This window comes from Delphinus delphis, chromosome 10 (genome assembly GCF_949987515.2).
Source record: "Delphinus delphis chromosome 10, mDelDel1.2, whole genome shotgun sequence".
In the NCBI taxonomy this organism is placed as follows: domain Eukaryota; kingdom Metazoa; phylum Chordata; class Mammalia; order Artiodactyla; family Delphinidae; genus Delphinus; species Delphinus delphis.
The window spans coordinates 21,121,600-21,192,278 of record NC_082692.2 but is presented as its reverse complement, the minus strand read 5'-3'; the positions used below and the strand labels follow the sequence as shown (position 1 = coordinate 21,192,278).

Below are 70,679 nucleotides of genomic sequence, written 5' to 3'. Positions count from 1 at the left end.
CCAATCTTCCAGCCTGTAGTAAGAAATGAGAAAATTAGACACTTTGGACACTTCTTCGGGCAAGGACAAGGCAGGGCAGCGCTGGCTCTACTGGCTTTCGGTATGTACAGATATTTTCAACCTATAATTTGTTTTCTGTTTCTTCAGAATAGCTGGTCATCTAAAGGGATATGCCCAATTCGTCTTTTTATTCCTGTTTCTTCCTGCAACTTAGCCACAAGGCGGCACAGTCCTGAGAAGCTCAGGACAGAGCGGGGTTCAATAAGTCCGCAGCTTTCTCATCAGGGACTGAAACCGAGTGCCCCAAGTAACCAGAAAATATCGAGAAAGACACTGTGGAAAGCAAACACGTGAAGTTATTAGTGAACTTCTGGATGAACCCATGATCTATGTATAAGTGACTCAGGTCCTAAACAACAAAAACTTTGAGAACTGAAGTGATAGCGCACTGCCCAAGTCCACACTGGTCACTGGACTGCACACACTCCAGAGATCTCCAAATAGCATCAGAAAGGCTTTGGAAATGGATTGGACTATGAACACACAGAAGGCTGGTTGGTACTTGGAACTTTGACACAAGGCAGTCAATTGACTGCAAAAACAAAAGTAGCAATATTCTCCATAAAATCTGAACAAGACACAAAGTCTGATGCAAAAATGGCCAGGTTATAATCCAACATTATTCAGCAAATGAAGAACCAGGAAAATTGGTTAACTGACTTGGAAAAGAGAATCAACAGATATCAATACTGAGATGATACAGATGTTGAAATCTTCTAATAAATACTTTGAAGTAGTGGTTATTCAGTGCTCTGAGAATTAGGGGTGAGAACTGAAATGAATTGAATGTTAGAAAGTCTTAGCAAAAAAATGGGACATATAAGTCCAAATTGAAACTTCAGAACTGAAAATGTATTAACCAAAATTATAAACAACAATGCCTCAATGGACTGTCCTAATAGCAGACAATGACTGAGAAAAAGTCAGTGAATGTGAAGATAGATGATAGTAACTGTCCAGTCTAAATGACAGAGTGAAAAGTATATTTTAAAAGATGGCTGGTGCTTCAGGGACAAATTGGAAAATACCAAAGATCTTATATTCACATCATTGGAGACACAAAACAAGAGGAGAAAGAGGACCTTGAAAAAGGGGGAAATTTATTTTGAATTTCCAAATTTGAAAACTTTCCAAATTTGGCAAAAGACCTAAACCAGATTCAAAATGTTCAGTAAACTTGAAGCAGGATATACTCCTATAAAGCCACACCCAGACATATTACTATTAAACTGCTGAAAACCAAAGGAAAAAAATAAAAACTTCTTGAAAGCAACCTGAGGAAAACTAAAGGGAAACTTTGATCTGTTCTCATCAGAACCACAGAGGCCATAAAGAAATGACATGACTTTTTTAAATGTTGGAAGAATAGACCAGAATGCTGATATAGCAAAAATATCGTTCAAAGAGGTGAAAAATACATTTTGATTTGAAGGTAAACTGAGATAATCCATTGCCAGCAGAAGTGCTAGAAAAAAGTAAAGTGTGAGACAAGAAAAATGATACCAGCAGGACACTTGGAACAGCATGATTGAACAATAGCAAAGCTAGGAAAGATGTGGGTAAAAATGACAGACCTATTCTCTTGAGTTCTTTAAAGTATGTTTGATGATTGAAAGTGAAAATTACAACATTGTCTTATAGAGTTTAATTATATCTACATGTACTATATACATATCATAAAGGGCTTATGGCAAAGGTACATAATGGTGGTATAGGTTTCTATACTCAATTTGAATGGTAATTTATTGATTCCAAGTATGCTGTGAGATGTTAAGGATGTATAGGGTAATCACTAGACCACCTACTAACAATGTTTAAATAAGTCAAATGAAGGTAGGAAGGAAGAGGAACAAAGAAATATGAAAAAGAAAGGGGCGGTGGCTTCCCTGGTGGCGCAGTGGTTGAGAGTCCGCCTGTCGATGCAGCAAACACGGGTTCTGTGCCCCGGTCCGCGAAGATCGCACATGCCGCGGAGCGGCTGGGCCCGTGAGCTATGGCCGCTGAGCCTGCACGTCTGGAGCCTGTGTTCCGCAACAGTGAGAGGCCCGCGTACCGCAAAAAAAAAAAAAAAAAAAAAAAAAAAAAGGGAACAAGCAATTAATAAATTATTAAATAGTAAATCTGTATGCAAACTTATTAGTAACTATATTACGTGAGTTTCTTATAGACAGTATATTTTTTTATTAGTTACCCATTTTATACATATTAGTGTATATATGTCAGTCCCAATCTCCCAATTCATCCCACCACCACCCCCAGTATGTTTATTTTTTAATAATTCTGACAATCTAGACATGTCAGACTGTATTAAAAATAAATATCCTGATGGAATTGCTTCTCAGTATTTTCTGCTGTGAAGTTTTTGCATATCTGTCTATCTCCAGGAACCTCTAAAACAAAAGAGGAAAAACTATCCAGGTTTTGCGTGTAGCACATGAGAATGGCCTCTTTGTTTCCTTTAATGATTTTGAAGGGTTTCTAAAGTTATTGCTCAGGACCGGCGTTACGGTTGAAATACACAGGCAGGGACGGTAATCATGGGGTCCTAGGCAGATGGGTAAGCATCTCGTTAAGGACAGACTTCCCAACACTCTCTTTCTTCCTCCTCTTCCTGCGTGAATTCATTTTCTAAAATTCCACTGGGCGTCAGAACCTTCCTTTGCCCGACTCTCTGGCTCTTTGCCATCCCCTCCCCAACCGGCATCTACTAGGAGACCTTAGACGCGCAAGTCCTCTCGTAATCTAGCTTCTTTAGGTCCCCGTCATTGGCCATTTAATTAACTTTTCACCATTAAAATTAACTTCTCTCGGCTTCTATAACACGGGGTTAAGGACCCACCCGACATACAGCACCGCGCATTGCTGTGATGGAAAATGACCAGCCCAGCCTCCCACAGACCTTCTTCCTCTTTGAGCATCTATCTCTGCCTGCTCCGAGATCCCCCATCTCTCTTCCACTGTTTTTCTCCACCGGCTACAAAGTTGGAGTGTCAGTTAAGACATCGCCAGCCCTGTCATGTGTGGAACCATACGAGGAAAAAAATCAGAAAGATCCGATTTACTACACTTCCAATATTTCAATGTCCAATATTTCCCTGTCTTCTACGGACTCATAAAAAATTTTTTTAAGACACCGCCCCCCCCCCCCCCAAAAAGTCAATGTTTTCTATATCCGTATTGAGCTGTAGTCATCTGGGAAGTTGCTGTTACCGACCAAGAGGGCAAGGAGATGCACAGCCGAAGACCTCGGGCGTAGACCCTGCAGGCACCAGCCAGCGAAGTTAGTGAAGTACAATTTCTGCGCTATTGGCTATTTTGAGCACGTGGTTATTTCGGCACTAGAAGTTTTATGCCCCGCGTGGTTTTTCAGGGCTAGTCTGGAGTTCCAAGCGTCACCGCCCTCAAGGCAGAGCGTCTCCAGAACCCCTCGGGAAACAGCAGTTGCGCGGAGCGGCTAGCGCATGTCTGCTGGGGACCCGAACGGTTATTGTAGGAAGACTCTGGCTCTGATACAATCTCATACAATCTCACTTCTTGATACTTCACAGCAGAAGAAACTACGTCCCAGAGGTAAATGAGTGCAAAAACAAAGAAAACGAACACGCCGAAGAAAAGACAGCTGCCTTCTCTGAGGCTCGAACTCAGGACCTTCAGATTATGAGACTGACGCGCTGCCCACTGCGCTAAGAAGGCGCTCGGGTACCTATCGGGTACCCACCTTAGCCAGGCTGTAAATGAATTATCTAATTTCTTTCCGTCGAAACGGATTACTTTCTGGATTTTCAGTTTTCTTCGTCCAGAGTTACTGGTTATCCCAGATATTTCCAAATATCCAGGGTCCTTTCTAGCTCCGCGCTCAAAAGAGCTTCATACCTGGAAACTAGTGTATCCACTGAACAATTGTGCCTGACCTCTGGTTGATGCTGTCCTTATTTTCTAATCATCTGGATTGTCGTTCCCTCAATTATCAGTCGATTTTTTACCATCCATAGTCTCCTTTGTTGGAATAGTAGACTCTCACCAAATAGTAGCTGGACGAATGCATAGCTCCCAAACATATCTGCAGTCTACACTTACGTGTCTTAATTTAAATCTACATTTCCACCGATGTTGCCTGAGATGTTCCCCTCAGTATATCACAAACTGACTTTGTAAGTCTGCATGTTTTCTTCACTTCTATGTACCAAAAATCCTATTAAAGATTCTATTCATTCAATTTCATTTAGTCCAGTTTAGTTTTTTGCCATAAATCTATATATCATTATCCACATTTTACTGATGAAACTGAGGCTCCGTAGAATCAGATTCACAGCTGCTAAATGGCAAAGCCAGATGTTGAAAGCAGATTTTGCTGATTCCAAAAAGTGTGCTTTCTTCACTCTAGATTATGTTCTTCCCCACATCACCACATTCACTCGTTACACAAATATTTATAGAACTGTGAACTCTTCAGTCCATTCAACAGACATTAATTCACAGCCTGCCATGTGCCTGGCACCTGAGTTCAAAACTTCCAAGAAAGCCTTGACCTTTCGTCCCTCAAATCCTGACAAATACTTTAGACTATCAGTTCTCAAAGTGTGGTGTCCAGACCCATGGGGGTTCTGAGACACTTCAGGGTATCTGTGAGGCCAACAATTTTTTCATAATTATCAAGACTTTATTTGCTATGAAAAAAAAATCCGATGGTGCAAAAACAGCAGCGCATAAATCTTCTGGTGCCTGCTATGAATCAAGGCAGTGACATTAAGCTGTGCCAGCAGCCACTGTGTCTATCCACCACACACTCAGAAAAAAAAAAAAGTATTTTACTTAAGAATATCCTGATGGAGCAGTAAAAAATATTTACTAACTCTCACCCTTAAGTACATGTTTTTTTAATAATTTGTGTGAATAAATGAGAAGTGCAGAAAAAGCCTTTCAGCTGTGCACCACAGTAGAATGATTATCTCTGAGAAAAGCACTTGGGTGACTTTTGAGTTGTGAACTGTTCTAGTTATGGGTTTTGTTTTGTTTTGTTTTTCAGGGAACACCACTTTTATTTGAAAGAAGTAACAGACAAAACTATGACACATTCAGGCATTTTCTCAAGAATAAAAAAATTCAGCCTGTCACTTCAAAGAAAATAACTGACAGAATTTGTTTGCAATGATAAAATATTAGCCTGCAAGTGAAAATTAGCATCTAGGAAACTTCATGAATTTGCAGCTTCCCAATATTTAGAGATGTTTCTGATGAGATTGGTGATGGTATCAATGAATGTTCTTTTCTGTTTGTTTGATATTGTATACTGAAACGTTTCAACATTTGGAAGAACTACATATCTCAGTGGACCAATATAACCAAGTTGTTACCAAATCACATATGGGTGAAAGATCCATTCAAAGTTAGCAATAAGGCGTCAGATTCTACTTTACGACCAACCCTAAAGAAGGTACTGCCTGTCAAGTATTGGTGTAAAATCAAAGAAAGATGTCCACAATTACCTGAAAAGGCTATTGAAATACTCTTTCCTTTTCTAATAGCATATCTGTATGAAGCCAAACTTTCTTCATATGCTTGAAACAAAACATTATATCTCAAGATTTTGAATGTGGAAGCAGATATAAAAATCTGTCTTCTATTAAGCCAGTCATTAAAGAGTTTAAAATTAAAGAGTTATTTTCCATAAAATTATATTACTTATGATGACATCTGATAGGTTGATCATGTTATTTTAAAAATCAAATAAACATTTTAAATCTTAACATAATAAATATTGACAGATAAAATTCACAAAGGTCTTTGGGTTTCATTATAAAGTTTTTAAGAGTGTGATGAGTCCTGACACCAGAAAGCCTGAGAACTACTACACTAGATTATTTTTTACAGAACCTCTCTTGAATCTCCCTCTTCCTTTTCATTCCATCATTCATTCTACTCATAATTATTGAGGACGTGTTCTGTGCCAGGTTTGGGGAGTCAGAGGCAATTGGGCAACCCCGACCTCAGGAGCTGACAGGATAAACAAAGGCCCCGTTCCCATACTCTCAAACTTCCTCATTCTCTCAGCTAAAAACAGCCTCTTAAATATTTCATTTTGATAATGTAACCCTTCTGCTCTGTATTAATTTGTTAGAGATGCCATAACAAAATACCACAGACTGGGTGGCTTAAACAACAGAAATTTTTCTCACAGTTCGGGAGGCTACAAGTTCAAAATCAAGGCGTCGGCAGGTCTGGTTTCTTCTCAGGCCCCTTGACTTGCAGATGGTCACCTTCTTGCTGTGTCCTCACATGGTCTTTCCTCTGGGCACATGTCCGGTATCTCTCTCTTTGTGCCCTAATTGTCCCTTCTTATAAGGACACCAGTCAGTTTGGATTAGGGCCCACTCTAATGACCTCATTGTAACCTAACCACCTCCTTAAAGGCCCTGTCTCCAAATACAGTCATGTTCTGAGGTACCGCGTGCTAGGCTTTCAACATATGAATTTGGAGGGACAAAATTCAGCCCATAACACGCTCAGATTTTTTATATTTTCAACTCCAAATTTTCAGCCTTTGCTGTCACTACTTCCCTTCATGAGTATTTTAAAGCCCCCTCAATTAGAAAGGCCATACACTTTTTCTCATAGAGGAATTCCCACTTCCATGCCTGGTTCACACATCCGTGATTTCTCTTCTTCTTCATTCTCTAAGGCCCATTCTTGATACTTCCATTCTTATATGATCTTGACTTTTTTTTCTGGAATCCATGACTCCTTTTCAGTAACCATCTTATGGTTTTTGCTGTTACAGTATTCAGTATGGATGTGCCCCATCTTTCATTAATATCTTCCATCTAGCGGTCACTGTATCTGTAAGGAAGTGCTGCCAGTGGAGCTACACTCCAAAACCTGACATATGCATAGACTAATTATTGAGTTGGCCAAATATTTCCTTCAGTCTTTAAGTAAAAATAAAAGACACATTTTTCATTTTCACCAAGAACTTTATTGAACAACGTATTCACCGTTTTGTCCCACTACCTTCTGCCATTTTCCAGGCAACTTCATAATTCCATCTTCCCAAAATTTTTTATCTTTTTGAGCAAAGAACTGTTCCAGGTGCCTTTTACAGTCTTCCAGGGAATTGAAATTTTTTCCCTTAAGAAAATTTTGTGAAGGAATAAATGGAAATCCAAAGGTGTAATGTCTGGTGGATATGAGGATGAATCAGAACTTCCCAGCCAAGCTGTAACAGTTTTTGCCTGGTCATCAAAGAAACATGCAGTCTTGTGTTATCCTGATGGAAGATTATGCATTTTCTATTGACTAATACTGGATGCTTTTCATCGAATGTCTCTTTCAGTTGGTCTAACTGGGAGCAGTACTTTTTGGAATTAATCATTTGGTTTTCTGGAAGGAGCTCATAATAGAAGACTCCCTTCCAATCCCACCATATACACAACATCACCTCCTTTGGATGAAGACTGGCCTTTGGTGTGGTTGGTGGTGGTTCATTTCGCTTGCCCCACGATCTCTTCCGTTCCACATTATTGTACAGTATCCACTTTTCATCACCTGTGACAATTTGTTTTAAAAACAGAACGTTTTTATTACGTTTAAGTAGAGACTTGCATGTGGAAATATGGTCAAGAAGGTTTTTTTGCTTAACTTATGTGGAACCCAAACATCAAAGCGATGGACATAACCAAGCTGGTGCAAATGATTTTCAACACTTGATTTGGATATTTTGAGTATGTCGGCTATCTCCTGCGTGGTGTAATGTTGATTGTTCTCAATTAATGTCTCAATTTGACTGCTATCAACTTCAACTGGTCTACCCGACTGTGGAGCATCATCCAGTGAGAAATCTCCAGCACGAAACTTCGCAAACCACTTTTGACATGCTCGATCAGTCACAGCACCTTCTCCATACACTGCACAAATCTTTTTCGCGTGTTTCAGTTGCGTTTTTAACCTTTCTTGAAATAATAAAGCATAATATGCCAAAAATGTTGCTTTTCTTCTTCCATCTTCAATATTAAAATGGCTACACAAAAATTCACCAGTTTTGATAAGTTTTTCTTTAAATACAAATACACGCTGACAGCTGTCACAATACAATCTAACAAAATTGTTTCGAATGAAGCTAAAGACAACTAAGCGCTACTAGAGACATCTTAGGGAAAACCAAATGAACTTTTTGGCCAACCCAATATTTATATTGCCTAAAGAAATTCCTGACTCTCCTGATCCTGAAGGTAGCCATTTGTTGTCTTCTTATTCACTCAGGTTCTTGCCAAGCTTACAGGATCCAATGCAGGTCCCAGGAAAAGAGGGAGGAAAGTAATGCTAACCCTGCTTCTGTTTCTACCTACCTGGTTCCTTTAGCTGGAAGCTCTGTAGCATCCATGTCATGGGATGGTTTATGCCATAGTCTCAGGAGTTTTTCTAATGTTAAGAGTATCTTTTCTAATGAACTCTTTCGTTGGTGAACTCTTGTCATTTGTCTTGGTCAATGCCAGTAACGGGTCTGCATGTCAAAATGCCTGTAGGTACTTGGGATGTTCCTCTCTTCCTCCATATTTGGGTGAATCATTTTCTCTTAATTAGGGAAGTTCTTTCACTCTTGTTTCAAAGTCTAGTCCAATATGCTTCTTTTACAAAACCTCTTCCTCCATGCTACATTTCTCTTCAGATCCTTTTCAGACCCTCTTAGATCTTTGGGGTGATGGTTGTGGGGATCCTGGCTATAACTACTTTCTACATTGCTACACATCTCTATTTAAATTTGAATAGGGACATAAAATGAGAAAAAAATACACATCCGTGTCTCAAAATATATAGCACAAATGCAAATAGGGAACAGCTGACAATAGACCAGGAAGTATCTACTTTCTGCTCTAGTTTTAAACAGTTTTTATGTTGTTAAAGACAGTTTGTTGTTTTAACTGTTGTTAAAAACAGTTTATGTATGTTAAAGACAAATAAGTGGGAGTTATTGGCTAGAACAAGATATTATTCCAAAAGTGCAAGTAATTGGGACACGTGAAATTCGTGGCTTTTTATTTTATTTGCCATCTCTAAACAGAAATTATATTTACACCAATACTCAGAAATTGAAAATGTCAAGTAGCTTTACATTATAAACATTGTTGTATCTGCCATGTGTTTGGAATAACGCAAATGGAGCACTGCCTCTTAGATATCTGAGATGTCATTTTTTGGTATGATAGTAATAATAACAAAACTGATTAACGGATAGCCATATAACGTTATCAATTGGACCTCTCCAAATTCTGTGACATGAAAATGACCAATCTCTGGGATAGAATAATACAGAAGATATATTTAAGTCTTCCGTTATCATTTTATTTTTATTCACTGGATGCATTCTTTTCCTACCTCCATATGAAGTTTTATGACTTATCCTGACTAATACCATCTCAGTCCCAAAATTAAAGTGCTAAGCTCCATGTAACACTCTAAAATGCAAACTTGACATAAAGATAAAACTTCTCCCTTCACCCACTGGGGATGTTGAGTCATGGCTACTTGAATAAATGCTAGGGAAAATATTTCATCTCTCTTTGCTTCCCTGAACTCTTACCCTCCCCCTGCCATCTTGTTAACTAAGGCTTTGACCCTTCCAAGTTTGAGTGTAGTGGAGGGATGAATTAAGGCAGAGCGAGGTGAGATTAAGGGGACGGGGGTACAATAAAATTCTTACTTAAATGGTGATGTCATTAGTGTGACCCTTTCTGGTTGTTCAGGTTTTAAATATGAATAATTCTTCTTTGAACAACACACAAGATTGTGGGTTCTCTTTTGCATTTCCCCTGATGATGACGTATTCTCTTCCACTTCCTTCCTTGTGACTTTCTTTTCAGCAGCTCTGAAACTCAAATTTTCCTCCTGCTTCTTTTTTCCTAAGCTGCTTTCTTTTCTCCACTCAGCCCACTTGAACCGGCTTTAAGTTGATCCCCTGACATTGCTCCCTCTCTCCTGCTTCCCGCACATGTTTTGTGGGAAATGCTGATGCCTGGTTGTCCCTGATAAGCTCTGGAGCCACAGGCCAATCCCAAGAAAAGAGCAACTTTAGGCAGTCAAGCTGCCCATCTCTTGCCTTTATATGGCCCATGCCCCTCTCCACCGTGTCTCCCATATTTTGATGCCATTGCCTGGCCTTGCTGGCACCTCTCTTGTGCAGATTTAGTAAAAGGGCAGAGACAACGCAATCTGCATCCTGTGTAGGGAATGTGCAGAAATAACAGCATACCAACAGCTCACTCCAAAATCCTCTTCATAAATTCTTTTCCATTGCCATCTCTTTGTACTATATGGATGTTCTCCTCACCCTGCTCAGGATCTGACGCCACTGGCTGGGCTCCTGCTTCCACAGACACATCCCTCCTGCTGATTAGGCTTCAACACCTCATGCTGAGCTACCCTCTTCATCTCACTGGGGCTCCGACACTGTGCTTGCAGCCCCCTTCTTAATTAAGTGGATGCCTTCTGCACTACACTCGGGTTGAACAACCAGCAATAGGCAGTTCTCCTTGATACTTGTCTATGCGTTTTCTCACCATGATTTGCATTGCAAGTCTAATAGAATGTAAATTCTTTGTCATTTTTGTTTACTGATTGGTCCAAAAAGTCCAGAACAGTGTCTCTGAAAATATTTGCTGAAGAATATATCTGTGAAAATTTCCTTCTTTCTATAGTATATTCTTGAGCTCTCCTTTATTGAGGATCACTTGTGGGATAAACTCTCAAATTTTCTTTTGTCTTCTGGTATCTTTATGTCACTAATGGTCTTCAAAAATAGATACACTAAATAAAATTTTAGTTGAAGAGTAATTTTATTTCTTCAATTTGAAAATTCTAATAAGCTATTTTGTAGCTAACAGTGTCACTTTTGCAGGCAATCTCTTTTCTATGTTTTGAGGATTGTCATTAGTCTCTAACCCATTGTGATCCTTTCTTTTTTCCCCCTCCCCCTCCCCCCTCCTCCTCTCCCCCCTCCTCCTTCTCCTTCTTCTTGCTCTCCTCTTTTTCTTTTAGAGTTTCGCTATGATGTAACTGGCTATGGATTTCTTTTTATATTTCCAGCTTTTGATGAATTGGACTTCTTGAATCTTTTCTTTCCTATAAATCTTGAAGTAATAGGTAAAAAATTCTCATGTATTATGCGTTCAGTTTTTCATTGTGGATCTCACACCCAACCTTCCTCTCCTGTAGATAGAAGTTATCACAATTGTCAGTGAACATGCCAGTGTTCAGTCAGATGACCATCCCTGATAATCAGCAGAAAGGAACTGATGGAGGCATAGCCAAGAGTTAGAAATGTTTGAATACTAAGGAGCATTAACTTATTGCTTAAAATGAAATCCATATAGAAGAAAGTAACAAAACCTCCCCAGATTATGTTACCATCAGAAGTAGCCTCCTCAAATGAATAGCAAGTATAAATTCTAGAGCTTTAAATTAATTATAATGCTGGCAAGGGGTGACATCAGCAAGATGGCAAAATAGAAAGTCTTGTTTCCTGACAGAGACACAAACTTAACATCAATATATGGTCCAAAAAGCTTTTCTGAGAGCTCCAACCAGTTGAGAAGTTGCAGTACCCCAAGTACTGCAAAGCCAAGAATGGCTACGTTGAAACGAATAAATAAAACCATTGCATTCTACCCACTGTAGACTTTCCTCCAAGCTGACAGAGCCCAGCAAGATCAGGAGAAAATGCCCAACTTATTGTTTCCCTCTTGGGAAGGAAAGGAAAGAATGGAACACAGGCCCAACATTTTGGTTTTCGGGGATTGCAGGGGAGGCTGCCCAAGGGACTAGTTTCTGTCTCACGTGATTACGAGCACTGACACAGAACCATCATACTTCGGAGGCCTGGGGCCACAGGGATCACCGGAGAGTTTGGCAACTTGTTGCAGCTCCACAGAACCTGCAGCACCACAGATGAACACCAGAGGGAGCAAGAGACTATGAGCTCCAGGAAAAGAATCGGCTGTGGAATGCCTCTAGTGTATTTTTCGGTTCCGTTATTGTATTCTTCAGCTCTATGACTTCTGTTTGGTGCTTTCTTATATTTTCTATGTCTTTGTTGAGGTTTTCATTGTGTTCATCCATTCTTCTCCCAAGTTTGCTGATCATCTTTATGACTATTACTTTAAACTCAGGTAAATTACTTATCTCCTTTTTACTGGGTCTGCCCGCCACCCCCCGAGGTTTTAGCTTGTTTTCTCCTTTAGCACATATTCCTCTGTTTCCTCATTTTTCTACTCTGTGTTTTTTCTATACATTAAATAAAACAGCCCTTTCCTAGTCTTGAAGGAGCGCCTCACATAGGAGATGAACCTTATCTTCAACCTTGCCCTAGCTCTTATTTTCACACATAAAGACATTTATTTCTTGGAATTATTCTTGTGGTTGTGGACTGGCAGGTTCGAATTCTGTAGGGTTTACTTTTGCTTTTTTTTTTTTTTTTTTGCTCGTGTTTTAGGTGTCATACCTAGACTCATTCTTTGACCTCTTCAGCTGGTTCAGCCCTGGCATTTGAGGTTCCTAGTTGAGGACCAGGCTCCAGGGAGGACTGGTCATACTCCTGGGTGTAGTTCTCTTAGTGAACCTGGTAAAGTGCTCTCTCGAAAGGACAGAAAGTCTCTTCCAGTGAACTGCATCTGCACAGGTTGTTCAGGGAACCCACTGGACCCAGTTATGCTTCCAAATTTGTGGTAGACTAGGGTGCTACCGGATTTGACATGCTTTATCTATTGTTTCAGTAGATTTGGGGTGGATTCTTGAGAAAGGCAGTCTCGTGTGCACAGTCTTTCAGCCCCTGCTTGGTCAGATAAGAATGGGCCTTGTGCCTGGAACACATCCTTACCAAGAAATAAAGAGCCCACACAGTCTGTGCCAGGCTTATTGCCTTATGTGGGAATCTATTTCCCTGTTTCATAATGTGTATTCCTTTGTTCTGCTTAAGCACATGCATCAGTGACCCTCAGGCATGCTCCCAACTTCCAGTATTTCAGACCCCACGGGAAAGGGGTTGTGGTCCTCCTACTGTGGCATGAGAGGGGTGTGCATAGCTGCTGTGGGGACCTGCTAGACATGGGGGACTGACACTCATATTAAAGCTGACCTTGCTCTGTCTCTTCGCTATGTAAGTAAAGTGTTGCTCCACCCTGTGCTTGACTGTGTTGTGTTTTCCCTGGTGACTCTGATAGCAAGATGCAGTGAGCAGACTTGTCTAGACTTCTATTTCTGGTGGTTGGCAATAACGATGATCTTTGCTACCCGCCAAGTCGTTAGAGTCCTCCCCTGACATGAGCAATCAGTACAGGAGGAACCTGTGAATATATTACCATGATGGCAAAAAGGACTGTGCAGATGTGATCAAGTTTACAACCTTGAGATGGGGAGATCATCCGGGTGAGCCCAATCTAATCACATGAGTCCTTAAGAGTGGAGACTCTGACTCTGGCTGTATCAGAGTTTTGCAATGACAGAAGGCTTGGAGAGATGTGACATAAGAAGAAATTGGTCCTTCACTGCAGGCTTTGGAGATGGAAGAAGAAGGCTATGAGCCCAAAGCTGCAGGAAACCTAGAAGCTGGAAAGAGCGAGGAAGCAGATTCTCCAGAAAGGACCGCAGCACTGCAAACAACTTGATTTTAACCCAGTGTGCCCTGAATTAGACTTCTGAACTACAGAACTGTAAGATAAGAAATTTGTATTGTTTAATCCACTAAGTACACAGTAATTTGTTACAGGAGCCATAAAGAACTGACTCACACCTCTTTCAGGGAATACAAAGGATTCTACAGTCATGTCTTTCTTGAGAACTGCCACCTCTTTCATTCAGAGCAATTTTGGGGCATGATGTCCGTCACATGCGTAACCCCTCGGTTAGTGTCTGATACATATTAGCTGAATGAGTAAATTAAAACTGTTTGCCCCAATTGTGTTCAGGCTGGGTACCTAGATTATTAGCTAGGCTGATGTTGAGTTAATACATAATTGTTCTCTAAAAAGAAGAGCCATGTGTTAGCTTACAAAACAATCTGTTGAGCCCTAACTTATTTCTCTACTATGTTTTACCTGATTTTTCTTTTTCTTTTTTCTTCCTTTATCCCCCAAATTCCAAAGGTTCTTCGATATTTGTTTTGAAGGTTTCTGTTGTCTTAAACACATCAGCAAACATCAATATCAACAACACATCAACAAAAGCACAAAAGTTTTTATTAACCTAAAGATATTGTCCCTCAGCCTGCAGAAGGGGAAGGATTCTTCAGTTATGTTCACGTGTTTTGTGAATTAATATTGTAGAATTTCTTTGGAAGAGTTTGAGATGCTCTATAAAAACATTTGGGGCAAGAAAGCAGAGCAGGCAGCTCTAAGTTCCTGTCCCTTGACAAAAACATTTAGAAACAAGCAGAAAATGTGAAAGCTAATTTCATGAGAATTCTGGAAGGTAGTCCAAAGTTTACAGCAACCAATGAAAGCTGACTCAAGAAAAAGTCAACCAAAAAATGGTAGGAATCTCTGTGGCATGTTTACTTGCTCTTGCCCCACTCCCCCTCTGGCTCAGCAGCAGACTTAAAGACAGAAGTGTGTGTTCCCAGTGTGGGAACCTGGTGCCTGATTCCAAAGAAAGCAGAACAGTCCTTGTTCTCAAATTATCGTATAGGTCTGTTCTAACCTGTCTGGGGGCTACCTGGAGTACCGATGCGAGGTGCTCATCTCGGTTTTGTTTTGTTTTGTTTAACTCAAAACTCATGCCAGAAAAAAGGGGGGGGGCAGCCATTTCTTGAAAAAATTTTAAGTTAGAAAAACAACCTGAAGACACTTGAGGCAGAAGATTGTACTTGAGATTTACGATAGACGTCCTCAAGTATAGGAGGAGAACTTTTTTTTTTGAAAATTAGGGCAATCAAAGCATCTGTGTATATAGGCTTGAGTCAGTAATACCCACCTAATAAAGACCTAGCCTGCGACAAAGTAACCACTCTCTCTCTAGCCATCCTGGCTGGGAAGGGTAAGTGATCCTGCTTACCAGGGGAAAGCCAAAGATCGTGTTCAAAACAGACGTCCCAGACACTGCTGAATGTCAGTGTCTAAGAACAAGATTTGTACTCAGTAAGGGGAGATAGAAGTCTATTTCAGCAAGAGGGGAGCCACGAGGTTGAGGGCCAAGACAGAAACTCGACTTAGTTCCTTGAGTTTTCCTTGGGAGAGAAACATGTTCTGGTAAGGAAGGAACGGAGCCACTAACAGGATAAAACAAGACACACTCAGAAATTTCCCTCTGCTATTTCTCCCCTCCAGACTTGAGCTAGCCCCCTCACTTGAGCTCTTTTAAAAGGAGACTTCAGATATGGCCAAATCCCTGGTGGTTTTTCATCAGATTTCCCAAATGAAGTTCTGCCCTCTTCACATAATTCACTCCCTCTTTACCTACTGGGCCCTCCATACTACCAACTTCATTTTTTGCTTCTTCAAGCTGATTCTCTCCAGATTTCCTTACCTTTGTTACCCTTCTTATTTAGCGACTATCATTGTCTCATTATGCTCTGTAGCTGCAAAGGAGTTAATTTTTATTCTGCAGTCCATATGCTTTCCAAAAATGTTGGGTTCTATTCCTATGGAAGAAGATGCACATGCATATTATGGGGGAGGGGTGTTATAGCTACAAGAGTGATGCAGAAAATGAAAAATAGACCACTTGATTTAATCCAGTATTTAACAAAGCAACTTCCCTTCTTCCTTCCCCCATCCCAGATTCCCATGTAATATCCATATTCACTTTCATCCATAGGATTAGTACTTGCTACTCCATGTGACAGTGTGACTGAGGTCTGGCCAATGAGATGCAGGTGGAATGATTGTGTGGCAGCTTCTTGGAAACTTCCTTTACTAAAAGCTGGCACATGCCCTTTGCCTTTTCTTCTTTATCTCTTTCTCCATCTTTCTGTCTAAAATGTGAATGTGATGGTTGGAATTCTACCTACCAGATAAAAGCAACATTCCAACGAACAGGGGACAATGAACTGGAAGAAACCCGGCTTTCTGAAGAGTTGTGGAACAAAGCAATCATAACAGCCGTAGACTGCCTATCTTTTTTCGTAAAGTCTCCTCTGATCCCTCCAGACAGAATAACCCACTTCCTTCAACATTCTTATGGTACTTTGTACAGATCTTTCCTCTAGTTCATATGCTATTGAATTAAACTTTTCTCGTGCACAGGGGTAGCAAAGCAAAATCCATCCTGATTGACTGACAGTGGATATTGTATTGAGAAGGTACCTGAGCTTAAGTTTTTGTAAAATGGAAAAGAAAATTCACAACTGATTGGTGTTAGTGCCACGGATATGGGGGAAGAGCTAGTAATTTACTACATAGATTTGCCACCTCTAAACTAGGCAAATATCTATTTCATTTTTCAACTATGATTTATTAATGATAGGAACCAATTTTTTTAATTTTCTATTTCCAGTGCCCAACTAGATCACAGGGTAGAATGCAAATTGCATGAGTTTTAAAGATAAAATGAGACACCCAAATTAACTTTCCAACTGTGAGAAGCCACTTTGAGGTACTTGTTCATTCTCCTCTATGCTTGGTTATACTTCAGTGGGAAAATCTGAGATACCTGGGAAATCAGGAGGTAAAGAACAGCAATGCTATCCTACTGGAATTGCTGAAACATGAACATGGTGATTTATTTTCAAACATGTATTACTGATTTTTTTTTTTTTAAGAAGATGTTGGGGGTAGGAGTTTTTTAATTAATTAATTAATTTTTGCTGTGTTGGGTCTTCGTTTCTGTGCAAGGGCTTTCTCTAGTTGTGGCAAGCGGGGGCCACTCTTCATCGCAGTGCACAGGCCTCTCACTATCATGGCCTCTCTTGCTGCGGAGCACAGGCTCCAGACGCGCAGGCTCAGTAGTTGTGGCTCACGGGCCTAGTTGTTCTGCGGCATGTGGGATCCTCCCAGACCAGGGCTCGGACCTGTGTCCCCTGCATCAGCAGGCAGATTCTCAACCACTGCGCCACCAGGGAAGCCCTACATATTACTGCTTTTTATCTTTGGATTCAATCAAACAGAAGATTATTTCTTGTGAGAAAAATTCCTCTGAATCAGGGTTCTGGCGAATGACTAATAGAATAGATGGGAGCCTGATGAATAGAGTATCTATGTTGAGTTGAGGTTCCTCCCTCCAAATTCTAAAAGTAGGGGTTTCTGAACAAGACCAAAGCAACACAGATATATTTTCCTGCTCTGATCTCTGAAGGAATGGGAGATTCCTTCTCCCATTCAAGGCTAGTTCCTCTTCGTACTGCAGACCTCAGCCTCTCCTGTTTCCTAAGCGGCCTCTCTACACCAAATACCCCTTTCCTGAATCCTCATCCTTTCTATGAACTTGTTTCCTTTAGCAACATATTAAAATCTCCCCCACCCTGAAGCCCTAGGCCCTGCTCACTGTTTAAGACCTGTGTTCCATGCTAGAGATGGCCTTTCTTTGTTCTTCTTCATAGCCAAGCTTCTGAAAGAAAAGATGCTACCTGCATTCCCTACTTCCCTTTCCACCACAGTCCACAGAAGCTGCCCTTACTAAAGAAAAAAAACCTCTTTTTTTCCTAAACTCCGCAGAGCCTCTTTAGAGAGGCAGGATAGGGTAGTGGTAACAAGCACAGACTCAGAAGCCAGACTCCCAGTGTTTAAATCCCCATTCTGCCTCTTAACAGCTGCATGATTTTGCCCAAATTACTTATCCTCCTTGTACCTCATCTTCCTCATCTATAATATGGGGTTATTGTGAGAATTAAAGCACACAGTGTTGTTGGATGATTAAGTGAGCTAATACTATAAAGTGCCTATAACAGCACTTAGAACATAGTAATTCTCATGTAAACTTTATCCGATGTTCTTTGGTGCTATCTCATCTGATCTCGTTATTTGACATTGCTCTCAATAAACTTTTAATTGAACCTCTCCTCCCTTGGTTGCCATGACCCATTTTTTTCATTTTCCTAATTTTCTGGCTACTCTACCTTATTCTTTATCCTTGTCTCCAGGCTTCCTGTTTTGCTTCTCTCTATATGTAAAACTAAAATAAAATCATCCTTCTAAAGATTTTAAGGTTGGGGATAATTGAGCTACCCCATGAATGGATTCCCAGTTCTTACAAGATAAAGTCCATTAACTGAAATCACATTAAAACATCTCTGACCTATTTCCCATCTTCCATTCCAGTCCCATCTTCAACTCCTTGCTTCCATTCCTTCAAGCCTCACCTCATGCCCCACGTTCTACAGTCATTTCTGACCCTTTCTCAAACAAGTGCTCCTTCTCTCTGCTCCCACACTACCTTATGTAACTTCTACCTCCATCACACCACTTGCTCTCTCCATAGTAGGCTGTGAACCGTTAGAGGAATGGGACTGAGTCTTTCCTGCCTTTAAATTCCTAATACTCAGTATCGTGTCAGGTGAACTGGAAGTGCTCAATAAACATGTGTTGAGTGAATGAAACAATGAATAAAATGAGCTCTTTGCTTGGGTCAATGTATCTTTAAAGAAAAAGCTGAAGAGTTCAATTCAACAATTATTGAGACCTTCCTATACACAGTGTAGGAATCAGAACTCAGTACTTTTCCACTATACAGTCACCACTATTGATACAGCCCTATAAGTACAATGATGGCAACCACAGGCTCTGGTATGAATGTTCATATTTCAGCTTCACTAGTTACTAAATGTGTGATCTTGGGCAAGGTACTCAATCTCTTCCTGCACCAGTTTTCTCCTAAGATAAAAATAATAATAAATATCTCATAGAATTTTTTTAATTTAATTTTATTTTTTTATATATCAGGTTCTTATGAGTTATCCATTTTATACATATTAGTGCATATATGTCAATCCCAATCACCCAATTCATCACTCATAGAATTTTTGTTACAAGTTAAAGGGATAATATGTGTAAAATGATGAGAACAATGTCTGGAACATATCACATACTCTAAAGTTATTAAAAATTATTTCAAATATTAAGAAGGCTCTGGATAGAATATTTGGGCCTTACTTGGAAGTTTTCATTAAAAACAAACATGAAACTAAGCTGCAACTCCTCTGGGGAAGAATTCCAGAGTTAGGAACATGATTAGTGAATCTTGAATAAACGACTGTTATGACCCTGATGATGCTCTCACCACTCTCTAAACTCAGTATTTTTCTCCCAATCCAAGTTCTTAGTCTCATTACCCAGCCCTTTGTCCTCTATATTCCTAGTACTAATCTTTCTCCTTTGATGTCTGAGGGATTTTAGGAAACTTTTTTTTCACTGAACAATTGAGCAAGGGGAGATGTAGATATAGGTATATTTACTTCTCTCTGAAGGAAATCTCATTTCTGCTCCAACCCAAACATAGGTGATTACTTAAGTTGATTCCAGCCCATAAACAATCAGGAAGGCCTGGGAAACCTCCTACAATCAGAGCAGTCCTATCCTCCTCTGCAGTTTTCTCTACCCACACAAAGCCAACACTACCCCCCCTTTAAAGCATTTCATTCATCTCTCTGGCCACATCTTGGGTGGCGGAGCGCTTCCACCGTGTTTTGGTATCCACCATTTCTTCCAGCTCCTTTGGGGTGTTTTCCACAGGGTCGGTGGCATCCATCTCTTCTGACGCTACTCCTGCCTCGAGTCCTCTTTTAACAGCCTTCAGGAAAGAGAACATAAGTCGGAAACGGTAAGATAAACAGGGTTGCTTCTTCTTAGACAAGGTGGTAGTGGGGTCCTCTCGTCACCCCCAGACGTCAGTAGCATCGGAAAGGATCCCTAAATAAAGTCCTCGACCGCTCCGCCCCGAAACACCAAGGGCCCCGGAGCGCAGGCGCCCCAGAGCCCCGCCCCCGGTCCAGAGGCTCGGCCCCTATTGGCCCAGAGGCCGGGGGTGGACTGCCCCAGTGGCTGAACAGGGGGTGATCATGTGATTCTCGGGGGCGGGGCTGCGCCGGCCGCTTCCCAGCCAGGCTGAAAGGGCTCGGGTAGCCGGCCTTGTCGGCCCTTAAAGAGCCCCCTGGATGGCCTGGCCTCAACTGCCCTCGCCGAGCCACGCAAAGGGGTCTGCTTCTGGTTCTCGTCGGCCTCCCAGGTTGGCTTTCCTTCTTTTCCCGAAGGTGGGCCCTTAGGTTTACCGCCAGGAGCCTGCGGCCGCCGGGAAACCCAAACCCGAGTGTCCGGAGAGTAACCGGAAGTGCCGTCCCAGGCGGAGGGGCGGCGCCGGCTGCTGCCGTGGTAAGCGCGGCCCGCGGGGCCTGGGAGGGGCATGGCCTGCGGGGCCCAGGGATCGGGGGAGGGGTTCTGCGGGACCCGAGAACCCCTCGGCCTCCGCCTGGTAGGAGCAGCCTCTGGTCCTCGCAACAGAGCAGGGTCTGGGACCCCCCCCCCCCCCCCGTGACGGCGACTGAAAGGAGGTCAATGAAAAGTTGAAGGAAGAGAAGCTTAGTACTATCGTTCCTGGAGATAATAGTAAACACTGCCAGGCACTTTTCTAAGTGATCTAAGTGTATCTTTCACTTTGGGGGGAAAAAAAAAAACAAGGACGTTGAATGTTCTCCACCCACCGCCCACCCCTATCTTTAAGGCAGAGATTGGTCATGTTGCATCGAATCTGTATGCAGAAAAATCTGGTTTATTTAATCATTCCATAACCATTTTTGGAAACCGGCATTATATATAGCTTTGTATCATATGCACTTATCAACTGCATCTTGAGGTTTATAGTGGTAGAAGAATGGGTCATTGATCTCAGAAGTTGAGGTAAAAATTGAAACAAGTAGAACAGGACTCAGGGCTTTATTATGAAGTTAAGGTTAGTCATTACCCAGAAGGATTCTCGGTGTTTTGTCTAGAGCTGTTTGGGAAGGAACTGATGGCTACCAGTGGCAGGTGCTTCTTGCAGGAGAAAATAGAATGTAAGGAAAGGTGGGAAGAGGTAAGTTACGGTTGAAAGATACTGACCAGACTGGGGAGTAAATGGAACCAATTTTTAGATGTTCAAGCCTCAGAAAAGTTATAAATTTCACAAAAATTATAAATTTCTACATTATTGATTTTTTTTCCTCTAGGAGAGGGAAGAATTGAGTGTTGTGAATAGTTATGGACTAGAGACCTTTTGGAGCCAAAAGGAAGATAGTCTTGAGTCTTTGTTGTTATGGTAAGTAACATACCAGGCTGTATGTTTCTATATAAACAGTGGATTTTTGAGGCCGGAGGAGAGGGAAACTGGGGGAGACGAGGAGCAATGGGAGAAGATACATGGAAAGAAGATACATGACCCTTTCTTAGCTCCTGAGATAGCAGAGTGCTAAAACCAGTGCTGTCCTACCAATTTAAGTGTATTTTCTACTCCTTTTCAACAGGCTTATTCACAATAGGCTTTTAGTAATTCCTTTGTGATTGGTTTGCAGCCCCCAAAAGGCAGTATGCCCAATGCTTAAGCAGGCCCTGGAGTCAGAAGATAGAGGTTTAGATACTGGCTCTGCTGCTTACTAGCTGTGAGCTCTTTAGTTAGTTAACTGCCCTGAGCATGAGGTTTTCTATCTGTAAGGCACAAACATTGGTATTCATACCTATTTTACAATCTTGGGAAGATTAAATGAGATAATCCATGTAATTAATGAAAAATAAATGAGGTAATCCCTAGCCTGGGACCTGATACAGTAAGCATTATCTAGTTTTTTAGATAACACCTTATCAACTTTATCTGCCTGTCACGTACATACTTTAACTATAAGGGTAGCCTTGAGCTTTGAAGTTCTGTACTCAGCCTGTCTGCCTATTCTGTGCACTCTGACCCTAGCCATGGAAGAGAGAACCAGTCTTTTCCTAGGAAGAGGTAAGAGAAACCTCTTAGCGAAGGGTACCCTGAAGCTAAGACTTGAAGTATATATTTGGGTTTGCCAGATGCACCAGCCAGGGCTACTAGCCTAGCCTGTTATATTGATGCTGAGGCTTAGAGGATGATGGCTCTTTTTTGGTTCTGATATTCATTCATATTTTTCATTCATTCAACAAATGTATTCTAGACGCTAGGAATATTGCAGTGAACAAAAGACTAAGTCCTAACCCTAATGGAAGTTATATTCTAGTAGGAGAGAGAAACAAGTTAACAAATATAAGATATGTACCACAAAGTTGGATGATGATAAGTGCTATGAAGAGAAATATTGTAAAACAGGCTAAGGGGACATAGCTATTTTAGATGAAGTAGTCAGGGTGTGCCTCTTTTTAAGGAAATAATTTTCAGTCAGAGACTTGATCAAATAAAGGAGCAAGCTACTTGGGGGAAGGGCATTCTAGGCAGAAGGAGCAAGTGTAAAGATTCTGATGTATTGTGTGAGGCTGAAGGTAGGGGGAGGTACCGCATTATGTAGCGCAGTGAAAACTTTAGGTTTTATTCTTAGAGTGGTAGGAAGCAGTTATAGTATTTTGAACTGGGGAAGTGTCATGGACTACTTTAAATTTTGACAGCCAGACTGTATTTTATTTTCTAGGTGCTGACCTCTAAAAGTCTTCCTTATTTTTAATTTTTTCCTTATTTTTAATTTTTTTCCTTGGTGCCCTACAGTTGATTGGCTATTTAGGGCAAATATGATACCCTCGGCTGATAAAATTAGGGAATATTTTAATTCATTTAACAGGCTATGACCATGCTCAGAATCATTTATTTCCACTCTACTCTCTCTCCTTTTGACCTTAACAGTAATACGCATTTTAAAAGACAAAACTCCCATACAGCCACCATCTTAGAGTAGCTATTTGTCTGTATGGATGCATATCTTTACTTAGTTGTGATTCTAAAGTTTTCCTTTTCCTCCTAGCATTTCTCCATAAATGTTTTTCTGTTTTTTGCTTAATCTTCGTATTAATCATTAACTGATTATTATTTATTATTTAGTTAACTATTTTAAATGGTTTTGAACAAGGCTTTGCATAAGAGACAGGCACAGAGGATGAGCTCAAGAAATGTTAGTGTTTTTGTGACTGTGAAGATGGAATTAAGAAAATAATAGAACCTACCATTTATTGAGCATCTGTTGAGATCCAGGCATCGAGCCATGTCCTTTATTGACAGTGTCTCAGTTCCCATGGCAACTCTTTAAGACATGTAATGATATCTTACTTATTTTATCGAAATTGAAGTTTGAAGCTGAAGAAAGTAACTTACCCAAGTTCTCATAGCTACAAAAAGCACAGTGGGAATTTGAGCCAAAATCTGATTCCAGAGTTTGAACATTCAGCTTTAACTATCACAATATACTAACTCTCAGCTCCCATGTTCTTTTTTTTTTTAATATATATATATTTTTTTAATTTATTTATTTTTGGCTGCATCGGGTCTTCGTTGCTGCACGCTGGCCTTCTCCAGCTGCAGCGAGCGTGGTCTGCTCTTCATTGTGGTGCGCAGACTTCTCATTGCGGTGGCTTCTCCTGTTGCGGAGCACAGGCTCTAGGCGTGCAGGCTTCAGTGGTTGTGGCACGTGGGCTCAGTAGTTGTGGCTCGCAGGCTCTAGAGCACAGGCTCAGTAGTGGCGCACGGACCCATGTCCCCTGCATTGGCAGGCGGACTGTTAACCACTGCGCCACCAGGGAAGCCCTCAGCTCCCATGTTCTTAAAAAACAAAATAAGATACATTTAAATTTTGAAGTAATTTCAGATTTACAAAAAAGTTGTAAAATAATATAAAGAATACCCATACACCTTTCACCTGCAGTCCCTAAATGTTTACATTTTACTATGTTTGTTTTATGAGTCTGTCTATACTAATTTCTCTATACATACATGTACCTATATGTACATTTTTTCTGAACCTTTTGAGAGTAAGTTATAGACAGAATACCTCATCTCAAACTACGAGAGAATTAAGCCCTAAAGTCCTAAGACATGGTAAGCCCTGAAGTAATAGGTATGCAATGGATTAACTTCTCTCCCATGTGTGTTCAGTGCTACTAGCTACATGCCATTCTTGGGAGAATTTAAAAAATAGTTACTCAAGTCATTTTCTGTAGGGCTTTGTTCTTTGCCAGAACTCTAGTTGAGAAAGCCTGTCCTAAATACTCAATTGTTTATTCCCTGAAGACAAGGCTATTCTCTTATATTATCATTACAGTTACCACAGTCAAAAAATTAACATTCATATAATACTATTATCTGATCGCCAGACATTATTGGAGTTTAGCCAATTGTTCTACTAACGTCCTTTGTAGGAAAAGAAAAATAAGTTTTTTTTGTTGTCCAGGATCCATTCCACCATCACCCATTTCATTTAATTGTCATGTCTTTATTGTGGAACATATCCTCAGACTTTGTCTTTAGACTTTTTTTTTTTTTTTAAGTTTAGGCCATTTATTTGGCAGAATTTTCCTCAATTTGGGTTTGTCTGATGTTTCCTCATGATTAGATTCAGGTTATACATTTTTGGCAAGATAGCACAGAAGTGATGTTCTGTTCTTTGCATCATATTAGGAGGCAACTATATATCTTGTTACTGGTGGTGTTAACTCTGATCATTTGGTTAAGGTGGTGTCTTCCAGGTTTCTAAACTTTGAAGTTACTTTTTTTGTCTTTCTAATTATTAAATATCTAGTGGGGAGATATATTCAGATTGTGTAAATATCCTGATTCTCATAAAACTTTCATCCACTATATTTTTGTATTTTCGCCTGAAACAGTTGTTACTCTTCATTGGACATGTGATGTTTTTAATTCCATCATTTATTCTACATTTAATTGTTGGCTTTTTTAATATAAGAAAAAACTATCCCTTCTCAGTCACTATTTATTCACTTTTTTTTTGATAAATAAAACCAAACGTTTATTTACACCAAAGAATTCCAACACTGGATCTTTCACATATGAAGGACAAAGTATTATATATATACAGACAGCAAGGGGTGGCAGGGCTGTAACAGGAGAGTTTAGTTTTCTCACAATTACAGTTCTACCATTTCAGTTTCACTGAAGATAGTGGCTCTGCTCCTACCTCTCAGGTACATTTACAAGACTGAGGGGCAGGTCTTCTCAATGGATGGCATGTGAGGGAAGGGGAAGGTAGGAAAAGAAGGTAGAAAGCTTAAAATAAAATGCAGTGGCCACATCTCTCATTAGCTCTTCAAGAGCTGCTAGCATGAAACCAACATAGACAATGTTTTTTTCTTTTGTAAAACGCAGTAATTATACCCAGTAACTAACTGAATTCAAAAGGGCCAAGTCAAAGAAAACTGAAAAAGATTTTGCCTTCCCCCTCCTACCAGCTATAGAGCATGTTGGGAGATGAAAGGGGAGAGGACCGAGGTAAGGAGCCTGGGAGGGACGGTATTAAAGTTTTAAACTGAACTGAAACTAAATTATAAGTGAGTTGCATTTAGGTTAGGTCAGTAAGACATGATTCATACTGAACAGACGTTTTCAGGACCTGTCTGCACTTTGGGTAGATTTTCAGCATCTCGGTGTAACTAAGACATATTTCCACTAGATTTACCAGTATAACCCCACTGAAGCACTTTTGGAGTAAAGTGATATAAGTGACTAGCAGTACACTGCTCTTATAGGTTGGGTCCTTCCTTCTTCCTTCCTTCCCACCTCCCTTCAAGAAGCTACATTTTTGTAAACTCTGGAGGAGAGCATGGAATACAAACCCCTCAAAGTGTGAGATGGTAGGGGAGCAATGGTGGGCATGGGAAGAGATCTCCACCCAAACGCAGCAGGCAGAATTGAGGCTGGTTTATCGTTGTTCTTTAGTGGTGAGGAACTGAATTTGGAAGGGGAGAAAAAAATTTGTCCGTGAAATATTCCACCTGCAGAGAATTTTTCAGGGAATCCCCTGAGTTATGAAAAGTTCGAGTTAAAAAAAAAGAAAGAAAGAAAAAAAGGAATACAGCCTATTATAATTTTTTTTTTATGACTGAACTGCTATAAATCCACAAGCAACGGTTCAGACACGGTGCTTCTGAAGCCTTTCACTCCTCCCCGCCAGGCGCAAGCTGCATCGAGGGAGTGAGTGGACTCCCCAGCCTCTGCTCAGGCATCAGGAGACAGAAGGGGCCATTACTGCTGAGCGCCAGCGGCAGCTGGAACGGGCATCCCAAGGGGGTTGGCAGCAGCAATCACTGGTGAGCCTGCCTGAGGTCTAAGGGCTGAAGGGGTTGGCACTGAAGAAATCCCTGACATCATATTGGTGCTGCTGACAGGCATACTGCCCCCTGGCATGCTAGATGAGCCCATTCGAGTCTGGTCCTTCACAACAGTGTAGAAATAGGGGTGCTCCACGGCCTCTCTTGTGGTGAGCCATGACTGTTGGTCGTACCGCAGCAGCTTGTCCAGGAAATCCAAGGCCTCAGGACTGACAAGGTACTGGTTTTCACTGTGGACAAAGCATTCCCATCGCTTATGGGAATGTCTGCCCAAGATATCGTTAAAACGTGATCTAATTGAATGTTGTATTTGTCAATATAGTCATATAAATCTCTGTCCCCAGAACCTTGGCTGTTCTCACCAACTGATCATAATTGTCATGTTCATGGAAAAATGGCTCCTTCCGGAAGATCACACTTGCCAGCATACAACCCAAGCTCCACATATCCAAACTATAATCATACATCTGATAGTCTACAAGTAGCTCAGGACCTTTAAAATATTGGAAAGCAACTCGGACGTTATGTTCTTGGCCAGGATGGTAAAACTCAGCCAAACCCCAGTCTATTAGCCGTAGCTTCTGTGCTCATGATTAATGATGACATTATGGGGCTTTACATCTCTGTGCATAATCCCCATGCTGTGACAATAATCCAGGGCCTTCAGAATCTCATACATGTAAAATCGAATATCATAGTCTGTTGACCTCTGGTACAATTGCTTGAAGTCTGTGTTGTTTACGTGTTCAAAAACCAAGGCAGGAGTTCGTGACACGGGGTCTTTTACAATGTCTGCCAGTGTGATGATGTTGGGACCACCTTGCAAATTCTCCAAAATCTTTATTTCATGCTTGATTTTCTTCTTCTTTACTGGCTTGAGAATTTTAACAACAACTTTTTCATTATTTGTGATGTTGATGGCTTCAAATACTTCACTGTATTTACCTCGGCCTAGTTTTCTAACCAGCTGGTAGTCATCTTGATTTCCCCATTCCACCACATGTGACTTGTAATCCCAGTACTTTTGGGCTCTGTGCGTATTAACATCTGTGTAAACTCTGGCCCTGTTTGGCACGGGTCCTGACATGTCAGACAGGTTGGCGGACAAAGCTGGACTTGACGTTTGGAGAGATGGCAGTCACTGTGTTGAGAGGCAAGTGGGGGTAAGAGCTTGTTTCAGAACTTTTTTCTTCAAACTGTGGTGGAAGCTGCAGTGGCGGCGGACGCTCTCCCCTCTCTTCACACAGACAATATGGCGGCGGCGGACTATTTATTCACTTTTTAAATGAGTATGGATTCATGGATTCTTATTGTGTTACTAATTTATCACTATCATTATTTATTTTGATGTTGTTTGTTCCTGATTTGTATAGTGGCAGCCCCTTCAGCCTGGCTCCTGGGTCCTCTTGGCATATTGTCACCACTTTTTGAGCACTTCCTTATTTTCTGACACAAACAAGGTGTTCCAGGTTCATCTTGTACTTTCTAAGCCCTGGAATTAGACATTTCTCCAGTGAGCCTTGATTCCTTTCAGTGGGAAATGGTGTTTAGAAACCATGCTCTAAGTGCTTGGTGTGCTCATTACTACTGGGATTTCATCGTTTGTGACCTCATAGCCAGACATTAGTAAAAAAAAAAAAAAAAAGTACACACTTTCACACATACACACATTTCTATTTTTTCTGTGTATACTTAAAAACCTTGACCTCGGGCTCTCCTGGTGGCGCAGTGGTTGAGAGTCCGCCTGCCGATGCAGGGGACGCGGGTTCGTGCCCCGGTCTGGGAAGATCCCACGTGCCGCGGAGCGGCTGGGCCCGTGAGCCATGGCCACTGAGCCTGCGCGTCCAGAGCCTGTGCTCCGACAGGAGAGACCACAACAGTGAGAGGCCTGTGTACCGCCAAAAAAACCAAAAACCTTGACCTCATACTGATACTTCTAATTCCAGTTAAACACTACATATGCAGAGTTCATTCTAGCCTTTCCCTTTTCTGTGTTTGTAACCCCTTTCGCTGACAGGGAAGCATCTGGGTGCCGTTATATTTATTTATTTGTTCATTCCTAGGCTATACATTAAGTAGTGAACCTTTTCTACTCTGGAGGAAAACTCCTACTAATTAGAGTTCAGTAATTGTTTATAGTCCTTTTTATCTTTAGTTTGAGTTTATATAATCCTAATACTGTATTATAAAGTTATTTGAGTTATTTTTCCCCCTCCTGGGTGGTTTTGTTATTAATTTGAAATACAGACTTGTTTGTTTTTATTTGTATTCCATTTTAATTTTTTTCTCCCTCAGCTTTTCTATTTATTTATGTATTTGTTGAATATGTGAAATGTAACAGTTTAAAAAGTAAAAATGTGTGTTTTACAAAAATGTATATACTAACAGAAGTATGACTCTCTTTCCATCCACCCTTTGGTACCAATTTCATTTTCCTGTCCTTTTGATCCCATTTACACCTACCTTTTGATGATAACCAAACTCATTAGTTTCTTCTTTTCTGAGTTTCTTTTTGGCCAAATGAATAGATACATGTGTAGTTTCTTATTTCTACTTAATTCACAACTGCTTTCTAAAATTTACGGTTTATCCTAGAAATTGCTCCACATCAATTCATAAAGGTTATCTTCATCCTGTTTTACAGTTACATAGTACCTCATTATATGTGAACATACCTTCTCTGTGCCAGGCACTGTCCCAGGTGCTAGGGAAACAGCAGCAAATGAAATGAACTAAAATCCTTGTCCTTTAGGGGCTTACATTCTATGGAGAAAAATAAAACAGGAAGGGAGAGAAGGAGTGTTGTATGTGTGGGTCAGCTGAGGTGGAGGTGTGTCATAATTTAAAATAGGATGGTCAGTCAGGCCTTACTGAGACTATGACAGTTTACCAAGGATTTGAGTGAGGTGAGAGAGGGAGCTTTGAAGATCTAAAGGAAGAGCACTTTAGCAGGGAGAGACTACAAGCACAAAGACCTTGAAATGGGAATGGACCTGGCTTGTTTGAACAACAGCAAGGAGGCCAAGGTGACTAGCGTGCAGTACACACGAGAAGAGCAGAGAAGTGTGTCAGAGTGGTAACTAGGAATCAGATTTCCTAGGGACTCCTAGGTTCTAATAGGAGCAGTTTTGGTGGAGTGGTGAGGGTATTTGATTGGAGTATGTTCCAGAAACCTTGGAAGATAAGAATTAAAGACAATAAACAGATTGATTTCTTTTGAGGAATTTTGCTGTAAAGAGAAGCAGAAGTGAGACAATAGCTCGAGCGTGAGGTGGTTGAGAGAAGTTTCTTGTTAGTGCTTTGGTTTTAGGAGAGACATAACAGCTAGTTTGCTGATTAGTGTGATCCAGTAGGAAAGAACAAATTGATATTGCAGGAGAGAGAGGATAGAATTGCAGGAGTGATGTCTTTGTGGCAAAAAGGGGTGGAATCCAGTACACCAATGGACAGGTTGTCCTTAGATTGGGCAGGGGAAGTTTGTTATCCGTGGTAACAGAAGGAAAGATGGAGAGTGCATGACCGCCTTGGAAGAGGTTGGTTGATGTGGTGGGAGCATGTGGAAGTGTTTTTTTTATGTTTTTGGTTTTTGGCTTCCTTAGATTTTCTCAGTAAAATAGGAAGCAAAGTCATCCTATTTTTTTTTATCAGCAGTAAGTTGGGATTTTTCTTTTTGAGCAAGGTTTGTGTTCATACAGCCATATCAAAGCAGACTCTTAGGCCCCTTTACCATAATAATAGTTATTATAATAGCTAACACAGAGTACTTACCATGAGATAGATCGTGATTAATTTATTACTCAACTCAATGATGTGAGATAATTTCCATCATTAATCGATTTTATAGATGAGGAAACTATGTACAGAGTGATTAAGTAACTTGCCTGACATCACACAGCTAGGATGATAGTCATAGAAACTTACTTTCTCTCTCTTTGCACTGGGAATTCTAATGATCATTAACCATTTTCTTCCAAACCTTACTATAGAAAGGACTGCACAGATATTCATAGCCCCTTTTGGATTGTTTTCTTCATGAGCAGGCGTACTAATTATTAGGCATCTTGATTATTCATTTGAACCAAGGGAAGAGGAGGAATTCTGGTTTTGAGATCACCTGAGTTCATTAAAGAAACAGTTCTTTCTGGTACTTGCCCTGTATGTGTTGCTGATTGGTTTTATACTAGCAAAGAGGAAAAGTAACTGCTTTCAACCCCTGTAAAACCTAGAGCACTTGTGGACTTTGATACAGAAATTCTGCCTTTTCTGCAGCAATTTTAATTTTGAGCATTTTTTCTTAGTTAAAGGAATATAAATAATACTTCTTCTTTGTCTCACAGGGTTGGAAATACCAAGTAAAGAATTAGTATATATGATGCTGGAAACTTGCAGAGAGGAGCTGCTCATGACTGAAAGGCCTAAAACAGATGTATCTTTCAAGTTCTCATCGAGAAAATGACTGTGAAGAAAATGATGGGTCAGGAAGACCAGTGGAAAACTCCCTAGGAGAGAGCCATAGAAAATGTACACTTCAGAAGAGAGGTATAATCAGAGAACTCAGAAAAGGAAAATATATCATGTATACCCTCAGAAGGGTAAAAAGATTTTTATTCATGTGCATGAGATTACTCAAATAGATGATCATATATACCAGTGCCTTGAACGTGAGCAAAACTTCTGTGAAAACTTAGCTCTTATTATGTGTGAGAGAACCCATACAGGGGAGAAACCTTATAGATGTGATATGTGTGAGAAAACCTTCATCCAAAGCTCAGATCTTATTTCACACCAGAGGATCCACCATTATGAGAAACCTTATAAATGTAGCAAATGTGAGAAGAGCTTCTGGCACCACTTAGCCCTTTCAGGACACCAGAGAACACATGCAGGTAAAAAATTCTATACATGTGACATTTGTGGCAAGAATTTTGGTCAGAGCTCTGATCTGCTTGTCCACCAGCGAAGCCATACAGGCGAGAAACCGTATCTATGTAGTGAGTGTGACAAATGCTTCAGCCGAAGTACAAACCTCATAAGACACCGAAGAACTCACACAGGTGAGAAACCATTTAAGTGTCTGGAGTGTGAAAAAGCTTTTAGTGGGAAATCAGATCTTATTAGCCACCAGAGAACTCATACTGGTGAAAGGCCCTACAAATGTAATAAGTGTGAGAAAAGTTACCGACACCGTTCAGCCTTCATTGTTCATAAAAGAGTTCATACTGGGGAGAAGCCCTATAAGTGTGGTGCCTGTGAGAAATGCTTTGGCCAGAAATCAGACCTTATTGTACACCAGAGAGTCCACACAGGTGAGAAGCCGTATAAATGTTTAGAATGTATGCGAAGTTTTACTCGGAGCGCCAACCTAATCAGGCACCAGGCAACTCACACTCACACTTTTAAATGCCTGGAATATGAGAAAAGTTTCAACTGTAGTTCAGACCTTATTGTGCATCAAAGAATTCACATGGAAGAGAAACCACATCAGTGGTCTGCATGTGAGAGTGGCTTCCTCCTGGGCATGGACTTTGTTGCCCAACAGAAAATGAGAACTCAGACAGAGGAGCTGCATTATAAATACGGTGTCTGTGATAAAAGCTTTCACCAGAGCTCAGCACTTCTTCAACATCAGACAATCCACATCGGTGAAAAACCATATATCTGTGATGTGGGTGAAAAAGGTCTTGAGCTCAGCCCTCCCCATGCATCAGAAGCCTCACAAATGTCTTGACCAGACAAGAAGTTATAATGCCATAAAAAATGTATTTGCAATGTAAGAGAACTCCTTAAGATGAAGAACTCTAAGCAAATCTCAGACTTTCCTCAGAGCTCAGATTTCACTGGGGACCAGAGAATCTGCAATTGTAGGAAGTTGAGAAATGGTTTGCCCAGAGAGCTGTCCTTACAGAAGCTTATCAACCACTCCAATGAGAAACCTTACAAATGCTCTGAGTTTGGGAAAACCTTTAGTCCAAGCTTGTATCTGATCACCCACAAAAGGATTCTTACAGGTGGGAAACCTTACAAATTTGGTGAATGTGAGAAAGCTTTGTAGCAATGGTCACCTCTTCTCATTCCAAGAGAATTCACATTGGTGGACAGCATTTTTAATACCCTGTGTCAACAGTGCTTCAGAGAGTGTGCACGTTTCATTGGACGTCAGAACGCCCCACTGGGAGGAGACCCCCACAAGTGTGAAGAAAGCTTCTAACAGAACTATGACTTTCTTACCTATCAGAGAAGCCATACAGGTGAAAATTTCTATATTTGCCTTGAAGGTGGCAAAAGCATTAGGTGGAGAGCCTTCTTGGGTTTGCACCCCCTCCAAAAAAAAAAAAATCTGAGGAAAGACCTTATGAATTCTCTGAGTGAGAAAAGCTTCTGTCAGTGATCGGTTTTTGTGTTATACTGGGGAACTCACATAAGTGAAAAACCCTATAAATAACCTTGAGTCTAAAAAAAAGCCTTGCAGGAAATCCCTACCTTATTGCGCCCCAAAGAGCCTACTCTGCAGATAATTTTGTTCTAGTAAGAGATCTAACTGTGGACTGTGTACATTTAATAGGTATGAGAAGAACTGTTCTCATAGTTAGTTGACTCATACAGTAGAGATGACTTTTAATGAGTCAATATGTAAACTGTTTTTTTTTAGATACCCAGAAACAACTTCTGGAAGGAGCTAGGGCAGGTCAGAGTAGGCCTGATGGGAAACTCAGGTAAAGATGCTTTTCTTTTATCTGAACCACTTAATGATTGCTTTACTTTCAGTTTTTAAAGTTTGGAACTCCAATAAAGGAAAGGACTGTAACCTTGAGATAGAAGGTGTGGCATGTGTTACTGTTGGGGGAAAGAAGTACATTTACTTTGCCTCTGTCGATTTTGTAAGTCTTGGCTGGAATGGGGACTAGTGTGTTGATAGCAGCATGGGAACCTTTTGCTGGTTGTGAAAAGAACTAAGCAGCTAGGGAGTAGTTATCATAGATCAAAACTCTTCCCAAGGCTTCCCCTTTGGAGGGCCAACCTCATAACGAGGTAGAATACTCAGCTTTTTACTTGTGAGTTGAGGCATACCCTTACAAGTTTCCTTTCCCTAAAATCTTTCAGATTATTACTGGTATTTGCAGTTTCAGCTTTAGAGATTCATTTCTTCTCAACTCAGAGATGCACGTTCCAGGATAATAGTTATGATTTTTGCTAGTACCCATACTTTTGTGACTTCATTTATCATGTTTCTTTCAATGGTAAGATATCCTCTTCAGCTCCTTGCAAAATAATTAAAGCTGAAAGAAAGATTTAAGCCTGAGTAGGCACAGAGTAAAACACATAATGATGCATTATTAATGGAGAAGCTAGACTTTGATTTTGAGAATCGTGACTCAAAAGCTGGTGTTTTGTGTTTTTTTTCCACTCCATCATCCTGCTGTTTATAGCAAATCAAGCCGCATAATGACATGCCTTTCATTTACTTCGATTCTGCCAAGGAAAGAGAATACTTTTTATTCCCAGGGAAAAGACTGCAGTCACCACAATATAAGGTATATATTTCGCTTGTAATGTAGGATTCTAAATGCTAGAAGGGAAAAGTAGTTGGCAGATTCATCAGAGGTTTAAGGATAAGCAGTTATCTCCAACTTAACAGGATAATTATGATTACCTTTAATATTCTCCAGAAATACTCTAATTAATCCAGGGATCTGTACGTGGACACTTCTGAGGTTTTTTTTCTTCCCTCCGATTAAACGACATTTAATATAAATACTTAAAACTTCTACAGTATTTGGGACTGTAGGCTTGGTGAATAAGTTTTGAGTCCTCTGGTTTATCTTAGCAAATCCTGAACTCCAGAGAGCGTTGGTGTTCGGACTCATGGCGGTGGCCAACTATTGCACTGCCACCTTGTGTATGGCTCTAAGCTTTGATCCTGATGACTGGTTGTTGACCTTGATAATCTTAGGGTCAGAGGATATAGCTCATAGTGATAATAAGGAATCTGATTCTACGGTGTTTTTTTCTTTCTTCTTTTAGAAAACATGTCCTGGAAGTTTATTTGGTCTGATGTATTTTAGTAATTTTCATAAATAGCTCTTATACCATAAAAAGTTGCTCGGTGTGATAAAACACACAAGATGTATTTGTTTCTCTTTGGTGAAAATCATGTCTATCACTAGTATATGTTTGACAATTGTAATTCTTAAAATAGTATTGGGTGTATGGCTTGGTGGTGATGAAAATTAGTCCTTATGGCTACTTGTTAGTCATTAGAGAGAACTTGGAGAAGGGAACAGAGTTTGTATCTTTGGCAGGGCAGTGACTTGCCCTTTCTTTCAACTAATCTTCCTGGTAATTGTCTCTAGTCTTTAAGTAAATTAAGAATGGACCATCCCTCAGACAGAGAACTTTGGGGGTATGAAACAGGTCTGAGGGCTTTTAACCATGGGGGGAAAACGGTGTTGGTATTACTCATATAGAATAACCTGAGGTTGGAAAGGACCACTTGGGAGCCTGTAACCAAAACTAGAAGGTAACTTCTGGGATGGATGGAGGTTCTCTTGAAACAGTGCCAACCTAAATCTACCTCAGGTAAGTAGTCAGAGTGACTTTTTCTAGGTTTCAGACCAAACGAGACACTTGTATTCAGTCAATGTATTCCTATGCTTTAATGTTTTTGTTTTCCCTTAATTCTTAAATAAAAGCATTGTTCTGAAAACTCCCATTTTTGCCTCCACTGTACTAAGAAAAAGCATTTCCCCTACACTTGCGTTAGAATAAAGCAGATGTTCAGGAATCCTTTCACAGTGTATACGTATATCAAACTGTCATAGTGTACACTTTAAATACCTTAAAATTTTATTTGTCAGTTATATCTCAGTAAAGCTGGGGGGAAAAGGAATAAAGTGGATATTCATGTGACCCTTTGGCCTGGTGGTGATGATAGCCATTGAACCATCTCTAGAATTCCAAGATTTTTTTTTTTTAAGAATTCCAGGAATTTTTGATGCTAAGGCAAATAATGAATGGAAACCTGGAAGGAATCATTGTCTTTGCTCTGCTGTAGACATTGGATCCTTTTGGAGCCTCCCCATTGCATTACATACGGAGTACAGGGAGGAGTAATAGCTTAAACTGACCGTATTTGGGACTAAAATTCAGAAACAACAAAACTGTCTGTCTACACCCTCAAAATAAAGGACAATTTTGAATTTTCAATTCCCAGTGGAATTCATGTATGACTCCAGTTCTACCTCTTGTCACCTTATCATTTGTTGGAGTGGGGCAAAGCAGATGGTGTAAAAATGGTGGCACTGATTTACCTCCCATTATGAAGTTTGCCCCAGTTTACATCTATTTGCTCTGCCACAGAATAGGTCCCAGCGTTTTAAGTGGCTCTCATTGTGGGAAAAGAATAAGAGTTAAGACAATTTGGATGGATGAAAAGGGGAAGGGAAAATGGTACAATTTCAAGTTTTGTTTTTTCTTTTGACATAAAGTGGTGTGGCTAGAACAAGGCCTGTGGCCTTCATGCTTATCCCCCCCGCTTAAAGTGATGCCACATCCCAACGTTTAGCTGGGCTGTGGCGAGAAATACCTCTGGGAAAAACACTAGTCATATCCCTTACAAGTAATTAGAAGAGAAATGGTGCCACACTCGGGTAGAAGAAGGGAAAGGTGCCTCCCAGTACACGTATATGCCACAAGAGTTTCCTGAAAGAGTTCTTCACATTGCTTCCTGACGGGCTGGGGAGCACTTGTATGCAACTGAAGCTTTGTTGTTTCATGCCCAAAATATTAGCTTGTGTCACTACCCAAGCAGAGATTTGGACTTTAAAGTGAGGGAGGCTGAAGGCAGTTAACGCTTGCAGAGAGAATCCTTTTTCCATCTGGCACAGGACACTTTAAAAATAGGGGTATAGGAATCCAACTCTCAGTAGTAACTGATAACATCAAATAATTGGTAATTAGTGAAGAAAAGAGAAGACTTGGAGTAACTCCTGTTATCTTTTATATCCACTTTCAAATTCTCTGCAACCCTCTTGTATCCAGGAATCTTGGTCTTAATTGCCTGGCTCAGAAATTTGCATTAATGTATCTGAAAATGAGAAGTCTTTTATATGGAATTCTAAGTGGACCTCCTCACTATTGAATCCAGCATCTCGTCTAGATGAGGAGCCTCAGTCTTGCAGGTAGAGGAAGTTGGAACTGCTCTGGGAGACATGGGGGCAATTGGTTCGGGGGCAGTAGGGCCATATCATGATTTACCAACAGGCAATTTAAACCACATCGGTTGTTTCTGACTGAGCAGGGGACTGATAAGGGAGTTGTTTGGAACAGTCACTGCTGCAGCGACGTGTCTTCTCTCCTCTGTCAATGTCATAAGCCCACACTCTCAGCCCTCATTCTCCAACCCTATTCAGCCACCACCACCCCACCACCCCTGCATAGGATCATCTACTCCGACAAGAAAAATCTCTAGTAGAGGCCTCCTGACCACTTCAAAACAAATCTCTTTATCCTGCCTTTCTTCTCCCAAAGGAATAAACATCCTGACTCCTTTAACATGCCAAGCACATTCTCTTCAACAACCTCTGAAACCTTCCTCATTTATCTCCAGTTTTTTTCATTTATTTCCTTCATTGAGATTTTCCCTCATGTCTTCAAATATGTATAGATGCCCTTTCATTCCCTTTTTTTTTTAAACTTTAGGTTGCCCTTAATAGGCTAGTGTTTCTCTTAATTTCCCCCCTTCCAGAATTCACCAGCTTAAAATCTATACTGCCTCCGTTTCTAAGTGTTCATTTCCTATCATGCTATAATCTGGCTTTACACAATTTCCTACCTAGGTATTCTCTCAAAGATCATTAGCGACCTTTGAACCAAAGTGGATGATGTGCTCTCCAACACCGCACATCAGTTGCCTGCCTCTTTTTTGTGTCCTTAGCAATACAGTATAGTACTGATACTCACCCTGTCTTTCTGACATTTCTTTCTGTTGACGCCTATGTTGGCTGCTTTTTTCCTAATCTTGTAAAGCATAGGGGCTGATTACCTGCTTTTTCTTAGAAAATGTATTCATCTGTATTGTATGTCTTTTTACTCAGGTGTAAATAACCTCCAAATTCTCATTCCCATAAGAGCTAATTTTAATTTTCCAGCATCCTGAGTCATTTCTCTTAAAGGCTCAAACCATGTAAAATCCAGCTCATTTCCATTTCCAACCACTGACCCATGTCCCAATTTTTCCATTAAGATTGATAGCACCACCTTTGCTGAGCCAGGGTATCATCTTTGACTCTTTCTTTTCTCTCCACTGTCACCAGATCCTGTTATACTTTCTTCATGTCTCTCACCCTTATTGCTTCATTTGCATTCTTATTATAACCACTCTAGTCCAGAAACTTATTAGTTTTGATTTTTACAATAATCTCTATTATCTATCCTGTTTCTCTCCATCCTACTCAGTTCAGTAGGTTTACCTGCCTTTTACACTGTCTTATGCAACCTTAAATAGATTACTTTCCATTATGTATAGCATCAACTGTACGTTTTCTAACCTAGCTTTTAAGGAGCCTAAAATTTGATCCCTTTTTAGATATATTTTCTGAAATTAATCTAGAGCTGACATTTCACCCTCATCCGTTGTGCGGCAGGAGTGTGGTTTGATGAATCGAGGGCAACTTCAGGCATGAAATACCATTTCCTTTGGTTTGTGAGCCCAAGTTTAAGCTAATTTAGCACCTTGCATTATCCTAATTAGCATTATGGGTCTAAGGTGGCCACATAAACTATGTTGGCCCAATTAGACTAAAGGAAAAATCTTATATAAACTCCTCCCCACTCATTCCACAGGCATGGTTGATCCGGCTCTGGGGAAAGCAGAGCTGAGAGAATTGCCAAGAGATGGGTCAAGAACCATGGCTGAAGTGAGCTACTGCCTTCCAATTATATGAGAAAAAAGAAATCCTTTTTGATTACGTCTTATTGAGTTGGGTTTCTATTGGTTATAACTGAAAACATTTTCATATATTCCATAATGTCTTATCTAGTTAGGCAGTTTTCCTTGCTATCCACTGAACATACTTGTTTTTTGTTTACTGTGCTTTCTGTACTTGGACTGTGTTTCATATTGCTTTCTAGATACTCAAATCTAAATATCTGAATATAAATATCTGTACAAAATATGAATTTATATGGAACTCATACTTCCTTGGAAGGCTCTCTGGTATCTGTTCTCTGATGACCGGAAGTGACTATGGAAGATATCCATGGATGAAGGACTCTACTGGGCTTGCACAATTTTATGGATTGTGAGTCAGACAATACTCAATATCTAAAAGGAAGTTCAGGTCACATGGCCCTCCTTTATATCCCATTGTGCAGCATGAAGTCTCTACAAAGCCCAGTAAAGAGTGAGGAGCTTTTTCTCAGGTATTCTTTTCCTGTGAATTGACAGAGGCTCCATAGAGCATCTCTATTTAACACAGACCCTTGATGCACCATTGGATCTGGTATCATAAAGCCCAGTTACACAGCAACTTGCTCAGTACTCTAAATCAGCTACAAAGTAGCTTAGTGGATTTGGGGACTGAGATGAAATAAGGTAGGTAGAGTTTTGGTAAGGCTCCATCTATCCCTCATTTGGCACTTATAGGGAGGAGCTCTCCAACTATTCCTACTCATAGTGTTACTGGGGCTTCTGAGTGTTTACTGGACTTCTCCTCCCATGGGTCCTTCTCATGGAAATGATAGGACTCCACATTTCCCGGTCATCAGAAGAACTAACACATATCCCCAAACTGTCCAACTGTGATAAGTATCAGGCATTTGAATCTGAGCTTTGAAAGATTTCTAATTAGGGTCAGGCAGGAAATTTTAGTGGGAGCCATACAAAGAGAGAACTAAGAACGTAATGACTGTTGCATGAAGGCCCAATATTTGAATCACTCCTGTCATAAGGAAAAAGAGGCCAGTAGTGACTGGTGATGTCTATTTTAAGACAATGTGTGGCCATTATTGAACATTTGAAATATTCCCCCAAAAATCATAAAAAAGTGGTACAGAAGGGAATACCCCTCATCAACTCAGCAATCATCTCAGACTCTGAGTTAGCAAATAATTCTCTTTTTCTTAACCATAGTAAAGTAAAATATCACTGGCAGCAAGCCTATGCATTATATGAAAGCTGTTTAATGAAGAACAAGCATGTTTGAGGCTTATTAGTAGCTTAATCTAAAAGTGTCAACTGACAAAGAAAGTAGGGTGAACGAAAAAAGCTTATTGAACAAGTTTTTCCATGGGATAGAGAACAATGAAATCCAGGGACCAAGATGTCATTGTTAACTTTGGAAGAAGAGAGCCTGCACAATAGAATCAACTGGGAAGATTGTTAACATAGCAATGCCTGGTTTCTTCCGAAGAGATTCTGATTCAGTGAGTCCAGAAAGGTCAGGAACTAGAAAACATTTTTGAATCATCTCCTCAGAAGATTCTAGTAAGTATCTAAGTTTGAGAACCACTCAGGCAGAGGCAGGAGAAATTGTGAAGATGTTAAAGCCAGACATTAGGTGACTATTTCAAGCAGTCTGTGTTATTAATGATGGAAGAAACAGATCATTCTCTACTACCTGGTATCAAAAACAAAGCTTATGCTGGGAACAGAAGCAATTACCTTGATGACCTTGGAAAAAATTGAAGATAACTTCACCAGTGGAATTAAAGGCAAGAGACTAAACCCCTGTGGACTAAGAAATTTAACTAGGGGAAAAAATCCTAGGAATTTAAGCCTTTTTATTTACTCAGTCAGTGCTATTGTTTCTTCTTGGGAAACACCAGAAGGTAAGATTGGAAAAAGAAGTATAAATTTCAAAATTTCTAGCACCTTCATGGTTTCAAGGAGGCAGAAATAGATGACAACCTATACTGTTTTAGATACTTTCAAAGCAGTAGATATATTTTCATCTTAACTTGGCCTACCTTAATTCATCCCATATTTAAAAGTTGAGAAATATTAGTCTTGTCTAGGTCTTGGGTTCTTTTTAAAGAATATTATGTGAATGTAAGGCATTATGATTTGACTGTTCTATAATGTACACAACTTTAAAACTCATTCAGAGAATCTCTTCATGGATCTATTTCATTAAATCTACACTTTTTTTCCCCTAAGAAGCACATATTCAACTCTGTGTAAAGCAAAGTTCTGTTTGATTAAAGTAGTACTTTTTAAAATGACATTATCTTTTAGTGGCCTATACTCTAGTTTAGAGAATAAGTCATTATACAAAATAATAGGAAAAAAATAAAGATGGGAATTAATATATGTTTTATGGATTGAATTATGTCCCTCAAAATTTATATGTTGAAGTCCCAGTACCTCAAAATGTGACCTTATTTGGAGATTTGGTCCTTACAGAGGTAATCAAGTTAAAATAAGGTCAATAGGGTAAGTGTTAATCCAGATGACAAGTGTCCTTATAAAAAGAGGAAATTTGGAAAGAGACACAAAACAGCAAGATTGCCATGCGAAGATGAAGGACACATCAGGGTTATTTTCTACTAGCCAGGGAATGCCAAAGGTTGCCAGCAACCACCAGAAGCTAGGTGAGAGGCATGGAACTGATTCTTCCTTGCAGCACTCAGAAGGAACCAGTCTTGCTGACACCTTGATTTGACACTTCTGGCTTTCAGAACTGTGAGACAGGAAGTTTTGATTGTTTAAGTCCTCCTGGTTTTTGGTACCTTGTTATGGCAGTCTAGCAAACTAATACAATATGATTAAATACCAAAAGTATGGTAACGGTAATAAGATGGTTGAAGTTTATATTTTCTGAGTTCGTATGTTTTGGATTAAGCTTTATGCCGAGTTTTATTATCTTTGCAACAACGCTGAGGGATGATACTGGTCTCACTATAGAATTTTTTTAAAAGAGGATTCTTGAGAATATCACTGTTGGCAGTAGAGCAGTGATTCAATCACAGACCCATCTGATCTCAAAATCCCAGTTCAGCACTCTGCTCCAAGAGCAGTAGAAGAGACCATATGACTGAAGTTAGTGAATGGGGAGCATATGATCTATTAAAATGAAATAGAGTTCATGAGGGTGATGTGGTTGTTCTAGAGCTGGAATGAAGGAATGAACTAAAAATGTTGGGGTGAGTTGGAGAACAAAGCTGCTTCTTCATGAGGGAACTAACCTGAGCCAAGACCTCATATTAGAAAATATTTGGGGATGAAAGGGTAGAATTCTCAGGGTTTGTGTTGAAAAACAATGAGGAGAAACCTCTTGAGATGGTGGGAGTAACCTCTTGTGCAGTATCCTGAACCCCAAAAGAAATAGTTGTCATTTGATTTTCTGACAGTTTGGAGCCTGTGGAGGTCTCTGACAAGGAGAGTGACATAACTCAATGGTACTAAAAAAAAAAAGCAAGCAGAGAATATTGTATCCACGGGAGGGGAAGTAAAGGATTTACTTTATTGAAAGTTTAACAATGTTACTGGGAGAGGCAGAGGAAATTTTCAGAAGTAGCCCTGTGTTTCCAATAGGTACTAGCTTTTCTCTATATGGAATACCATGAGAGGGTCCTCTTCGAAAGCAGGAAGATGGACTACAGCAGTGGTTCTCAAACAGTAGCCAGCATTCAAATCACCTGGAGGCTTGTTAAAACATATTTCTGATTCAGTAGGTCAGAGGTGGTGCCTGGAAATGTGCATTTCCTGCAAGTTCCCAGGGGATGTTGATGCTACTTTGTTGGGGGATCACACTGTGAGAATCACGGCACGAAATGAGTACTTTCCGTCTGTCCTGGGGCAGGCTTTTTACTGTATTCTGCAGGAGGATGCTGTGTTATAACTAAGAGAAAATACAAGTTAGTCTGGCATCCACAGAGGAATTGACCTCTTCATACTTGGTATGCCCTGACCATGTCCAGATTTTTATCTGTCCTCTCCATGTGGTTTCTCCTCTGTCTCTTATCCCTTGCAAGTGTCATTTTTGCTCAAAATTTAAACTAATTCAGTCATCTTCCTCAACAGAGGTTTTTCTCTGTTCCTCCTCTCTCCAGTTTTCCGTTTATGTATATATGTATTTAATTTATACTTGGAAGGTCCTCCTCTTGGAACTAGGAATACAGGTAAGCTCAATCTCATTCTGTACTCTAATGAAGTAATTAGGTATAGCCATATAGTGTTTAATGATACATTGTTTGTAATGATCAATGACACGTGGGCCCTTAATTCAGGATTATATAGCAGAAAGCATTTTGCAAGCATTTGGATGTGGATTTTCTTTTGTGCAAAAGAAAGTAAAATACAAAAGATTGAACTAACACAATTTAAGATTTTAGGTGTATTACTATATAAAACCCTTTGTATTACTATTTGTATAACTAAAGACAGTCTAAGATGTTCTTGAAAATTACTGAACCACAAGTTTTTTGACCACTAGTGTTGCTGCAAGATATAGTTTTGCAGGTGTGACAATACAGAGAAGTTTTAATCAGCTGTTACTTTAAGCTCTCTAACAAATTTTGAAGATTAGTTTTAGATCAGAAATTCTTATCATTGGAAGGGATGAAGAAACACTACATGTTCCCAGGAATAGTGACACACACACACACACACACATAAACACATAGACAAACACAGGTACATTCCCTGTATTAAATAATTCTTGGGAGAGTCTGTTAAACAATGCCTTTGTATGATATTGAAAAGCAATGCCAACTGCCTTTTTGCCTTATTTCAACGTTTCGATACTGTTACTTAACACGTATCAAGAATAGGAAATATGCCGACTGAGTGAGGTACAATATTCCTATGGAAAATTAAACTCTATTTAGTAAGTTGATTACATCTTTGAACACGCTGAATGTTAGGTTGAAGTTTCTGTAGTTTTTTGAAGTACAGTAATGGCCACTAATATATATGTAAAGGATGAGCTGGAAACTTAATGATCTTCAGAAATAAGGGTTAATTAGCTTGTATAGTAACTATCAACATATGAGGATTAGGATTGTGGATTTTGGGTATAAAAACAGATGTACTTGTATGAATGAGAGAGTTAGTTTTAATAACAAATTTGTATGACTGTGTGACTGAGTCTTTGGGAATAGAAAGGAGTGAAGAAACCAAAATTAGCGTTTATGATTATTGAGATGTACAGTTAAAGAATTAAGGGACACTATGGTTATAAATATTTTCAGAAGACAGAATAAAGAAATGGCTATTGAAATATAGTTGATATACAATATTATTAGTTTCAGGTGTACTACATAGTGATTTGACATTTGCATACATTATGAAACGATCACCAAGATGTCTCTAACCATCTGTCCACATAGTTATTACAATATTACTGTCCATATTTCTTATGCTGTATATTGTATCCCCGCGGCTTATTTATTTTGTAAATGGAGGTTTTTACCTCTTATTCCCCTTCACCTATTTCACCCAGTCCCCACGTCCTCCCATCTGGCAGCCATCCATTTTTTTTCTCTGTATCTGTGAGTTTGTTTTCAATTTGTTTTGTTTTCTAGATTCTATATGTAAGTGAAAGCGTGCAATGTTTGTCTTTCACTGTTAATTTCACTTAGCATACTACCCTCAAGATCCATCCATGTTGTTGCAAATGGCAAGGTTTCGGAGTTTTTTTTAAGGCTAACACTCCATTGCATATGTATGCCGCCACATCTTCTTTATCCAGTCATCTGTGGATGGACATTTCAGTTGCTTCCATATCTTTGATACTGTAAATAATGCTGCAGTGAACATCGGGGTCATACAACTTTTTGGATTAGATTCAAATCAATAGAATCAAATGTAATAGAATATGACTGATCATATCGCAGTTCTATTTATAATTTTTTGAGGAACTTCCATACTGCTATCTATAGTGCCTGCACCAACTGACAATCCCAACAACAGTGCACGAGAGTTCCCTTTTCTCCACATCCTGGCCAACAACTGTTACTTGTTGTAAAAGACATAAATTCGTGACTTTCATGTCAAGTCTGACATGAGGAAAAGCGTATTATTATGGCTGTAACCAGCGGGTGAAATAAACAAATTATTAAAAACTGTATACCTGTGGGGAACAAGATATGAGAATTTCCATTTTAAAATGTGCATTTTAATTACAGCCTTTTTAAAAATTAAAGTTAAAACAGATAATATGGGAGAATAGCAGACAACTCTAGAGATAGTTGAAATACCCTGATTAATAAAAGCCAAGAATTTGAAATTTGTATCTTCATTGATTGTATTAAGATGAGAACTCCGTATTTTTGGTAACACTTATAAAACACAAGTTTTATAAACTTGTCTATTTTTCTAATAACTTATTTAGAAAATAATTTTGCACAGATATCTGAAAAGTAAAACTCTTGGTTAGCTAATGCTATCATTAGTAAATAGGGATATTGATTATTTGATGTTTCCAAAATAATTTTCTGAACATGGTAAAAGTTTTATTAAGTATTAGCTGAGTGAATACTGATTGAATTAATTTAATCAAGACATATTAATTTGTGTATTTTTATTGAAATAATCTGCACAGTTGATTTCATTTGAATTTTATTCAGCATAAAATACTACAGTAAAATTGAAGTGTTATTGGGTTAAAAGTAAATATACCATCACGTTATTATCATGAAGGCTCTGGATCTAAAACCTAGTGTATTCCAGAAAAAGCAAAAGGCTAAATATGGATTTGATCAGTGTTCTTAATTAGTACTAGTGTCCAAGTAGACTAGATCAAAGCACATTATAGCCCTCATAGTCTCCTCCCACAAACCACACACACAGATGCTAATTTCACCACAAAATTTGGAGGAAGGGCAGTCTAGAGTGGACATGAATCTCCAGAGCAGGGAGGACGAGAGTAGGAGAAAACAGAAAAGATAACTGTTTGCAAACGATACCCACAGTGCAATAATGGGTCACTTGCCACAGCCCAACATTAAGGCAGGAGATGCAGACAGTCTCTGGATGATAGAATCGCATAGGCCTTCTACCAATGAAGGGATGAGAGCAAGGATAGGCCAACTCTGGCTGGGCTTGAAACTTCTAAGACATTGAGGGGCCCTCTTTAAGAAAAAAAGAAAATACAATGGTGAATAAAAAACTGCTAGGTCCTTCTAATGGACTTAAGCTTCAGTTAAATCCTCCTCTGGGTAGGGAAATCTCAAGAACTGCCCTTTCAGACTGAAATAAATCATAATTTTGATTTTTTTACTTCCTCATCCACAATTAAATCATCTCTTCATGATGTATAAATTACATGCAGTTATTTACCAATTATTCTGAACTGGAAGTTCATCATCTATGTAATTGTATAAGTAGTAGTCCTGGTTAGTCTCTAAGTTTGGTGTACAGATAAGATTACATAAATGCAAAAGTTAGTATCTCTTGGAAACAACAGAATATTAGTTATTTTACTTTACTATATAGGCAATGACATTCAAAATGCTCTCTTCATCTGTTACAGAATTCACTACATACTGACATATGATAAATTTATGGATATAATCCTAATAATAGGTTATGTTTCTTGAGAAGTCAGATGCCCTGTCCAGATGCTGTGGTTTGCATTGATATCTTGTTTAATAATCACAACTTAAAAAGTTATTTCTACTATGTAAAGGAAATAAAATGAAGCACGTAGAAATAACTTGTCAGAGGACATGCACGTTGGTATGGTGGAGCTTGAGTGTGATTAATGCCACCTGACTGCAAAGTCTCTGCTCATCCTTTTCCAGTCCTGACCGTATCGTGTATGTTGGTTTACCAGGGTACCACACAGAGTGGACAGTGAATAAGTAACTGTCCCAGATATTTAACATTTATAACTTATTGTGGTTCTAGATAAAGAAAATATTCATCATGGAAGCTGTTTCAAATACAGGTTAACCCTTTCTCTTGTGGCCAATTTCTTGAGAAAAAGAGATTTTTCTCTTTTGGTATTTTGAGTCTAGTCACCCTGAGGCAGGAGACAGATGGGCCCCCAGGGCAAACGGTTTGAGTTCCTTCCTTCCTTGTGGACGGATACTCCAGCCGGGAATAACAGGACAATTGAGAGAGGAGTCTGGGCTCTGCCCAGATAGACGATAAGAGTCCACATATTCCTCATTCTTGAAGTCAGGAGACCTCCCCGACTACACATGCAGATGGAGTCACCCGTGTCTTCCCATGGCCCCACTCTACCCCTTATACACATCTACCATGATGCCTGTAGTACTTCTGTGCATTTATTTCTTAAACATTTATCTTTTTTTAAGTGGTCTGTAACAGCGGTCCCCAACCTTTCTGGCATCAGGGACTGGTTCCGTGAAAGACAATTTTCCCACGGACAGGGGCCAGGTGGGGTGCGGGAATGGTTCAGGCGGCAATGCGCGTGATGGGGAGCGGCAATGCGCATGATGGGGAGAGCCAGATGAAGCTTTGCTCTCTTGCCCACCGCTTACCTCCTGCTGTGCTGCCAATACCGGTCCGAGGCCCAAGGGTCCGCTCTGTGTCCTCATACAGCGACTTAGTAAATGCTGCATTAGATAACTATTAATAACATGGCCTAAGAAATCGATTAGATACATAGAAAAGGGTCCAGGTTGAATTCGGGGGGAGTGGGAGGGTCTGAGACCAGGAGATGGAGTGAAGGTGAGTGAATGGGACACAGACAGAAGTTGGAACTTATCCAATGACCATCCCCACCCCCCATAAACTATAAAGGCATATAAAATATATATATATATTTTCTTTTCTATAAATACATTTGGAAGGTGGCTCCCAAGCCACTCTAACCCATTAAGCCCTGTCCTTATTAATCTTTTCTAAATAAAAAGGATGTTGCTGATGCCCAGTAATGTGGTGGGTAAACAGCTGTCTGGACTAGCCATTATCAGTCTAGTTCAAAGTAAAGGCTCTTCCTGGGGCCAGAAAGCAGGATTTTCAGAGGCCCCCAGTGGGCAGGAGGCAGGTCGCCAAGAATCAAACAAGGCAAAACAGACATGTGCAGTAGTCATAATCATGCTAGTAAGAATTAAGTGCCTCAGCGAGGCATGTACAGGAATTGGAGGGGGAAGGAGAGGCCTTCAAAACTTTTATGTCTGAGCACTCACTCCTGGTTTGAGAAACACAATAAAATGTCTGCCTGGGTAGTCATTATCAGGTAGATAGGACGCTGGGCTGGGCTAGGAGGTGGAAGGGGCCTCCCTGCCCCTCAAGAGTTCCTGACCAGTGAGGAGTCCTCCATGCTCGCTGAGGGGGTGGAGGATCCAAAGATCTTGGCAAGAAGCCCTCTGTTGGAGCGGGCCTGGTCCTGAGCGTTGGCCAGGCGAGCCCGTTCACGTCCTCCTGGCCGAGCTGCCTTCCGGGCCCTCAGCTCCTGTTCAGTAGGACGCTGGGCAAAGGCCCAGGAGACGTTCGGGCGGGTAGAGTCCCCATCAGCGGCAAGGAAACGCTGTCCGCGCTCCACGCTTCGAAGATAGAAGTCAGTCTCACGCTTGGCCTGGGCAACCTCAGCCCTCAGGCGCTGCCTGCGTACCTGGCGCTCAAAAGCAAGATGCTCGCTGAGGTGGGACCAGGTAAAACGGTGCAGGTACTGCGGAAGGGAAAACAAGAAAAGATCTGAGGAGGGCAGATCTGGGATGGAGAGGAGATGGGGGAGCCGGGGCCAACAAGAGGTGACAGGGGTGCGCCGGCTGGGGCTGGGAAGACGGAATGCGGCAGACAAGCCGATCCCCTCACCCTGAGGTTCCACAGGTCATAACGGAAGGGGCTGCGCCTGCGGGAGCCCATGGGCGTGTTGTGAAGACTGGCCGCCACACGCTTGGCTACTCGCTTGTCCCGGAACTCCACCCAGCCCTCGGTGTAGTCCTTGCTGTACTTGGACCGCTTTTTTCCTCCCGCAGCGTGGGCTGCCGCTGCCTTCTTCTTGCGCCTCACGAACCCGTCTGCGAAGCAAAGACAGAGCAGTGGTCAAGGAGGCCAATACAGCACCCACTCAACTGCACCTCCCATTCGCCGAATTCTCCAAACCTTCCCTCAGGCCAGAGTCCCACCTCAACGTCTTTGCCCGAAAGCGGATAACTGCAAAGTCCACCCTTTTCCCCTTGTCTAACTCAATCCTTTCCTCAAATGTTAACTCCTTTATCAGGTCTGCCCTAAACGCTCTCTTTAAAACCCGCACAGGCCCCCAACCCCAATTCCAATTAGTGTCTGTCTGTATGCGAGCTGGGGACGGCCGATCATAAACCTTCTCTAGACCTGGGCCGCGATGACAAAGAGATACGTTCAGTTTTGTGGGAAAACCACTGAGATTTTAATTCAGGCTGTACCCATTTAACAAACTGGTAAATTCGGCTCAGGAAAGATGGGCGGGCGGAGCCGAAGTTAAAATCCAAAAATTAGCTATCCGAGAACTAAGGCTCAGCGAGGTATATACTGCGCTATCCCCATCCCATCGCCGCCTCCTAAAAGACATGCGCGCTACCGATTTACCAAAGAAGCCGGACGCGGGTCCCCGGCTCCGTCAGCGCCTCGGACCAGGGCAAGCTGAGGCAACAGGACATGCATTGCGTGCTCACTGCCAGCGAGCATCACCCTCCTACCCTCACCGCCAAGGCCTGAGCACTTACCTTCCGGCTGGAAAAAAACGCGCCCGACCTCGCCGTAGGCGCTGAGAAGGTTCCGTACGTGCAAAGGCCTAAAGCGGGGCGGTATGTGGCCCAGGTACACAATACCTGGCACTACCCGTTTCTTGCTGCCGCCAGCCGCCCCTTCGGATTCCTCCTGTTCCTCCTCTGCCTCTGATTTCTGATCACTCTCTTCCAGAGGTTCCAGCTCAGCGGCTGCCTTCTCGGATTTCTCTGCCTCCATGCTTGCGAGTAGGTAAAGCAGGGCAGCCGTAAAGCGCCGCGCCTCTGACGCACACCTTGTGCGACTGCCTGTGTCGAGGGGGCGGGGTCGGTCCGGGTGACGACAAAGGAAAGGACAAGATTGGGCGGTGCCCGCGAGTCTAGGCCTAGAGGAGAGAGCGGAAGTGGGTCCCGGGTCTGCCGGGAGATTCAAAGCGTGAGAGAACTTGAGCTGATGAGGCAGAACCGGAGAGGTAGAGCTCCAAGTATAACTTACCCTATAGCACTCCTCGGTGAGATGCAGAAGGACGGGATGAAGCAGGCTCTTCCGGAAATTTTGGAGAACTATTTTGGGAGTGAGGGGAGGTTTCTTTGTGTTCTAGCGGTCAAAATAGCATTTTACCCAAGGGACTCGGGTGAGACTCAAGGTTGGGGGATGGCTCAACTTCTAAAGGTTACTTAAATTTCAATTTTTTAATTAAGTTTGAAATTTTAATTATTTTTCAAAATTTAACTTAGAGATTTGAATATTTTAAATTTAAGTTTTGAAAATGTAATTTAACTTTGCAAATATAAGTTTTTGAAATTTAGTTGAGATTTAATTTTTGAAAATTTCATCTGTGACCTTTTCATTTAGTTAAAAAAATTTTAGTTTAAAATATTAATTTAAAATTTGATTTTGTGAATAAAATGTCTAAAAAATTTTAATGTTTGACAATTATTTCTTTTAAAAACTTATTTGGCGCCTGTTTTACATTTGTGTTGATGCATGGATTCGTATTTATACTTATGTTACAAATACCTATTGTCAAATGTATACGTGGCCCTGATTTAGGCGACTGCCTGTACCGCGAGCTTTATTCTCTCCAGGACTTGTTTTCACAGTGTTGGGGTCCAGGGTAGGCCACCCAAAATTATGCCTCAATGGCGTACTCGTTATTTTGAGTTAAAGGTACCGAAGAAATGGTCACCACAAGAGGACACTCTGACTCACCTTCTGTCTCGCTGAAGCAACCTTTGTTGACAGGCTCTTAGGCGTACCTGAGGATCGTTTGTGTGTTTATACACTCATTCCTACAAGATCTGAGCACAAATGACTGTTCACTGTTCAATTTTTTTATCGTGTTCAGGCCAGCAGTGTCAATGACAACCTTTCAAAAACGGAATCCTTCGAGCCGGATTCGAACCAGCGACCTAAGGATGACCGAAAGATGAAACACCTACAGTCCTCCGCTCTACCAACTGAGCTATCGAAGGGCCTTTGAGAAAAAAGTCTTAGAATACTTTAAATAATCTTTACTCAATCCTGTAGTTTTGTTTTGACTATAAGTTTACTTCAAAAGTAGAAGCAAACATGAAGGGTGCTAGAAATATTCTAAAACTGATATGGGTAGTGATTATAGGAGTATACTAAAAAATTAATGCCCTTGAACAATAAAGAGTTGTGCTTTAATTCATTATCCTGTGCCCTTGGATACAATACAGATAGGACCATCACCCTTGACACTCCTGCTGTCTCATCAGCTTAGCGCCTCCTCTCTCAATCAGAAGTGAGCCATAAATGAAAGGGTTTTCCTAAATGGGTTGAAGAGGGAGCTATTATCTTGAAGCGGAGTTACTGTCCAGTTATTCTTTTGTTATTCTTTTGGACCGGAAGGAGTTCACTCACTCTATGTGTATGTTTGATTTGTTTCGGTCTACAATTTTCAAAATTCTCATCCTTCGAGCCGGATTCGAACCAGCGACCTGAGGATATCTAAGTGTTGTACCTACAGTCCTCCGCTCTACCAACTGAGCTATCGAAGGACCACTTATGGCCATTATTTTAGAATCTCAATCCTAATGTCTATCCAGATGGTTTCCGCTTTGATCATATTCACTTTTGAAAGTATAATCAAATTTAAGAAGTCTTTTAAGGCACTGAATGGGTTCTATGTCATGATCTGGGTAGTTGGTTTCCTGGGTTTAATAAACATGTAAGATCCATTGAGTTGTACATTTAAGACGTTAGGATATTGTTCTGTGTATATCTCAAAACAAAAACCCTACCGGCATCCCATGCCCTCCTCCCTAAGCATTATATACCTAGGGTGAATTCCCTGGATTACGCCCGATTTCCTGCTGTCCCCTATAATTACTTTCTCCTTTTTCTCTCAAAAGTGTCTAGGTTGGCTCGATAAATGATATAATTACGTAAACACAGACATTTGGGTTGAAGAGGATCGCAAAGTTGTGAACAGAGCATATCCAGTGCATTTTGGTATCATTGTGATTCTCCTTTCTGAAAATCTAATGGGAAATCGTGTGTATTCATAGCTCTAATGATGAAATATGTGGAGTGTGTGTGTGTGTGAATTTTCTTACTTGGATAAATAATTTGGGTGGTTCATATTATATTGCATAATTTTTGTGGAGCAATTAAAGTGAAACAAAAACCCCTAAAATTTAAATGCAAATATATTCTTTTTTCAAAGAAAATCATCAAACATCGAGGTTCAACAGAGATTGCCTTACACTGGTGCCTAAAGCAGAAATATACACAAATGGAGAATACACTAAATTATCTGGAGAGAAAAGGCTTTCTTTGGAAATATGCTTAAGGAAAAGATTAAGTGTATTTCTCTATAAAATATCTGTGCTTATTTCTACAAATTTATACAAAACTATTATTTCTACAAAATGATATTATTAAAAAGAATTCCAAAAATTTTTTTCAAATGGCAATTGCCAATGCATTCTATTAGGGGCACTGAGAGGACGTAGTCGATATTGAACTCAGTAATTAAATCCCTTTCCATGACAAACCAAGAAAATATCATCTAGCAACTTTCAGTGTTCCTGACCTAATAGAGAATTAGCAGCGGGAGAAGAGAGACTGTAGGACGTGGAGTTTCTCTTTCATTGTCAAGTGTCCTCCTATCTGCGCCTTGAATACAAGGTGGAAAATAGCGGAGATGCCAACAAGTGTAAAATTTCAGCATGGTGCTGGATTCAGTTGCTGCTACAGAATTGTCGTCTCTTGGGATGCAGAAGTCTTCCTGGGATGATACTTAGAGGAACAGGAAGCTCTCCAAAAGGAAACAGAAAAGACAAGTCCACCTTTCCTCTTCCTCCTCCAACCTTGCATTCTCCCTCTAGCTTCCTTTTTGGCAAAGCCTAATATGGAGCCGTGTGGTTTACCTCCTTTATCACAAGGCAGATTAAAGAAGGATGAGTGTCTTAGTCTGCCCTGGCTGATGTGACAAAATACCACGGACTAGGTGGCTTAAATAACAGAAATTTATTTTCTCACAGTTCTGGAGGCTGGGATGTCTAAGATCAAGATGACAGCCTTTTAATTCCCAGTGAGAGCTCTCTTCCTGACTTGAGAGAACTCTCTGGTGTTTCCCATTATGAGAATAGTAATCCTATGGGAGCAGGACCCCACCCTAAGGACTGCATTAACCTTAATTACTTTCCAATTTTGAATACAGTCACATTTGGATTTTGGAAGAACACAATGCAGTCCAGAACAGTGAGCTTAAAGTTGAGTCAGTAGTTTAACAATTGGGAAAACTTCCATGTGAATTTTAAGATATTATTTTTGATCTTCATTTTACCTCTATGCAAGCTAAGCTGTTGAAATTTTAATACCTAATCCAATGTATTGGAAACTAGAACTCCCAGCTCATGGTTGAAAGCCCCCAGTTGCTCTCAGTTCACAGTCAGTCATCCCAAAGCTTAATCCATGGATCTGAGCTATGGAATTAGTCCACTTTCTTTCACTCCAGTTCCACACTTGCACCCCTAATAGAATCATGGAAAATAAATGGAGAAAAAAAATGAGTGGAGGCCAAATTGACTTCTGTAGCTGGGTAAATTCTGTCCAAGGAGAAGTGAGGAGAGAATACCCAGATGGTGGAGAGAATCAAGGCAAGGCTGACCTTGAGCCAAGTTTTGAGATGAATGGTGGGTTTCTACACACCCACTTAGAACATCTGAGCTTTGAACTCTTTTGTCTCAAATGGAGGGGGTGCAGGAAGGTGGAGGATTTCTTCCCACAGAAAGTTATTCACTTTATTTGTCAGCCCTGACTGCAATGAAAAAGAAAAGAGAAGAGCAAGCATTAAGGGCATTAAAAGGGTCCTGGAAAGGCCTGCGCAGCGTGCCTGCACAGCATAGGGACATAGAGTCACTTTCTTAAGTAAAATGTTTCATCTCCATTTCATCACTTTGTCCCAATTTCATTGAGACTAGAAAATAACATTAAACCAAAAAGAAAAAATGTTTCTAATGATGGAATTTCAGACAAAGAACCAGTTGACGGGAAGGGTCTTCACATGGCTTTCCTGCAAGTGATGGGTCTCCGGCAATGCTCAAGAGTTCTCCTCTGAAGAACTAGCTCTGTGAAGTACCGAGCACCTAAGCACAGTACCTGGTACCTAGTACTCCACAGGCCCAGAAGAAAGAGAGGCAACTACTACTTTCGGTTTTTTGCAAGGAATCCAGATCTAAGCATGCAGCCATGATTATATTCACTTCTATTAGTGTTTACCTTAGAAAAATAACTTGTACACCCTTGATCGAAATCGGGACTACGAAGCCAGAATGAAGGGAGAAAATAACTGGGACGCACACCCCTTCGTGACCTTGTGTCCACCGACGGTGATTTTTATCTATAAAAAAAGCCAGACAGAAAGCAGATTAGGGGACATTCGTAGGAACTCTGGAGAATCTGTTTCTGGTACTAGCTGAATCAATTGGTGGAAAATTTAGGAGTGCGGGGATTGGCAGGAACTATTGGGATGGCCAAAAGCCTAGTCTCATTGCCTGAGAAACTTGATTCGCCCTCCTGGATGTACCTACAATTTCCTTCCGGTCCCCGGTTTCCGTAGATATGATTCCAGTGTTAAACTCTTGCCCAATTTCGAAGACAGGTGTTTCTATGGATTCCACGCCCTGGTCCACCTGCACTCTGCAGTCTTCTCTCAACAGGATCCAGTACCGTAGAACAGACTATAGGTGGCGCCCCAGGGGCTGTTTGATAACCCGTACTTTGTCCTATTGTCTAACGCCAACTAGGTACCAAGGTGGCCACGAGTTCTGAATTACATTCGGATATTAAAGGATGGGAGGCAGAAGCGTCTAGTAGTGAGGGGAATTAGCTCAAGTGGTAGAGCGCTCGCTTAGCATGCGAGAGGTAGCGGGATCGATGCCCGCATTCTCCAGCTTTATGTTCCGCCTACTCTTTGGCCTTTATTTCCATGCTTCTGTAAACAAACACCTTGCTCCAACGTTACCACATAAGGGCCCAATTCCTAATTGATAGCCTCTCCCTTCTCTCCAGTGACAGGATAGGGAAGGTTGGATTCTTTGAGATTTCTCTCGCCTTTCAAAGATTTGAATATTGGTCTCTGTCAGGTGGATTTACAGATCTACACTTCAATTATTTATGCATTAATATTACATTTTTATCCTCAGAATCTATTTCCCACATGTATGACCTATTGAGGGCCACCTCAAGTTCTTACAACTGGAACAAATAATTTCTATTTCTTAATGAAATTTTGAAGAGCCAAAAATATGTAGGTATGTTTGAGATTTGGTTTTTTTACATTCACTCGTCCTCTTTTGGAGTCATCTGGCTGTTTCTACGGGGTGGTGGGGCCGCTACTGCCAATTGATACTGGAATATTGCAGAATATGGTCCAATTATGGGAGGGAAATTGCAGTGGAGAACTTGTTTGGGTTGGAATCTATGGTGCGTTGATGAGACGCTCAGTCCAGGACTATCTAATAAAATTTGCAACCAAGGCCCATGTTATCTTTGAAAATTGGACAATTTTTCTTGTTTACTCTTTTGCCCTCGAGTCGCTTTCAAAGAGCAAGGGAGCTACCAGTTTAGACCAAAGTGGGTAGAAAATTCTATCAATTTTCCCCTTGTCTATTATTTTTAATTCTAAAATTTTTCTCTTCTGCAGTGGTTCTCAAACCTTGCAACACATTAAAATTACCTGGGAGCTGTTAAAACTACCAATGCCTGGGTCCCACCTTCAAAGTGCCGCAACTAAAGGCGCTTTGTACAATAGTCCCAGGTGATTCTGACATCCACCCACTTTTCTGCGCCAGGGTTGAGAACCACTTTTACATAATTCAACGGAGAAGTGGGAGTAGTGCCCCAGGGTCTGTGGGCGACTGCCAGTAGTTGAGCGTCCACCTGGGAAAAAAAACAAACAAAAAAAACCTTCGGAGAGACTCAGCACTCTAATACCACGAGAGGGCGCCCGTGCCCAACCAGTTACTAACCTTTGGTCAGCTATGTTCCTAGCAGGCCGCCCCTCCCCTAGTCTTGGGATGCCGGGTAGGGTGGCGGAGACTTGTCACCGGATCCCTTGCTTAGAGGGCCCACCTCTGATCCGCCTGGTTGGGGCTCGGGACTTTTTTGCGGCACGGGCCCTTTATGAACTATGAGCCTGAAGTTTGATCGCGTATTAGTAATTATTACGGAGAATAATAATTAAACAAATTAGATTCGTTGCACACTGAGATTACTCTTAAAAAGATGCACAGCAAGGATATATATAGCTGAGATAAACCTTTTTAAGGGTAAGGGTGAAAAAAGCAGACGCAAAACGTGAACTCCTTCGAGCCGGATTCGAACCAGCGACCTAAGGATGCCTGGTTAAGGAATATACTCGCTACAGTCCTCCGCTCTACCAACTGAGCTATCGAAGGAATCACGGTAACCGTTCTCCCCGCAGAGCATGCCATCTCTGCACGAGGTTGGAGAGCCATTGGTGCTTATTGTTTGACTCATTAGTGCTGTTGATTAGGTCTGCTCTAGTGGCCTCCACGTTTTTTTTGTAACCCAGCACTCCTTCACAGGACCACTGCCCTGGACCAAGGAGAAAACGCTAGCACCCACTGGTTTGCAAGAAGAAAATAAAATAATGAGATATGAGGAACTGACAAAAATTTAGCAATGAGTGTCTTTTACTGTGATGAATGAATTTAAATAACCAATCTTAGATAGAATTTGAAGTACTTTAATCTGCAATTTTAACAGATAATTAACAGAAGGAGGAGGAGGAAGAAAACAGAAACAGGGTTAAACTCTTCAAAACCATACTAAGACGTTCTTAATTGACATTTAGTCCCTGTAGATAAACCGGACGAACACACTAATTCTAAACTCAGAAAAAAACTGTCGATGGGAAGCTAAAATATTTTTTAAATTATCTTAACAAGGTAGAAAGTAATGTCATTCAAACACTAATTTTACAAAGTTTGAGCCTAGTCTAATTTTCTGTGACAGTCTGAAGCTCAGAATGGCTATTACTCTCATGTAAGTGAAATCCACTTGAGGTGGCAACAGACATCAGGAATCTTTGTTCTTCACGTTCCACTAAAAATCATTACATTGTCATACAGTGGAGCCATACACATAGGACAAACGATCCCCCTTGTGCAAGTGGAACATTGAGACCAGTGTTCACTCCTCTATGGCTCAAGATTGTTTTTTTCTGAATTGGAATTAAAAGCAAGTTGCTAATCACTTAATTTAGCCATTTAGCTCCTCAAGTCTTCATGAAACATCTGTTTTGAGGGGGCTAGTCTGAATAAATTAAATATAAAATTTTATCTCCTCCCCAACCCCAATTGACTGAATAAGTTATCCTATTTTATAAATGTATTTAGTACTATCCATTTTGTAAAAATACGCTTTTACAAAAAGGATCCATTCCTTCCTTTTCTCCCACTCCACATTATAGAAGATTCGGACAGACAGAAAGCTAGACAGGCCTTAAGGAGCCTTGAGAAAAGAACAAGCAGATTTGAGGGATTCTGAGGAGTGTGTGTGTATGTGAATAACTTGAATTCTCGTAGGTCAAGAATCACGTCTGGTTCTTCCATATATATCTAGCCTTCTTTTCCATATATTTACACAATAAAATATAACTGTGAAAATATAAGAAGCAGGAAAGTTTTGGTGTTCCTTTCTTTTTCGCCTTCCTCAGTATTCTTAGATGCAGGTGGGAGATGAATTTCGAATCCCACAATAGGGAAGAACAAATATGACTCTATACTGGATATGTTTCTTTTTCTTTAACCTTTGCATTCTATTAGTTTTGCTATAAATTAATCACTAGAGGGACGTTGCCTAAGGCTTAAAGTATACATAATGGCCCGTCTCAAGGAACCCTGCCTCCCGTGCCTGAGGGGTTAAGCTAAAAATACCTTTGCTTAGCTCCCAGGGAAACATCCTGACCTAGCCTCCCTGTGAATGGCTGCAGGAAAGAAGAAATTAACATATCCCCTCCCGAGTCTGGCCAGAACCAGGAAATATTTGCAACAACTTATCGCCTTTTTTACTTTATCTCCTCACCTCCCCCTCTTTTTTCCATAAAAGAAACTAGCATCCAAAGCCAGGCAAGATGGTTGTTGAGGACGTTTGTCTTCCATCTTCTCGGTCTGCCGGACCTTTGCTTTCCATTGCTTTTGTTCGGTCTATAGCTCTAGGCATACATAATGGCCTGCCTCCGGGAACCCTGCCTCTCTGCCTGAATGTTAAATTAAAGTGCCTTTGTTAAGCCCACAGGGAAACACTCTGCCCCTGCCCACCTGTGAATGGCTGCAGAGAAGCAGAAATTAACGCATCCCCTCCCCGAGGATGGGCCAAAACCGGGAGGTCTTTTGTAAGACTTAAAGCCTTTTTACTTTACTTCCTCATTCCCCTCCCTCTCTCTGTTCTATAAAAGAAACTAGCGTCCAGCCCCTGATAAGATGGTACTCCGGGACGCTAGATCACCATGTTATCTGACGCCTGGCTTTCCGAATAAAGTCACTATTCCGTGCCCCCAAAACTTGTCTCTCAATTTATTGACCTGTCATGCGGCAAGCAGTGCGAACTTGAACTCGGTAACATACACAACAGTGACCTTTAATATTCACAAACATGCATTGAGCACTGACTATTCCAATCACCATGCTAAGTGCTGGGAACACACAGAGGCAAATAAGATAAACTCTGTCCCCAAAAGGTGTCAAATTGAAAAGCTCAAACAGTAAGTTTGAGTCAATCATGGAGGTAAAGATTTTCAGCTTTGAAGGCTCTGACTCAAAACGCTTGGTAGTTAAGTTAGTGGGACCTCTCTTGTTGGTAGTTTAGACCATACTGTATAATAAAAGTGTATTCTGCTGATGTAAACATTTATCTTTTAGAAAAAGTCCTAGGACTCTGAACTCTGGAATCCAGCTGATTATGAAAATATGTTCTGGCATACATATATTTTCCTCTTTATTTCATGTTCAAAAAATAATACTGGCTTGTTTCTGGAATGCCTGAGCTATTGTCACCTTGGGCTGCTGGTGCAGATAATACTCTTGTGTAGAATACTTCCTTTTCCCTTTACCTATGACCCCAGCTTTCCAAGTCTGCTCTGGAACAGGATTAAGGCCCTGACTTCTGTCTCTTGTTTACCCTTCTCAACTACCAAGACTTCCTGAAGCACACCTGACTATACAATTTGCTGTTGATAACCTTCTCTGAACAGACCTGTGTATTCACAAAATTGTAGTTGTGTCTGCCTTTGCTTTTCTTCCAGAGACTGTTCTCCCAAGTTCAGACCTAACTGTAGGCTAACATGTTCTTGTAGGCAGCCTCCAAATTACTGACCTCTGGCTTTTCTTTCATATCTGGCTCAGGCCAGTATCAGTCAAGCTCTAGTTATGAATAGAGAGTCTGTGGACTCTGCTTTCAGATTATCTGTCCTAAGGAAAAGCCACTACGTTTTTTTTTAGTTAATTTGATAAGATTTATTAAACAATGTTATCTATATAAAAGATTAAGTATCCTAAAGGCAATGCAACTAAAGTTATTCTTTCAACAAATATGTGAGAGGTTACTGTGTGTCAAATTCCTGAATTCCAAAATGTCATAGTGTGATTTGCTTTTTTTGTCCCCCCTACTGTAGACTGAATATTGTCCCCCCCAAACATATATGTTGAAACCTTAACACCCACCCCACAGTGTGGCAGTATTTGGAATAAGGAAGTAATTAAGGTTGGATTGGTGTTCTTAAAAGAAAAGACATCTGGAAGCTCACTCCCTCTTTCTTCCACTGAGGACGTGGCAAGAATGCAGCCCTCTACAAGCCAAGAAGAGAGCTCTCACCAGAAATTGAATCAGTTAGTGCCTTAATCATGGATTCCTCAGCCTCTAGAACTGCAAGAAAATAAAAAATTTTCAGTTTAAGCCACCCAGTCTGTGGTATTTTGTTCTGGTAGCCCAAGCAGACTAAGATACCAGCCCCCAACCTGTGCCCTTTTTAACCACCTTTAATCAAGGACTCCTTTGCAGTTGAAGTGTTATGTCTAAGGAGTTAGGTTAGCTTGTGCTCAGGACCAAGCTCAGGATGGCCTTGGCCTTGGAGATGTTGGCACAGGCCTTGAGTTCAGAAATGCAATTTTTAAGTATGTCAACTCAATTTTAACAATATAACCAAAGGGCCATAAGAATGGGAAAAAGCAGTCTCTTCCAAGCAACTCAAAAAATGTTTATAAACAAGAAATCCATTAAGTTAATTGACAACAGGACATGTGGCTTATTAACACCAGCAATACTTGTTCTCTATCTAGGACATCCCTTTATAGTTTTCATCATACCAGGAAACCGAAACATTAAGTTGATGCTGCTGGGTGATCAAGAGTCCAGGCTTTACAATAAGACTTAGGGCTTAATACCCACAACATGGAGTCTGTAAATCTTCAATGATTGTTCTCTCTAGTAAGGAGAATATTCATATGAGTCAGATACAGGGCCTCTGTTCCCTTGATTTTACTGGATAAACGCTGGTAATTTCTTAACTCCGTTTCTGTCACCATCACCTATTTTTTAAAACAGTCACTCTGAGCACCTTCATTTCCTAATGCTAGACAGTTAAAATACAACTGAGAATTTAATTTTCACTTGAGTCAGTTACATTCACCCAGTAAGTAAATGATAGCCTTCTTGAAGGCACGGCCCATGTTATATGCATGTTTTCATTTTAAGTATCCAACAGGGAAAAGGCGCTTAATAAAAATACGTTCATCAATTAATTTGAAAGATGTCTTGAGACCTGGAAAACAGTCAAGGCTCAGTGTACTCTTCTAGGAAAGTTGTTTCTTGTCCATCCATTTTAAGTTGACTCATGATTCTCGGTTTCATCGTGTATATACTGACAATACTTCCAAATTGTAGGGAGTCTACCTAGTTTAAAACATGTGATTCCATGTGCCCAACCATAGGTGCTATTCATCTAAATAGGTAACATACGGAATAGTTTTAAAACGGAATATAACATCACATGGAACAAGGGATATATTAACAATATTCAGGTTCCTGAGTAAAGAAAAAAGGAAGGTTTGGATGGGGGAGGATGGAGAGTGGTAAATTGTCCTGTCTCCAGCATGCTCAGAAGTGGGCATTCTTTCAATACAATATTGATAGTTCTGGGGCTCTTGGTCTCAATGGGTGTAGACAGCATTATCAGGTTTTCAAAGCGACATAAATATTTTTAACATCTAACTCGTTTTGCTCTGATTATACACTAGGCAACCTTTCGTATGAATTTTGCCTTCCCAAATTTGAGGGCCAATAAAAACACACTGGGCCACTTAGGTTTTTTTCTTAGTATAAATTTATAAAGCTGGTATTCTGACTTTAAAGTTATTCTTGACTATATCCTTCACACTCCCATTCAAGAGAGAATGGCAGAAATGCAATTTGGACTATAAAAACCAGGCTTAAGTCTTTAGATTTTATTTTGCAGGCAGTTGCAACCTGTTGTGGGTTGCTTGGTTCTTTTACTTGCCGAAGGAAGGGAAGAAAGGTTGGAAACAGCGCTATCTGAAAGGAGGTCCATTGTGCTGTTTAGGTGTAGTTGATCAGGAACTGAAAGGGTGTATGAAGTAGTGGTAATAGAAAATCTGTCTCCCATTATTACATAATGACACTTGCTTGGGCCAGAAAGTTGTCACCATTCTCAAAACTCTCCATGGACATTGCTGCTTCTGAGCCTCTGCCCATCAAACTGTTTCCTTTGTTTGGATCGTCTCCACCTTCATACTACGTTTTCCAACATCCCTGCATCCTAAACCCTTTTCGGTGGGGATAGTGCTTCAGAATCATCCCAGGAGCCTAAATGCCCTACCAGAGACCATGTTATCTCTAGTTACCCAAACAAAAGCTCTAATAAGCCAGAGAAGTGCGTTGCCGCCAGGGGCCGATGAGGCTTAACGCTGCCGGAGTCATAGAGCTGGCCGGAATAGTTCAACAGAGCCTGTAAACCACAGCTGGTCACCAGGATTCCGCAATTCAATACTTTCTAAAATTTCTCGTTTGACAACGGTGAGGCACTTTGTTTTGGAGATTAGAGGAAGGTGCAGAAATGTAGCTGCGAGCAAAAGGTACAGAGATTACTCGCCCAACGTGGGGCTCGAACCCACGACCCTGAGATTAAGAGTCTCATGCTCTACCGACTGAGCTAGCCGGGCACTCCGCACACGAACTTTCTTCAGTGAATTAAGAGACTATAAAATTCTTCCTGGACTGACAGGGATTAATAGGATTCTAGATATTTTGACTGTTTTTGTTATATAAGATGACGTGAAACGCAAAGAATGTAAGCATTGTCTGAAATTATTGGCATGCATTCCATTCGCTTTCACTACATCTTCCCTCTTCGCCTCATTCTCACCAACATGTCTTGATAGACCACAAGATCCTTCCGGAATCCAAGAGTCGGAATCTCTGAACGCTCTAAGGGTGAGCCCAGCTCTGGCATTCCCAGAGCTCCAGGCCTGGGTGCCAATGTGGCACCAAGCTCAGTCCCAAAGGTCAGGTCCTCGAACCAAAACATTGCACTGGGCCTTCTCCGTAACCCACTGAGACATTCCTCTCCTGTTTCTATCACCTGTCAACTCTGGCCCCTCTTGCCACGCTGTGTAAATGTGGTCCTAAAGGAATTCCCTGCGGTTTTCTCCCTCCTTTTCAGGCCGCTTGTTCTTGTTCATTTGTTGTCCTTCTCCACAATCAGGGCTTGCACACACAAAAAAGGGAGGCGGGAAGGGGTGTTGCAACTGCGTTTTAATATAAAATATTTGACAACCACTGGAATATAGGATCCAGTGATTTTTGTGTATTTTGTTTACCACAGACTGCAAAAGCTCATTGATTATAATAGATGCTAAACAAATATCTGTTTAAAGAGTGTACCAACAGTATGCTCCGGGAAAAGAGAAAAAGTGCCCCTTCTCAATAATGAAGCAGAGCCCCTATTCCTGAATGATGAAAGAATACGCAACGAGGAAAGCCGAAATAACTTGTACAAAGGTTTCCAGCACCCCAACTCTATAGGTCAATATTTGATTTTTCCATTTGAACCCATTTCTTTGATGTGATGAATGAATGATGGGTGACATTGAATTGAGATATGACCATCGTCTTCCTATACTATTTTTTTAATTTTAAAAATATAATGTTTATTACCTGGATTTTTTTAAATTAACTTTTATTGGAGTAGAGTTGCTTTACAATGTTGTTTCCTATACATTTCATATGACCACAACCGTGGAGTCGATTTTCTAGAATAACCAGAAACCTTGGCCTTTGCAAGAGTCAGTTTAGAGCTGATGCAAAACTGAGTAAGAGCCAAAACTGAAAAGTACTTGTCTCTCTTAACTAGAAGAGTTATCTAGTTACTTATTGGAATCAAGTGCATATACAGCCTACATATTTCTACATGAAAATATAGCAGTTTAATTTAACAGCAGATGTGCCAATTTCTTTTGAGTGAGTTTAATAAAAAATTCAATAGCGGGTGTAGGCCGCAAAACTCGGGCTCGTCCGGGATTTGAACCCGGGACCTCTCGCACCCTAAGCGAGAATCATACCCCTAGACCAACGAGCCACTTGCAAAAATGATTTTTCTAAACAGATTAAATATTTACTTCTCCTAAATATTTACTTCTCCGTTTTTCTTTCCTACTTGGATATATAACATTTTTTTCCGTCTCTGTTTCTCTTTGTTTCTGTCTGCCTGCTACCCTCCCTTCCTAGTTTTAAAACCAGATCGACTTGGCTCAGAAGTTTCCTGGATTTCCCCGCAACAGAATCCTTCGAAGATTGGTCTGTATAAAGCCTTATTTCTCAGAGATCGCTGATCCACCCTTTGTAAGAAACAACGGTGGCGTTTATTTAAAATAAAGAAACCTGTAGTCTTCCTCAAATCTACTGAGTCAAAGTCCCTGGGGGTGAGGCCCAATAAGCTGTATTTTTGACAAGCTCCCTAACTCCTCTTGGCTTGATCTCAGTATTTTCCACGGAAAATAGTGAAAATTCATTCAACGGGATATAAAGTTCTGAGGTCGTGAATGAATAAAGAAAATTCGTTGTACAAGGAACAAGGGGATACATAATTAGTGTTCAGAAAGTCGGTTTTGATGGAAAATGAGACTGATTCAAGAGGCGTAACATCGAGAAGTGGACGAAACAGAGGGTCTGCTGGTGTCGGTCAACGTGGACCAACTGGTTGGTGACAGACGGCAAAGTAGATTCTGGAAAAGGGCTTAGTCCTTTCTTACCTAAAAAAATCAAAGTAACAAGAAAACACTTTTCCCAATATGGGAGTCCTCCCTTCATGTGAGGGATGATCTAACCGAATAGAAATCCTCAACTGAGCAATCGGAGATCATGAACACTGCCTTTTCACACTTGCCCCGCATCTCAGTATGTTTTCAGACTATTTCGAGGGCAGTGTTTGGCCACTAAACAAACTGGTGACAGTTTTTCCTTCTAATGAACTTAATAACTCCTAAGGTGTCTTGCTACTTTTCTGCTTCTCTTGGACAAAATTTTGAGCAATCTGTCTTGCTCAAATACGTGTGCTCTGGACTCCCTAGGATGGTTTGGACTTGTGACAAAATGTCTCTTGTGGAGATACCGCAGGTTGTCTCGTAGGACAGTCGTTGGACAGTTTGGCTGGAAAGTAATCAAAACTATTTCACGGTTAAATCACAGTGGTGGTTAAAAGGAGACTGTGGCCCGTACGGGGATCGAACCCGCGACCTTGGCGTTATTAGCACCACGCTCTAACCAACTGAGCTAACCGGCCGTCGGTTTCTCCACTTCTTTGGAAGCCTTTACAAGAAACTTTTCTCGTTCTTGATGTTTTGATAATAGGAACAGTATTGTGTATCTGAGCTGCTGGATTCGCCTACACCAAACAAGCCTTCGTCCTTTTCCCAACATTTGTCCTACTTTTCAGTACCATGACTCAGCAACAATACCTCCTCCTCCCCTTTGAGTGTTTTCAGGCCCGTTACCACAGCTAGCCGTTCACTAATGGATCCTGGGCAAGTTTCCAAGTTGCTCCTCTTCGGCCATCTGTCCATTGGGTGTGCTTTTCTGCGTTTTCAATTTCATTCATTACAGATATCCTAAAAAACTTCAAAGGTATCCTGTTTCCTTCTCTACGTATACAGTTCTATACGCCGTGGCTAAAAGAGTACCGAGAAAATTGGAGGAGGATACAAAGTAAGCATTGATGTTTTTAAAGGGCAATTTCTGATTATGTAGATAAAAGGACCTGGAGATGCCGGGGATCGAACCCGGGGCCTCATACATGCGAAGCATGCGCTCTACCACTGAGCTACATCCCCATCCTGCAGAAAACGCGTTTGTAGCACTTCCCAATTCTTTGAATCTGAATTTTTTTCCCCCTCTGCAACTCTAAGACTTTCTGAATGCTTAAATTAAATTTTCCTTTGCTTATTCAACAAAATCTTGAAATGGTTAATGGGGCAACGTTCATGGGCATTTCGAGTGGAGAAAGCCTTCCAGTCATTGGACCCTTGTCAAGCACTTAACTTAGAGACGGAACGAAATCTGACGAGAAAAAAGAGAGTGGGACTCTCCTTTAAAAGCTTCTTTCCTTTTTTCTTTTTCCTTTTTTTCCCCTCTCCAAAGACAGCTGAGACCCAGCACGAAATCAAATCGCTCCCTCAGTCCCTAGACCTATATTCAGGTATCCAAAGAGCGGCCGAAAGGTGATTTAATTATCCCTTAAAAGCATCAGCATTGGATTGGCTTCCTTTTGAAAGTGTTTGGGCCCAAATGTAGAATATTTGACTTGTTTCTCTGGGAAGCCTAGGAACTAAAGGCCAACCTGCAGTTTTTGACTGCACTGAATTCTATATGGTACTATAGAATATATCTCTATATGCTACATAGAGATACAGTGTTTATATACATATAGTATATATCTAAACTAGAGTGAGCGAGAAAGATACAATTTGGGGAGACATTATAATTAATGTAATATGGTTTTATCGCGGCCTTAAAGACCTTCACTGTGGCTGAGTTTCTATGCCAAGCATTTTCTGAATAGCCAGCTCTGAACCGGAATCACAGGCGAAATGCCTAAAATCGTTCTTCTGAATGTATGCATAAATTGACTATAGTTGATGTGGAAGGCGTTTTTTTTTTTTCTTGTGTGAGCCCGGATAGCTCAGTTGGCAGAGCATCAGACTTTTAATCTGAGGGTCCAGGGTTCAAGTCCCTGTTTGGGCGTTGTCGTTTTCTTTTCCTATTCCTATATATTCATCTCTAAAGAGTAGTAACAGAAAGGAAGGTAAACTCAAATCACAAGCCGATTTCCCTAAAGAAGAAAAGAGGGGACCCTGAGCATGGCATAGTTATCACAACCTAGGACCTTTTCAGAAAATAGAAGGGCCTTTTAGCCGGAAGCCACAGCACAAAACATTTCATCTAGAGCTCGAGTAAAAGTTTCATTAACAATGGTAACAAATTATCAAAGGCCAAACTCTTTCTTGAAAAGCAGCCAATGTGCAGAACTGCTCGCTCTTCTCTACACTGGTGTGCTCCTCTCAGAGCTCAGCTCTGGGGATGCCCAGGTAAACTGGGTAGAGGAGGTGGCACCATACTCAGAATTCGTGGCCTAGGGGCAGTGCTTTCCACTGGCCATGACCAGTTTGTAGTTTAGTTTACATCTGGACCCACACACACATGTGTAACAGGAACAAAAGTTGCCTGAATTACCACTTACCACATGCATTGCATTCTATTTCAGATTCCATGTTATTCTCAAAAATGCTGGGTGATACCCATGCTTAAATTCATTTTATATCTCCCTCACTGAGAAACACTGGGCTGTAGGGTGATCATAAAGATGAAACGTAACACATAGTACAGAACAATGGGTACTGTGCTTGTTGCCGAGTCCAAGCTCAGACCGCTAGCAGAATCACAGGCCAATAAATTGAGAAACGAGTTGCTGGGGCAAGGAATAGCGACATTATTCAGAAAGCCAGCAGAAGGAGAAGATGGTGGACTAGTGTCCCAAAGGACCATCTCCCTGAGTTAGAATTCAGGCTTCTTTTACACTAAAAGGGGAGGGAGCAAAGTCCTGGTTCTAGGATGCGTTAATTTCTTCCTTCCTGCAGCCATTCACAGGTGGGCCTGGTCAGGAGGTTTCCTGTGAACTAAACAAAGGTATTTTAGCTTAACGCTCATTACATGGGAGGAAGGGTTCTCAGAGATGAGCCATAATGTATAAGCTAAGCTTATAGGCAACATCCCTTTAGTGACTAACTTGTAGCAAAAGCAATAGAATACAAAGGTTAAAGTAAATTATTCTTCCCCATTACATGCTGAGTAACCTGCCTATACCACCTTTTCCTCTAAATCCAAGTTCACTCTTCTAGAGGACCCAAAGCCTCAAGTCACCTGAGCACAGGGGCACCAACACCATCTCTGCCCTGCTAGGAACTACTAAAGCAGCATAACTTGGCAGCCCTTGATTGAGACCTCGTTTGGTAACTCCCCAAAGCAGAAATTTCATCCCAATGGATCCAGCAGATAACAGACAAATAAGATTTTACTTTGCTATTAAAAATTATCAAACAAGTTTTAAAACCTCTAGAAAAGAATAACAGAACACTCCTGTCATTTGCCTTGTTGGCATGGTAGGCAGCATATGAGCCTCATAACGTGACAGCCTCGAGGCCAATCCTCAGGGAGTGTAGCATTTTGCAGCAAGAAAATACTGCAGAAGAAGTAACCCAATGTGATCATCATTATTATTGCTGTTAGAGTCACACAAGAAATCTTTTCTTTCAGCGTTTGTCACCTTGTAACTTTGAGAAGGCCACACACCTGTAGATGAAAGATTTTTCTGTCTGTAAGGAAGCCCATTTGGGCTGTGACCCCACAAGTTTTTTTTTCGTTTTGTTTTTTACAATGCTCCGAGCTTTTTGAAAAGAAAAGAAACTTCCTCGAACTTTAATTAAACTTTCCTCTTTCTCACAACATTTTTAAAATAAGCGGTGAGGGGGGGTGATCACAAAATTGAATAATTCCAGATGATTCCGACCTGGTCTCAGAGAGTGTGCCAAGCAGTAAGATCATAAATGTTGAGCTGCTACACTTCTTGAGAAGACGAAGGACTTACCTATATGTCAGTATGTATACTTAGCTGAGAGTCAAAAGATTCTATTCGCAGCCTTTGGGGGAGGTTTGAGATAGAAAGAGAAGACAATCATTTGAGCTTTTACATTTTGCAGCTTGGATCTTAGTGGGTTGAAACACCAGCCTTCCTGAGCTGACTGTTATCTGTGCGCCAACAACAACTGATTGTTATCTGTGTGCAACCTGGATGCGATTGGCTGACTGACAGACTTGCCAAGAATGTTACTCCAATTCCAGGAGTCAAGCAGCTTATATAGTAGGTAGTTTAAAATGGCACTGGATTAAATTAACAGATAAATTATATCCCCATCCTACACTATTCTCTCGATCTCTAAACCTGTCCCCATTAGCCTGGATATCTTCAAACACTTAAAATCAATGAGTTCTGGGTAGGGGATTAAGAGGTGCAAACTACTACGTATAAAATAAATGAGCTACAAGGATATATTGTACAGCACAGGGAATATAACCAATGTTTTATAATAACTATAAATGGAGTATCATCTTTAAAAATTATGAATCACTATGTTGTACACCTGAAACTTACATACTATTGTAAGTCAACTATACCTCCATTTAAAAACAAATTTAAAAAAACTCAACTAATTCTAATAATTTGCTTTACCAATCAAAACCTGCATCCTCCATTCAAGAAGCCTAGGTACCTTGAGGTAGTGCCTAGAGGGAAAAGCTACTAGAAGATTCCATGGGTCATTTACCCTTTTATTAGGCAGGTGACTTTAGATAAACCTTCAGATTCCCAAGCTACACTGTCAACCACACTTCTTTTCTACTGTTTATTAAAATATATATATATATATTAAAAAAAACCAGAAAAAGCATACAAATAACTAATTAGATATCAACAGTTCTGTGGAGGTTCTTTGGAGCTTCTGGTCTGTTAAGGTAAACTGGCCTCACTCTTTTTCACTTTTGAAATCTCACGTACCCTCCACCCAACTCATCTAGTCGTGGAAGACTTTGTTTAAAAAACAAAACTCAGCTAGTGAAAACAACTCATTGTTAGGAGATAATTCATCATGGATCGCTCACATTTCTGCATGTATTGCTAGTGGGGCACTGACTGTCCTTTGTTCTGGATTATGTTTTCAAGGATGCTTATATAGCAAACACCGTTGGAAGACAGAGATAATGTTTCTCTCCAGAGCAACAGGCAGGCATGTTTACTGCTCATTATTAAAGAATTGGGATCCCCAGGTTTAGGGTTTCCGTCCTGTAACACAATCCACTGAATGTACAGATGTCATGTGTTGCCCTCTGGAAATTGGAGGCGGGGAATCAGAGAAAATATGCTGATAATCTGGTTATTGTTATTCCTGGAATAATAAACTGTGCATTGTCTCTGACCCAGGAGTCTCGTGAGTTGAACCAGCATCCATGAAACTGTGCGTGCCAGGCTAACTTAACAAGCTGAGCTCGCAAGTTGGGTAAATTTCAGAACTTTCACATTTCTTTACACTCATCAGTCTCTCCCCTCTCCTCTTCTCTCTCGTATATTCCTTATCTCAGTTAGTTTTACAATTGTCCACATAAATGCCAAAGCTAGGAATTAGGGTCCCTTCTCAGACTCCTTTCCCTCCCTTACCTCACTCTTTCATATCCAATCCCTAACTAAGTCTACCTTTTAAATACTTAAGAGGGAGGATGCAGGGAATTTTGTGAAAAATTTTCCATTTCGGCTCCCAACATACCACCCAAATTCAAGTTCTTGCCATCTCGTGTGAGGAGTATGGCAATTGTCTTATAACTATCTTTTTTAGCAAGGGAGGCATGTGTTCTGCCTCATCCTCCTGAAAGTCCTTTTTTTAGGCCTGAATAAAGCAGTATACTTTACAGGCGGGAAACCTCCACTTCCAATATCCTCCTTCTAATTCAACCATACAAAAGCCAAGGACACAGAGGTTTTTGTAAAATGCAAATCTGATCTGGCTTTTCCCCAGGGCTAAAACTTTCAAGATCAGCAGGATAAAATCTGAACTCCTTTGTAAGAGAAAGACCTTTCTGAACTGCTTTGCCTCTGGTGTTATTTCTCCCCACAACCTACTTCTTTGTTCTTATGCTGCATCTTACCTCAACTTAACCTGTGGCTGCAGGGTTGTGGAAGGATATGGGCACTTTCTAGGTCTTCTTATCAAAGGTCATGCCTAGAGTTAAATCCTTTGGGCAAAGCAGCCTTTGAGTCTTTCCTTGCAAGGATGGATGGTTTAGAAACGATGGAGTCAAACTTTGGAACTGTTCACTTTTGCTTTTTTCTACACTTCCTTCAGATGGGAGAGCTTTTTCTCTGTCTCCAGGAGCTGAGTATCATTGCTCTCTGGTGAAGGCAAGGCCCTTGGGCCTGCCTTGTAGTCTTGGCACATAATTGAAGCTCTAAAAATATTTGCTGGATAAATCAAGGAATTAATCCTTAAAAACATGTCATCCTCTCTTTCTCTTCGAGTTGCCAACCCTCCACTCCCTACAACCACCAAATTCACATTTTCCTTTCCTTTATACCTCAGCAGGAGTGTGCAGACAGCACTCTTTTAGAACTCACATATAAATAACTGAATATATATATATGTATGTATATATATATAAACAGAATGTTATATATATGTAACCCATATATAACATATATTTAGTTATATATGTTATATGTTATTAACTGAAATTAATATAGTTAATAATGCTGCATTACATCTTTGAAAGTTGCTAAGAAAGTAAATCTTAAAAGTTGTCATAAGAAAAATAAATTTTTGTAACTATGTAAGGTGATGGATGTTAACTAGATTTATTGTAGTGATCATTTCACAATGTATACAAACATCGAATCATTATGTTGTACATCTGAAACTAATACAATATTATATGTCAGTTATACCTCAATAAAAAATAATTTTAAAAAAAAGACTGAATTAATGGGTTGAACTCGATTTATCTTTGTGCTCCTTCAAGATTTCATTTGATTAACTTCATCACGGTCACCTAAAAGAAATTTGAACAGATGCGAGAAAAGTTATAATAAAATTACTAATATCTACATGTTAAGAGGGGACTTTGTGCCAGGCACTGTGTTAAGCACTTTTGGA

General features: G+C 40.6%; 2 protein-coding genes, 10 non-coding genes and 1 pseudogene across 15 annotated transcripts; 3 read left to right on the top strand and 10 right to left on the bottom strand.

Moving 5' to 3' along the window:
* Window positions 1-3,680: 3,680 nt before the first annotated feature.
* On the bottom strand, window positions 3,681-3,753 carry TRNAM-CAU (transfer RNA methionine (anticodon CAU)). The gene has a single exon. It is a non-coding gene; the product is annotated as a tRNA-Met (tRNA).
* A 16,319-nt stretch (window positions 3,754-20,072) lies between these two features.
* Window positions 20,073-35,429, top strand: ZNF322 (zinc finger protein 322). Of its 4 annotated transcripts, none has more exons than XM_060023437.1 (3): window positions 20,073-20,199; window positions 21,176-21,264; window positions 30,581-35,429. In XM_060023437.1, the coding sequence occupies exon 3, from the start codon at window positions 30,763-30,765 to the stop codon at window positions 31,969-31,971; it is 1,209 nt and encodes a 402-aa protein (XP_059879420.1). In that variant the 5' UTR covers window positions 20,073-20,199; window positions 21,176-21,264; window positions 30,581-30,762; the 3' UTR covers window positions 31,972-35,429. The 4 variants fall into 4 exon arrangements, with proteins under 4 accessions (XP_059879420.1, XP_059879421.1, XP_059879422.1 ...); XM_060023436.1 differs by lacking the exon at window positions 20,073-20,199 and adding an exon at window positions 20,242-20,342; XM_060023438.1 differs by lacking the exon at window positions 21,176-21,264.
* On the bottom strand, window positions 25,987-27,330 carry LOC132432701 (casein kinase II subunit alpha pseudogene; annotated as a pseudogene).
* A 9,320-nt stretch (window positions 35,430-44,749) lies between the features above and the next one.
* Window positions 44,750-49,128, bottom strand: ABT1 (activator of basal transcription 1). The gene is made up of 3 exons (XM_060023451.1): window positions 48,861-49,128; window positions 47,971-48,176; window positions 44,750-47,824 (listed from the first exon to the last, which is right to left on the bottom strand). Exons 1-3 carry the CDS (start codon window positions 49,099-49,101, stop codon window positions 47,444-47,446), a joined length of 828 nt encoding a protein of 275 aa, XP_059879434.1. The 5' UTR covers window positions 49,102-49,128; the 3' UTR covers window positions 44,750-47,443.
* A 1,117-nt stretch (window positions 49,129-50,245) lies between these two features.
* Window positions 50,246-50,336, bottom strand: TRNAY-GUA (transfer RNA tyrosine (anticodon GUA)). The gene is given in 2 exon segments: window positions 50,246-50,281; window positions 50,300-50,336. It is a non-coding gene; the product is annotated as a tRNA-Tyr (tRNA).
* Window positions 50,337-50,797: 461 nt separating this feature from the next.
* On the bottom strand, window positions 50,798-50,885 carry TRNAY-GUA (transfer RNA tyrosine (anticodon GUA)). Its single transcript is given in 2 exon segments — window positions 50,798-50,833; window positions 50,849-50,885. It is a non-coding gene; the product is annotated as a tRNA-Tyr (tRNA).
* Window positions 50,886-54,213: 3,328 nt separating this feature from the next.
* Window positions 54,214-54,286, top strand: TRNAA-AGC (transfer RNA alanine (anticodon AGC)). The gene has a single exon. It is a non-coding gene; the product is annotated as a tRNA-Ala (tRNA).
* A 1,412-nt stretch (window positions 54,287-55,698) lies between these two features.
* TRNAY-GUA (transfer RNA tyrosine (anticodon GUA)) lies at window positions 55,699-55,793 on the bottom strand. The gene is made up of 2 exons: window positions 55,757-55,793; window positions 55,699-55,734 (listed from the first exon to the last, which is right to left on the bottom strand). It is a non-coding gene; the product is annotated as a tRNA-Tyr (tRNA).
* Window positions 55,794-61,522: 5,729 nt separating this feature from the next.
* Window positions 61,523-61,595, bottom strand: TRNAK-CUU (transfer RNA lysine (anticodon CUU)). The gene has a single exon. It is a non-coding gene; the product is annotated as a tRNA-Lys (tRNA).
* Window positions 61,596-62,938: 1,343 nt separating this feature from the next.
* On the bottom strand, window positions 62,939-63,010 carry TRNAP-AGG (transfer RNA proline (anticodon AGG)). The gene has a single exon. It is a non-coding gene; the product is annotated as a tRNA-Pro (tRNA).
* A 1,129-nt stretch (window positions 63,011-64,139) lies between these two features.
* TRNAI-AAU (transfer RNA isoleucine (anticodon AAU)) lies at window positions 64,140-64,213 on the bottom strand. Its single transcript has one exon. It is a non-coding gene; the product is annotated as a tRNA-Ile (tRNA).
* Window positions 64,214-64,688: 475 nt separating this feature from the next.
* TRNAA-CGC (transfer RNA alanine (anticodon CGC)) lies at window positions 64,689-64,760 on the bottom strand. Its single transcript has one exon. It is a non-coding gene; the product is annotated as a tRNA-Ala (tRNA).
* Window positions 64,761-65,597: 837 nt separating this feature from the next.
* TRNAK-UUU (transfer RNA lysine (anticodon UUU)) lies at window positions 65,598-65,670 on the top strand. The gene has a single exon. It is a non-coding gene; the product is annotated as a tRNA-Lys (tRNA).
* The last annotated feature ends 5,009 nt before the right edge of the window (window positions 65,671-70,679 follow it).

Bases quoted from the DNA above. Each gene is read 5' to 3' on its own strand.
- ZNF322 (XM_060023438.1), top strand. From the start codon at position 30,763: ATGTACACTTCAGAAGAGAGGTATAATCAGAGAACTCAGAAAAGGAAA.
- ABT1 (XM_060023451.1), bottom strand. From the start codon at position 49,101: ATGGAGGCAGAGAAATCCGAGAAGGCAGCCGCTGAGCTGGAACCTCTG. The intron at 48,177-48,860 runs GTAAGTGCTCAG...TTTGCTTCGCAG, and splicing joins CGTTTTTTTCCAGCCGGAAG to ACGGGTTCGTGAGGCGCAAG. The intron at 47,825-47,970 runs GTGAGGGGATCG...TCCCTTCCGCAG, and splicing joins ATGACCTGTGGAACCTCAGG to TACCTGCACCGTTTTACCTG.